This window comes from Uranotaenia lowii, chromosome 2, assembly GCF_029784155.1.
Source record: "Uranotaenia lowii strain MFRU-FL chromosome 2, ASM2978415v1, whole genome shotgun sequence".
NCBI lineage: Eukaryota > Metazoa > Arthropoda > Insecta > Diptera > Culicidae > Uranotaenia > Uranotaenia lowii.
Window position 1 is genome coordinate 79,565,859 of NC_073692.1, and position 72,089 is coordinate 79,637,947.

At 38.6% G+C, this 72,089-nt stretch overlaps 1 protein-coding gene across 1 annotated transcript; it reads left to right on the forward strand.

Moving 5' to 3' along the window:
- The first annotated feature begins 31,689 nt into the window (after nt 1-31,689).
- On the forward strand, nt 31,690-37,056 carry LOC129741591 (uncharacterized). The gene has a single exon (XM_055733329.1). It carries the CDS (start codon nt 31,690-31,692, stop codon nt 37,054-37,056), a length of 5,367 nt encoding a protein of 1,788 aa, XP_055589304.1.
- Nucleotides 37,057-72,089: the final 35,033 nt, after the last annotated feature.

Sequence of the window (72,089 nt, forward strand, 5' to 3'; positions counted from 1 at the left end):
CCTCACCTCGGAAATACCGGTGACGACAAAGACGAATTTTACGCGCAGCGTTGCCCAAAACATGATATCGAGATCGTCATCGGGGATTTCAACGCTCAGGTCGGCCAGGAGGAGGAATTTAAACCGATAATTGGAAGGTTCAGTGCGCACCAGCTGACCAACGAAAACGGCCTCAGACTAATAGATTTCGCCGCCTCCAAACGAATGGCCGTACGTAGTACCTTTTTCCAGCACCGCCTCCCACACAAGTACACCTGGAGATCACCGCACTAAACGCAATCACAGATCGACCACGTTTTGATTGACAGCCGGCACTTCTCGGACATCATCGACGTCAGATCCTGTCGAGGCGCCAACATCGAGTCAGACCACTATCTGGTGATGGTGAAGATGCGCCCAAAACTCTCCGTAGTGAACAACACACGCAACCGGCGCCCGCCTCGGTTAAATATCGCGCGACTGAAGCAACCTGAGGTCGCGGCAGACTACGCGCAATCGGTCGAAGCAGCGCTGCCGGCAGAGGGCGAGCTTGATGAAGCCCCTCTCGAGGACTGTTGGGATACCATCAAGCAGGGCCGTAGGAAGAACCGACTCATGGGGGGGGTTTTGGTGACTTATTTTTACCTATGATTTTTTGGCCAACAACACACAAATAAAAAAATAAAACAAATTATGTTTGTAACTAGATGATTATTCATTTTTAAGTGCTCATTAATAGTTTTGTATAAAATCGTAACTTTAGAGAAGGCACGAATGCCACAAGGATGGTAAAGTGTCATTTAATAAAACCTTAAAAAAGTAACTTTAAAACAGTGGTTCTAAGCCTAAAGGGTGAGCTAAATTTTTATAATGAAGCCAATTATGAAATTTGCCTTCATCGATGGTTAAAATTTTTGAATTTGTTTTCTTAAACAAGATTTTTGTCTGGTAGATCAAAGTTATTTGATTTGAGCATAACATAAGTTCTTTTTAGGGTAACCTTTAATTGATTAAAAAAAAAAGTTCTTTTTAGAGTAACCTTCAATTTATTAAAAAAAAATTATTATATACTCAAATTAAACAAGCCCAATCTTCTAAACTCTTTTGCAAATTCTTGATGAAAATAAATAAAATTTTACAAAATAAAAACAGTAAGAGATAAAAAAAATTGCGGATCAAATATGTTTGATGCAAACTTGAACTAAATTTATGATTTTAGTTGGAAATTAGGCTTTAAAAACTGCAATATTAATAATGTTTAACAATACACTGGAAAAATAAAGTATTTTATGCAAATTTTTTAAGTGAAGATCAGGTACATGTTTCTTTAACTAGAAATATTTTTCATGAAGAATCCATTCCATGATAAAAATCTTGTGGATGATTTTTTTAAATATAATTTGGGATATTTTGCTGGAATCATAACTTTGAAAATTTACTCAAATTCTACTTTAAATTTGTGATTTTCAGTTGAATTGTATGTACAAACTAATTCTGATTAAAAATATGATATTTTGAAATTGAATTGAAAAGCAAATTTTTAAGTTCATGTTCTCTTGAATTTCTCAACTATTTTATGTTGATTGAAAAATTCATTCAAATGAACTTTGAATCTGTTTCCAAATTTCTATTCGATTTTTGAATACACAAAAAAAAATGAATTAGGAATCTTAGAACTTTATTATCCATGCCTTTGAGCCCTCATTCATGAATCTATTATTTAAATTCTGTAGAGCTAGTTTGATCTTCATTCATCATTTCAATTATTGATTTTTTATCTGTTATGTGAATCTGAAATGTGAATTTCAAATGATGAAACTGAATCTGAGTTTTCAATTTTGGATCGCAACCTAGAAGCTTTATATGTTTAAATTTTGTGCTAAAATAAAGTTTAAGAACTTCGAATATGAATATAAAACAAAATTCTTCTTTTTTTTATATTTTGAAATTTACTGAAGGTGCATGTGATTTTCGAGAAACATGATTCAAATTTTATATAGAATGCAAACTGAATTTGAGCCAGGATTTCAAAGCAGCGCGATCCGCCAACTGTAACGTTGATAAAGTCGCGAATGCCATAAAGATAGTTATACGACTATAATCGAATCAAAAAGAAATCCTAATTTCTTATGATTACTCGAACTGAAAATCAAAAATCCTAAACTTGATACAGAATCAGAAATACGAAAATATGTCGAAATATAATTTTTGGTATGGGAATATGGAACCAGAACCTTCAAAATGGGATTGATTTAATATTTAATATTCAGAACGGATTTTCTATAATTAGATTGCCAGATTGCATGGTTTTAACCGGATTGGCCTGGATATTCAATATAAAATTTGGAAAAAGTCCAGTCCGCCCCGTTTCCCGGATTTCATTGGAAAAGCCCGGATTTTGCCCGGGTTTGATTTCATTCTCATTCTTAAATCAAACTAAAAAAAAACAAACTGTGTAGTAATTTTTTTCAATTATGCGTCCAAAATTTTTGCAGCAAGTTTCAAAAAAATAATCATGAATGGTTTTTTATAGATTTTGATGAGCAATTCCTAGGTTTTGACAAAAATTGCCCGGTATTGCCTGGATTTTGGTCGACAATTTTGAAATCAAATACCCGGCTTTTACCTGGTTTTGATATAAAACAGCATGGATTTGGCCGGCCCGGATACGTGCTAAAACAAATCTGACAACCTTATTCTATGAAGCAGTGGGAAAATTTTGAAAACTGTAGCAGAATTTTAAGCTTGGGATGGATTTTTGAGGTTTTCATTAGTTTTTAGTCCAGATAGTTACTCTTGAAAATCTTTGCTCTATTATCATAATTTGATTATGAATTTCAAATTTTGAGTCTAGAGTAGAATACCTCGCTTGCTTTTTTGGACCCTCATGGGGGGGGGTTTAACCCCCAAAACCCCCCCCGTTCCTACGGCCATGCCATCAAGACAGCCATCAACAGTGCTGCGGAGAACGTCATCGGTTATGTGGAGCGATCTCGACGGAACGAGGGTGATGGACGAAGAGAATGCCGCGCGGGCGGCAGTAGTGCAAAAGGCACCCGTCGAAATGTGGAAAATCACCGACAGCGGAAGAGGCAGCGAGTCCGAATTTTCCAGGAGAAAAAGCGCCACCTGGAGGAGGAGGAGCAGCTGCATCGTTCCCTAGAAACACGAAAGTTCTACCAGAAACTCAACGCATCCCACAAATGCTTCGTGCCGCAAGCCGAAATGTGCCGGAATAAGGACGGAGGCATCCTGACGGACAATCCTGAGGTGATCAAAAGGTGGAAGCAGCACTTCGATGAACACCTGAACGGCGCACATGCAGGAGATCAAGACGGTGGGGGAAGGTACATCGCCGGCGTAGCCAACGACGTAGAGGAGCCAATCCCAACGATGAGTGAAGCTAAGGAAGCCATTCGCCAGCTGAATAGAAACAAGTCGGCTGGGAAGGATGGCATCGCAGTTGAACTCATCAAAATGGGCCCGGACAAGTTGGCCGATTGCCTACACCGGTTGATAGTCCGGATCTGGGACATAGAACAGCTACCGGAGGAGTGGAAGGAGGGGGTAATATGCCACATCTACAAGAAGGGCGACAAATTGGACTGTGAGAACTACCGAGCGATAACTGTCCTCAATGCCGCCTACAAAGTGCTGTCCCGAATCCTACTCCGCCGCCTAACGCCACAAGCAAACAGATTCGTGGGAAGTCATCAGGCCGGCTTCATGGAGGGACGGTCTACGACGGACCAGATATTCACATTACGGCAAATCCTCCAAAAATGCCGGGAACACCAAGTCCCTACGCACCATCTATTCATCGACTTCAAAGCCGCATACGACACGATCGACCGTAACGAGCTATGGAAAATCATGGACGAGAACGGCTTTTCCGGGAAGCTGATCAGACTGATCAAGGCGACGATGGATGGAACGCAGTGCTGTGAGCGGATCTCGGGTGAATTGTCGAGTTCATTCGAATCACGCAGGGGGTTCGACAAGGTGCTGGTCTATCCTGCATGTTGTTCAACGTGGTGCTAGAAGGTTTTATTCAACGAGCGGTGGGCGAAATGCGGGGCACGATTTTCAACAGATCGAGTCAACTTATCTGCTTTGCCGATGACATTGATATAGTCGGCAGATCATCTGCGGCGGTGGAAGAGATCTACCGCAAACTGAAACGCGAAGCAGGAAGGATTGGGTTGATGATTAATACGTCCAAGACGAAGAACATGCTGGCCTGCGGATCTGAGACCGACCGAACCCGCTTGTCCAGTAATAACAAGGTCACGATCGACGGCGACGAGCTGGAGATAGTCGAAGACTTTGTCTATCTCGGCTCACTGGTGACCGCAGACAGCCGTGAGATCCGGAGGCGAATTATCAGCGGAAGTCGTGCCTACTATGGACTCCACATGCAACTGCGGTCGAGAAGACTTAGCCCTCGCACGAAGTGTAAACTGTATATGACGCTCATCAGACCGGTTGTTCTCTACGGGCACGAGACATGGATATTGCTCGAGGAGGACCTGCGTACACTCGGAGTATTCGAGCGACGAGTGTTAAGAACCATCTTTGGCGGCGTACAGGAGAACGGAGGGTGGAGGCGAAGGATGAACCACGAGCTCGCGCGACTCTACGGCGAACCCAGAATCCAGAAGGTGGTGAAAACTGGCCGGATACGCTGGGCGGGACATGTTGCGAGAATGCCGGACGACTGTCCTGCAAAACAGGTGTTCGCTACGAATCCGGTAGGAACAAGACGAGCGGGAGCGCAACGAGCGAGGTGGTTAGACCAAGTGGAGCGTGATCTGGCGAACGTGGGGTGCCCGAGAAATTGGAGAACGGTTGCTATGAACCGAGTGAATTTTAGGAATTATGTTCGTCAAGTTATGTCGTGAGACGGAATACTATGTAAATAAATAATAATTGTTTTATTATCCTACAAGAAGTGCATGTCAACAAGTAACAACATGTGGACGACCATGCCATCGACTGTAAATTTGTAATCAAGTAGGTCGTTGGATGTAATTTTTGACACTGAGTTTAGTGCTGAAAAGAAGCACTTTTTGATACTGTGTTCAGTGTCGATTTGTTCATTTTTTAGCAGTGAATTTAATAAAATGTCTATTTTTCTGAAATTCTGTTCACATGTTTTATTTATTTTTTCCACATTCTCATAATTGTTTTAAACGGGAAGAAATAAATGAAAAAACTTCTGTATCTAACTATTTTCTCAAAATTCAACACTATCAGTACTCTTGAAGAAAGTTTATCATTTGTTTTGAACCTTAAATTTTAAAATCTCAGTAGTATTAACTATTTTTGTCACATAAGAGCACAAATTTTTTGAATCATCAAGCGATAACAAAAATTTTAGAACAAAAAACTTTCATAATCTTCAAATTTCGAAAGTAAAATCGGACCAAGAATTCAAATTGCATAGCTATTTCAATTCTTAGTCCGTCACAAATTGGTTATATTTGTAGACCTTTTCCATCGATGTAGATATTATTCCCGTAAAAAACCAAACGTAGCCATACTGAGTAAAACTATTAGAAAAATGGTTTTCTCTCAGTGAACATCGATTTTTTTTTCGAATTGTGGGCATGTGAGTTTTGTGCGTACTTTTTACGAAAAAAAAAACCGAGGAGAGTATTTCTGTTTAAACACGTCCCTGCATTAGAGTGGCGGGCAAATGCGTCATATCGTATTTCGAAAACCGACCATATACATTTTGAAGATTGGCCCAAAAAACTGACGTGTGCAAAACTCCAGCTCAATTTAAAAAAAATCATAATTTGGATGATGATGCCAAATGACGCATGGTGCAGGAAACGTCGAATTTGATGTTTTCGTGACAGAAATTTTTTGACAAAAATCGACTTTCTGGACTTTGTCGGTTTTCCGAGAAACGGCCGGTTTGCACAGGTCAGCTTTTTGGACTAATCTACAAAATTTATATGGTTGGTTTTTCAAATTCGATCATGAAATTTTTCTCATTATCAAATTATGATAATATGGCAAATATATTCAAGAAAAACAATCTAGACTAAAAATTAATGCCAAAACCTCAAAAACCCATCCCAAGTTCGAAATTTTGCTACAGTTTTTCAAAATTTTAAAGTTGTCAGAATTTTTTCAGCACGTATCCGGGCCGAACAAATCCGGGCTACTTTATGTAAAAACCAGGCGAAATCCGGGTATTTGATTTCAAAATTTTCTACCAAAATCCAGGCAATATCGAGCAACTTTTATAAAAACTTAGGAATTGCTCATCAAAAATCTTGAATTAAATACTTGAAAAACCTTTCCTGATTATTTTTTTAACTTGTTTGAAACTTGCTACAAAAATTTTGGACGCATGAATGAAAAATATTTTACAACTCAATTTGATTTTAAAAGTTTGATTTAAAATGAGAATGAGAACAAACCCGGCTTTTCCAATGAAATCCGGGCAACCGAGTTAGACCGGATTTTCCCAAATTTTATATTAAATATCCGGGCATTTTTATATTATTTGTCGGACAACCTGGCAACCTTATCATAGAAATTCAGGTCTGAATATTAAATTTTAAATTAAACCCATTTTGAAGGTTCTGATTCTATAATCCCATAACCAAAATTGAATTTCTACATATTTTCGTATTTCTGATTCTGTATCAAGTTTAGGATTCTTGATTTTCAGTTCAAATAATCATAAGAAATTAGGAATGAAAAGCTGCTTTGAAATCCTGATTCGGTTTTGCATTTCATATCAAATTTGAATCATGTTTTTCGAAAATCATTTGCATTTTCAATATTTTGATAATAATTTTCCGAATATGAAAAAAAAAGAATTTCGTTTTACATTTTAAATCGAAGTTCTCAAACTTTATTCTAAAACAAAATTTAAACAACAGCTCCAAAGTGGCGGTCCGAAATTGGAAACTCAAATTCAGATTCATCACTTGAAATTCACATTTGAATTCTGATTCACAATACAAATTAAAAATAAATAATTGAAAAAATGAATAAAGATTGAACCAGCGATGCAGAATTTAAATAAAAGATTCATGAATGATGGCTCTAAAACTTGGCTCATAAAATTCAGATCTGGAATTAAGATCCGGAAATCGTATTTTTTGTACATTTCAGAAATGGTATAGAAATTCGGAAACAGTTCGATTCTTGAATTCAGGTTCAGTATTCAGATTTAAATTCAGGAATGAGTGAACGAGTTTTTCAATCAACATAAAATTGTTAAGGAATTCAAGAGAACATGAACATAAAAATTTGCTTGTTAATTTCCAGATTAAATTTTTTTTAATCGGAAAAAGTTTGTACACACAATTCAGCTGAAAATCACAGATATAAAGTAGAATTTGCGTTAATTTTCTATGTTTTTTTTTTTCATACAAAATATTGATATTGATGTTTTTTAAAACTGAATTTCAAATTGAAATCATAAATATAGTTCAAGTTTGCATCGAATAAATTTGATCCGAAAATTTGTTATCGCTTACTGATTTTTTTTAAATTTTTATTTATTTTCTTCAAAGGTTTAATTCTTGGAATTTGCAAAAGAGTATGGAAGATTGGGCTTATATGATTTGAGCATAGAATACGAATTTTTAATAAATTGAAGGCTAGCTTAAAAAGAACTTATTTTATGCTACTATCTACCAGACTCTTAAACAAATTCTTGAATTTTAACTTTCGATGAAAGCAAACTCCATATTTTTTTTCTAACGGTTTCATTAAAAAAAATTAGCGTTGCGTTTTAATACAAAAACTCTTAATGAAAACTTAAAAATGAATAATGATTTAAAAAGTAACAAATATAATTTGTTTTTTTTTTCGTACGTTGTTGAGCAAAATATCATAGGTAAAAATCAGTCACCAATACCCCCCCCTCCCCCCATGAGTCGCTTCTTCCTACGGCCTTGTTTGGGACTAATATTCTAAACCAAAAAAATATCTCAAATGACCACCAGGGAGAATTTACTGGTTACAAACTTTTTAACGTTTAGCTTGATACTAATTGATGTTGATCAGCTTGTACATTAGACTGCCCCAAATTTGTATGGGAGAATTCCAGCTTGTGAAATGTTATGCGCTGTAGGCTCAAATTGATCCTAGGCCTAGTACAAGGTCTCATGCCAAATTTGGGCCAGATCGGATCACGGAAGGGGTCGCTCAACGAGCCTAAAGTTTATATGGGATTTTGGGACATTTTATTCGAGAGGAACATGATAATTCAGTTTTTCATGAATAACTTGGGTCCCCTTAGACGACTTCTTTTGAAAACGGGTTTTCTCAAAACCTAGATTATGACAAATATTTCATCCGATGACTTCATTTCGATTCGACTTAAGATTAAAAAAGTTATTAAACTTTTAAAATGGAAATACTTTTTTCAGGGTGATATTCAATGTTACGTTAATGCTGCGTCAAAATGTTCGAAGCAGTCTATCTCATTAATAGTGATGAATATCACCCTTAAAAAAGATAACTATTTTTTGAAGTTTACTGACTTTTTTATCTTAACTTGAATCGAAATGCAGGCTTCGGATGAAATGTTTGTCATAATCCAGGCTTTAAGAAAACCCGTTTTCAAAAGAAATCGTCTAAAGGGACCAAAGTTATTCATGAAATACTTCATTTTCATGTTCCTCCCGAACAAATTGTCCCAAAATCCCATACAAACTTTAGGTTCGTTGAGCGACCCCTTCCGTGATCCGATCTGGCCTAAATTTTGCATGAGGCTTTGTACTAGGCCTTGGATCAATTCGAGCCTGCAGCGCATAACTTTTTCAAATGTCGGGTCACTTGGGGCACTCTTTTGTACATATACAAAAATGATGATCAATTTTTGTTCACCATTTCATAGTTGCTTTATATAAATTAAATGTATGTAATATGCAATCTTTGTTTTAAATTATATTTTTTTAATCTAATGTTTTTTCATTAGTCCAGTTTTATTTAGTATGCAAACCACCAGAAAAAGAATTTAAGCTTTTCCATGTACTTGAAGAGTTTTGCTCAATCATTGATGAATTTTTACAAATGGTTTATGCAAGAAAAAAAATGAAAGTTTTATAATTTAGATGTGTTAACTGAAAACTTATAAAATGAATTGATTAAACTAGTTTTAAAATATCATGTTATGAGCCAGGGCCGTAGGAAGAACGGCATCATTGGGGGGGTGGGGCTTGGGAGGGGGGGTTACTGATATATTTTTTCTATGATGTATTTGCTCAAACAATGCAATAAAAAATATCCAAGAAATACATATTTTTCATTAATTTTTTTGACCATTTTAAAATTCTTTTACATAAAAAGTTTTATGAATTAAGGCCCATTTACACTTCACGGGAAAATTAAAGTCAAAATTCTTATCTCGTCAATCACAAAACGAAGCTAGGTTTTGTTACATAGTGAAATCGATGGGAAATGGTTGAAAGATGAAATTCCAGCCGGACTCATTCCTCGAAACCTGACAGAACAGTTTTTTTCCGACTCCCCTGCCATGATAAAATTTCCGGTGGAATCAAAATAAAAACAGTTTTTGAAGGTTTAAAGGAAAAAAATCCGGCTAGATTTTCATCTTTCAACCATTCCTCATCGATTCCACCATGTTACACAAGCTAATTGTGTCACGTTTTTAAGTTATTGATAACATAAGATTTCTTCACATTCATTTTAACTTTAACTGTAACCGGGCTTCATACAGAAAATTTTGAAAATACTTCCGAAAATCTGAAAAATGATAAACTTGATTGGTATAAGGAATCCTTCAGTAACAAATCAGAGAACTAAATTTAATTGATGGTTAAAATCTTTGAATTTACTTTAAAATCTGGCCAATTCAGTTCATTTGATTTGCACAAATAATTAGTTTTTTTAGAAAGCCATCGATATGTTAAAAACTTTTTTTTAAGGGATATTACATGTTTCTCAATCCGCAAATACTTTTCGTAAAATAAAAACTAACTGTCTTTGGTTGAAATTTTTGAAATTGAAATAACAATCAAAATTATAAGTCTGCAACCTCTTACAATTTGCAATCATAATTTTGAATATTAACTATGTATCTGAATTCTGTACTTGGAAATGAATTCAGGTTCAGAATTCAAATACAGCATTAATATTCAACATTCAAATTAAGCTTATATAAAGCATGGATCATCCAAAATCTGGACGCACTGTTTATTATACCATAGCGCTCCTAATTGTCGGATCTGGAATGTTTTGACAGTACTTTGTTCGGAAATATTTCCTCTATCAGTGCTGAAAATTTCATTACGAGTCGTTTTGTTCCAATAAAGTTACACGTTATGGAAGCCGCGAAGCGAAAATTAATTTTGGACACCCATGTCAAAAACCCGACGCGGTCTGGTTCAAAAATCGTGAAATCTGATTTTGAAATTTGATGAAATTCGATCATCCTGGCCAAAAATTTTACAAAGCCACTGGTCGCGGTGATGTCCCCGCCAAGTTCAAATTCGTTTTTGCCGATAAGTTGGCAAGAAAGTGTTTGATCTGGCAAGGCATTTGCAGCTGCGGACGAAAAACCCCGGTTTTTGTGAAAAACAAGACCATGGAAGACCATGGAGACCATGGACCATGTGGAACAAAATGGCCGCTGAGGGCAGTGAATAGGGTGTCCAAACTATGATGAGTGGTTCTAGACGAAAAGTTCGAAATTTCATCAAAACACCATCGAAAAAGTTTTTTTAAGTGGAATAAAAACCCTACATTTTGATTACAAAACATTTTTATTTCGTTTACATAGCTCCGAGATAGACCCTTTTTAATACGTCCAGACTTTGCGTGATCCATGCTTTATGAGTTGAAGTTATCTAGATCACTAATTATTAAATTTGGATTTTGGATGTTTTTGCGAGTTTCAATTCGATTTTTTAAATAAAAAAAACGATTTCTTAATTTAGATACCAAATCAATATCTGATATGAGCCTAGAATTGAAATTTGTTTCAGAACCCTCAATCATCAATCTAGTAATTCATATTGTACGTCTTGGGTTTCAATCTGAACTCATATTTTCATAATTTTATATTTAACGTAAATTTAAATTTCAATTTTGAATGATGAATCTTATTTTGAGTATTCAATTCTGGATCGCCAGTTTTAATTTCTGCAAAAAAAAACTAAGTTTTAGAACTTCGGATCTGGAAATGGAGCTATGATCATTTAAGGCACTTCATTCTGGTAATTCATTCCTTGAGTTCAGATATGCAAAATTTTAGCAGCGTTGCGTTGGTAATGAAAAGGACTACCTTGCTTTTTTAGATGTCTAAGTTTACGCGGTTTTAAGAAATTTACGGTGAAAAAGAACATGGTAAAAATATTTTTGCACAATCATCTCAAAAATCTTTCATTGTCGATTTGAAAACTGTTGAACTGTTGATTTTTTTTTCTGAAATTGGTTTGGCCCAAAAAAATGAGAAGTATAAGGAAAATCACTAGAATGCTCACTTATTTCGGTCAAACGAATATTTTTTAAAATACATGCGTTTGTAACTGCCCGGATCCTAATTGATCATAGCCTTAATAATTTTTCATTTTTCATATCAATTATAATTTTAATGCATATGAATTTCACAAATTATGGATAAAAATTTGAATGAAACTCAACACCAAATTTAAATAACAATTTCAAAAAGGGGGGAATCATCGGCGAGAATTAAAAATCCCGGTAAAAAACAAAAAAAAAATATCAAAATACGTTTTCGATTCTATTTTAAAACTGAAAATTAAGAATCCTAAACTAGATATATAGTGCGAAATACCTAAACAGAAATACAATTAAGACACAATTTTGATAATAGAGAACCGTGAAATGAGTTTGATCTATTAAAATTTAGTATCCAGAAATGAATTATTTTATTATCAAGTGAGAAAATTGAGGAAATCTGTAGCAGAATTTTGAACCTGGGGTTAGTTTTCGAGGTTAAAGTTGATTTGTTTAAGGAATTTGATAAATTTTCAAAAATAGCTTTAATCAAGGCCGTGCGAACGGGGGGGGGTTTTAGGGGTTTAACCCCCCCCCCCCATGGAGATTTTTTCAAGTAAAATTTTCAGATAAATAAATGAGATAACTTAAGTATCCAAAAATTGTTTTAACCCAAAAGGTGTTCAAGAATAAGTTTAAACAAACATATCAGAAGATTGGCTCGCCTCCGGCGGAAGTTTTTCTAAAATCACTCTAGGCCAAAGACGTTTAATTTCACGACATTATATGACTTTCACGAATCGAAACTTATTTTTCTATTGTAAGTTTAGACTTGCAATTTAATAAACCTTTTGTATTGAAACTCAAATCTTGATACATAAAAATCCTACCTTAAGAATAGGTTTATTTCACGAAGTGTAAAAAATAAGTTCAGAATTTGCAACCAATCATTTTAACTTCAAAATTCATGTATCGAATAATTACCTATTATTATTTGACTCATCAAAAATTTAAAGCTATGTGACAGGTGTTAAATTCTCATAATGATCAATAGAATAAACAAAAATAAAATCTAAAACCTAGCATCCATTACTTTATTATCAATATCGTTGATTATTAAAAAATTGTTTATGTCGTTACAAATTTTATGATTAAATTAAATATTTACATTGAAAAGGGTTTTGACAAATTACACAAGGCCACAAAATTCACATATTTTCAAGGTGCAAAGAATTCAAGATCTTATTATGATTAATTTGGGAGCCCTTGATTCAAACATTCAATAAGTTTTTTTTCTGTCAGTGTTTAGTTTCAAAATAACTTTTGAAAATAGGTTAAAATCATTAAGAAAATTTCTGAATTTTTTGGCAAAACCTTTAAAATCTAAAATAAAGTTTTTAAACTAATAATCAACTTTCCTACTCTGTGAAAAAAAGTTAAAGATAATTTCTATTTCTTTACTTCACTCTAATTTGTAAAACTCGGGAGTTTTTCCGATTTTTTTTTAGAAGTTTGACCAAATTGAATTTGAGATATCTTTTAAAGCAAACATCAACGCGTTTTGCAGGATTTAAAAAAATTGATGAATGCAATAAAATCTGTTTTTCAAATCTTCTTCACTATCAGTAATGCGAGCCATGATAGTTTTAATTTTTTTATACTGTTGAATTTTAAAGATCAGTTATTTTTTTTATTCATCAGAATATTATTCCCTAATAAAATAAGTATAATAAATAAAATCAGGATTAGTTTGAAGATCTGAAGAATAGAAGTTCATCAATTATCAATAATTGATCTCACTCAAAATTCAACCTAACTTCATATTAAAACTCATAAACATCATTTTTCCAAAACTAGAAAAACAGACAAAATCTGACAAAAGATTAGAGTTCGGGACGCTAAAATCTACCTGCCATTTTTTTCAAATAGTAGGCTCCAAAATGCTGTTTTCTTGAGTAATCAATGGAATGCTATAAATAAATTTTAAAAATGTCAAAATATATTTATTGAAAAATTTCCTTCTGAATTGTTCAAAAACTTATCTGTTCCATTTTAATATTTAGATTTATTTCCTTTTTGAACTTTCAAAGAATCACCTCTTATCAAACTTCTACATTGTGAGTTTAAACTTTCAATGAAAATTTTTTTTCAATTGGGTTCTGATTTCCTTTAAATTCTGGTTTTATTCGAAATTTAATGCACAATTTATTTCTGCTGTTTCTGAAAAATTGATTTCAAATTTGTAAACTAGACTGCAAAAATTTTTTTTCTAGCAAAATTCTAGTTTAGAATAAGGATCATCACTAAATAATTTAATTATTCAATAATTTATCGGAAGTCGCAATAATTTAAAACGTTGATTAGCCAGCGGCTTCGGCGTAGTGGTTAGAGTTCAAGTCATCTACGCCAAAGTTCATGAGATCGAATCCCGGTCATGGCATACATAGTTCAATTTCTGTGGTCTGGTGGTTTTAGCATTTGTGAGATGCTAGCCATCATTACTTCGAAAGATGTGCGCTTAGAAAGAGACGAACCAGCCCAAGGCTGAAAGTCTCTATAATAAGAAAAAAAAAAAAATAAAACGTTGATTCTGATTTATTTTGAATCGTATCAGCTAAACTATCATTTTTTCTAGCATTTGGGATGATCATACATGAGTAAGAAAATGGTTTTATTGATAAATGGAGCGACTGTTTAGGTTGATTCTTGGTGACGACTTTTTTTACTACAGTCGATTTCACTTAAAAAATCTAAAATGATAGTCGTTGAAAATCCTTTAAAAAATGATGTTAGAAATCAATTTGCTTTTTTGTTGTGCATTTTTGGTATTGTTATTATTCCTAGCTGACTTTAAATTTCGAAACCACCACCCACCCCCACCCCCCCATGAACGGGTCCTTCGCACGGGCCTGGCTTTGATTTAGAAAAAGGGTGGCGCTCAAAAATGGAAGTCGATGAACATCTTCGTTGAACGCTTTTTAAAAAATCACTTAGGGCCGTTCAGATACCACGTGGACAGAAAAATTAGATTTTTGACCCCCTCCTCCTCCTCCGTGGACAAGCGTGGACATTTGGCAAACCCCTACCCCCTCCCTGGATGTCCACTAGACCGCTGCAAAAACTGACTTTTTACTCCCATGTGTTTTTTCGATTCCATTTTGCTCTCCAATCATCTCTGTTAAATATAAAATGATTTGGTTCATCCCTGAATTAGCGCAACGGGTTTTAAATTTGTATGGAAATTAGTATGGGGAAAGTTTTTTTTTTCAGATTAAAATCGCTAGGGAAGCGATTTTGGGTTTTATGCAAAAAATAACTTCTTCAATGGGTTACTGTATTCTTAAACTTCAATTTTTACTAAGGTTACTTTCAGCTAGATGCTACCAGAAAAAAGTTAAAGCAATCTGTAAAAAAAATCATTCATAGTAGATCAACAGTCAAAACTGTCAGCAGCACTGGAAACCTGAACTTGCATGCAATATTTCTAGATGAATTCTTGAATACAAGCTAATGCGTGGCATACACAAAGGCGTTTTTAATCGGGTAACGCAGATAGAAAAAAACTGCAGCACTATGTAGAAAGTAAGATACAAACTTTTTGAGATTATTGGAGATACACGGTGATAGATGTGGTGAAACGATCCCGAAATTCACAACCAAGTTGAAAAATAAGATTAAGTTACGCAAGTGGTATACCTTTGCATACCGCGAGCGGTCAAATGACGGCAAACACTTTCCCCTAAAACTCTCTTGTTTCTCGACCGATTTCTACAAAGTTTATAGTTTTGGAAAACTCGTAATGTGACTCAAATAAGATTTTCAAACAAAATTTAGCTACAATTATTTTTCTCAAAGTTATTCAAAATCAAAGAAAAAAAATTCGAAAAACAGGCTTCGGCAAAAGGCTATAAATCAGTTATTAAGTACTCGGAAAGAATTTCACTTAGTGCCTGAGAACGCTGCGCTCCAGTGCAAAGCCAAATCTAGGTGCTAGAGTAGTTTCAGAAAAGGCAGATTGATAAAAAGCAAAAAAAGAAACAGCTACCTTTGAAAAGTCGTCAAAAATTCTGTGTTTAAGAAATCTAAAGATGCCAAAATGTCAATAACGTCAAATTTCCAGTTCACTTTACAAGAATTTTCTACTGTAACGAGAACAGCTTTGGTGGTTGATTTAATAAAAATTACGATTTTTACATCACTTTTTTACATTTTTAGTGGCCATGATCTTAAGAAATTTTCAAAAAATATTTCCATTTGTGTAACATATAGCTTCTAACTTCAGCGTTCTCAGACACTAAGTGATTTTTTTTTCGAGTAGTTAGTAACTGATTTATAGCCTTTTTCCCGAAGGCTGTTTTTTCGATTTTTTTTTTTCTTCAACTTTGAATAACCGTATTTGAGTCACATTACGAGCTTTCCAAAACTATAAACTTTGTAGAAATCGGTAAAGAAACAAGAGAGTTTTAGCGGAAAAAATATGGCTGCTCGCGGTATGAATAGGTATATAAAAAATGTCGGTATGTTTAGTGTTAAATTTGCAATTGATCATCTGAACTTCATTTTTGGGTAAATTTAACACAATACACACAGTATTTGTGAATTAATGATAGAAAACACGATAAATAACACATTTTTTTTTAGAAAAAAACAACTTTAGTTATGGTTTTGGACCTGATTTTAACATTTGAAAAAAAAATCATTTCCTGTGGATTCTGTGAATCAGTGAAAACAAATGATTCAAGAGGTTTTTTACCGAAATCGATTGAAAATTATATAAGTTATGATTTTTTTCAGTGTAATAATGGTGCTTTTTCTCTAAATAATACCACCATAGTGTAAAGTAAAGTTACTAAACTAGTTTATGAAGAATTCAACATTATAAATCTTCACATGTTAAACGGACTGACTTTGGACTAATTTCTGACCGATTTCGGGCCGATTCGGGACCGTTTCTTCGATCTGGGAAGGAATAACTTGCATGCAAGTTTTCAGCCAGCGATGCCATGAGTGAAGTAAACTCGTCTGAGTTTTTAATAAATATTTTCTAAATTCCAAATATCTTTGTTGTGTTACAACTAAGCATCATAGTACCTTCACATCATTTGTAGAGATTAATTCGAGGAATAGTACTCAGCCTCTTCTTTATTTTTCCGAAGTTTCTGTAAATCTGTAGCGATTTTTGAATAAAAAAAATTGATTCCCCATGTAATTCTCCATACAAAATTAAAACTCGTTGCGCTAAATCAGGACTCAATGTACCGCTTCCAAACTTTACGGAGATTTTTGTGTGTGAAAATCCCGTCAAAAAATGGTATGGGAGTTGTGATAACTTATAAATTTCAGATTTCCTATACAAAGCCTGCAGCGGTCTAATGTCCACGTGAACAGATTTGAAATAGTTTTTTTTTTTAATACCTATAATTTGACAATTAGAAAACACCCCTTTTGCCTTTTTTTATGGAAATAACTGATTTTGAAAAAAAGCGAATAAGAACTTCCTGATATAAAAAAAATTAAAAAATTTAAATTTCTAAATTATCATATTTATCCCTTGCTTTCAAGTAGCTACTAATTGTGTAAACATAAACTGTAAAGCTTTGCCATTTTAGGATTTTGATTTAATCATTTTAATATTTATTCACCTTTAGAAAATATTTTGAAAGTATGTCCACGTGGACATGACCCAAACCCCTACCCTCCTCTCCGTGGACAAGCGTGGACATTTCCATACCACCCTCCCCTCCCTAAGTTGTCCACGTGGTATGTGAACGGCCCCTTAACAGAACGTCACAAAAATTTGCAAATGCAAATATTACATAGTTAGGCAGTTTTACTGAGAATTTTATCAATTTCAATCCATGCATGAAAAAGTTATTTACAAAACAAAGTGTAATTTTTTTTCCAATTTACTCTTAAGGTTAAATATGGTTTAAGTTTTTTTTTAACGAAAAAAAAATCCAAACGTTCAAATATATCTATACTCTTAGAAACGAAATATTTTAAAATTTATCAATAAATTCAAACAATGCTCTAGTTTTTTAAATTAACAATAGTGAAAACATTCCTTCCCCACTGTGCTAAATTGAACAGTTGAACACTTACCATCCACATTTTATTACTACCGACGTAAAACCTCAAAACACTTCCGAGCTACTGCAGCTCATTGCCAGCCAGCGAATTTTGCGTGCAATTTTCCTGCTGTATATCCGAGACTGGAAGTGCGTGGGAGACAGGTTACAAATAAGTGCCCGAAGGAACTTTCGAGCCGTGTTGAATGGTCGGTGTGTATCGTTCTCATCACTTCCCGATGATTTTGATGATGCAGATTCGTCCGTGAATGGGGTCGTTCCGTCTGAGACTGAGGCAGATCCTATGATGTTCGGTTCGGAATTTGCGAGTGAGGTCTTTGCAGGGCTCATAAGCACGTCCGGATTCATAGCTGTGGGAGAAAAGTATTTTATGTTTGCTGATATCAAGTGGATAATATTCCGGCCAATTCCAGTCAATGGAGGGAGGTGTTTTGCGTATGCAGAGGCAACTTTCAGAACGGTCTTCGTACCAATTGGTTAACCGGGGGACAACTGCATGCGTGTGTGATGTGATGGGACCAAAAGAACCGATCCGTATAAAGGACCGTATGGTCGTCACTGTGATGGTGGATTTTAGAAATCCTTCTGCATTAATAGTGACTGACTACGGATGCGTCTCAGCCCTCAGATTTTGTTATATTTTTCTTCAGGGAACAGTTGTTCTAATCGTTTGCTGATTGGTTTGGCCAATCAGAGACATTTCCAGAGAACTCTGCCAGAGAGCTCACTGCAACTCGTATATGCATACCCAAATTCATGGGGATGCAATTGCATGTAATTAATTTTATTTTATTGAAATTACAGCTTCAACGTACTCATCCAATTGCAGAATAGTCGGTGCACAAGGATTCATCCTCGTGACACTCCAGTTTAGACGCATTCCTCGAAGGCATCCGGGAGCAATCGAGTCTTTTCGTCCGAGGGGTTCCGAAAACTGGCGGCGAAGAAAAAGTCTAACATAGTCGGGGTCATACTCTGCGGAGAGCTCATTCTCATCTATCAAATTTTATATCGATTTAAATATCTCCACTCTAGAGTGCCGCAGCGCCATCAAGTGCAATTGGAGCTGACGTGGCCATGCTATCAAAGTCCGTCGTCCGCTCCGGTTCCGATAGGATGCTCGCTTTGGCCCAGAGATCTTGCGGATGTGGGCGCACGACGACTCCAGTAGGGAAGTGCTTTCCAAAACCGGAATGGCCCCCCTTTATAAATTTACTTCGCTTCTTAATTAGCGTCGTATATCAATTTAATTATCGAAATATCGGTAAAATATAGTCATGGTTCTGTCATAAGTTTGAAGGAGTGCCTAAATAATTGCCCGGTTTCGGTCGTTTACATTCACGCTTCTGTAACAGATTGATGGTTAAAGAATAAGGTCCTAGAAATTTGAGCAGGAAATGTTGAGTGGAGAATTTACATTCAACTATGACTTGAAAACCAATTACCTTAACTAGGAGAAGAAATTTCGGAATACGAATTATTTTTCATTTTCACTTTTAATATAAATTACCGAACAAGTTTTGATTTCATCCACTGATTTTCGAAAAAATATAATTTGAAATATTGGATTCGTTTTTAAACTAACATTATTAACAATTTTCGACATTTGCGGAAGCAAATTGTAGTTTCATAAAACAAAAAGCTTTTATGTGTGCCAAAAGTTTTCTTTAATAAGGACAATAGATTGGTTCATAACAAAAAAAAACAACGCGGCACCCCCCCACTTGGTGCCTTAAAGTGAAAAAATATCTTTCTGAAAGTTTCTGCTCTTTTGGCTGAAGCACGAGCTGGTGCAATCGACTTCAGATTTTCGGTAAAATGTATGTAATATCAACATACTCTTTATGTTCTGAAATATGCTTGTGTACTACATAGCTCAGAATGAGATATTTGCTAATGAATTTAAGATGCTTTTGCATTTCATTGATATTTAGTGTACGGTGTAAGAGTGCATTACACTTGTTTACAAAATTAAAAACTAAATCGTGAACTTTATTGACTGCCCTTGTTGACCCTTGTTTCCAATGAAAAATAATCGCAGAATAAAAAATTGAAATTTAAAAAAAATAAAGTAGAGCATTTTTTTTAAGTTATCCTCAAAACATTACATTAGCATGAAAAAAAAACCAATTGAAGTTAAAGCCCAAGTTCTTTGACGAACAAAATTAAACACTTTTGATATAATTCATAATTTCAATCCTGTGAATATTTTTTTTTATTAAAATGTATATTTTTCTTAAACCGGAATCTTTAAAATGAATCCCAATATTTTTTTTTATACATATTTGTGATTTCTTCTGATTTGTGTTTCCAAATTGACGATGATTAAAAATTAAATTTTAATTTTGAATATCGAATCATAATTTTGAAATTCCCATCACCTGCAATTTGTAGTTCCTTTATGAAGTTCTCTCATTGATATTTTAATCTTGATTAAAAAAAACTTAACTTCGAGCTGAACCTGTATCAAAACCTGTATCTAAATGTTTTAATCTGGATCCTGTCTTTGAGCCTGTGTTAAAAATTTGAATTCGGAATTTGAAAACGATTTTTGAATCTAAGTTGAAGACAGGAATTCCTATTGATACGAACCAAAAAGCGAAATTCACATGAGAACCCTCAACCAGAAATATCTTTTTTGAATTCTGTATTTTTGGCTTTCAATGTAAATTCGTTTTTCTGTTTCGACTTGTGGATCAAAATGAAAATTGCGAGCTATGACACTTTTTTAAGTTCCGATTCTGATTCCGATTCAAAATCTTGAAAATGGTTTGTACTTTTAAAATATTTATTATTTATATTCCGGAGTTATGAGTTTCGAGTGCAATAAGTTTAAGTATATATAAGAATCAGGATTTTGTGCGAATGATGATCCAAACTGAAATTCAAAAGCAATAAATTTGATACAGAATCCGAAATCTTATTGCAGACATTGAATTTTATTGTCTTAATAAAATTTGAAACCACAAAATCCTGAATGATTCTGACCTAAGCTTTCAAGATTTTTCCCGCAAGTATCTGAGCCGTGCGAATCCGGGATATTTTCCTCAATATTCGCCAGTATCCAATTTTTTTTTATTTATTTATTCTACAAGACTTTCAGCCTTTGGCTGGTTCGTCTCTGGGGTGTCCAAATTATTCGATCGAAATTTTCAAGGAATATTTTTTTATATCGAAACACATCAGTCAATTGTATTTTAAAATCCAAAAAAACGTTCATTTTAATTTTTTTTAAATTTTCACAACAAATTTGGGCGCAAAATACACGATTCTAAAAGCTATTTTTTTTTAATTTTTTTCGCATTTGAGTCAAAAGAAATCAAAAACAAAATTTAGAATTTAACCGATTTTTCGGCCTTTGTTCTTGGCCTTCCTCAAGGCATAACTAAGATATTTGATAATTTTCAAAATAAACTTGCAAATTATGCAAATTTTCGTTTGATTTTGCAAAAAAAGTGGGCTACAAAATTGGGCAAAATCTGGCCAATCTGAATAGCAAATTCTAATGTTACTGAAATTCGATATTAAAGACAAAATTTCAACAAGGGGGAAAACAAAAAAAAAACTATACTAGAATTATGGACCTGGGATAAGATTTTCTAGGTTTTGGCTTTAGTTCTGAGCCGAGATTGTTACTCTAGAATCATTAAGGCCGTTCATCAAAATTTTAAAATGTATTTGATATTTTGAGTTTAGAGAAGAACATTGCTCTTGACATTTTCTGACCCTTAAGGGGGAGGGGGGGGGAATGGTTTGAAAACCAAACCCCCACCTCCCTCGTTCCTACGGCCATGTCTTTTAAATATCATGATTGTGAAATCTGTTTTCCTCATATCAAAGGTGAATAAACTTACTCTCGAGCATTTGAGTCACTCTAATATGTGTTTGCCTACTTGGTTGAATAATTATACTGAATCAAAGTAATCGAAAGATTCCCTTTAGTTTAACCACGGTATAAGAAAAGTTCAGATACTGGCATTTCGCTAGAAATTTACTATCTTCAGTGAACGTTTCGTTGTGGTTTCAAAATTCTAATTGAGCTAGAAATATTTTCAATACTAAAAATGCACAATACACAAGGAAATTGATTTCTGAAAGCATTGTTTTTTCTTATGACCTTCATATAAATTCGATAAATAATAAGTTTTACTGATACAATTCAAAATAAATTATAATCAAGTATCGATTCTTTGCTATTATTTAAAAAATGTTCCTGATTCTGAACTAGACATTCGCTTGAAAATAAATTTTTAAGCAGTCAGTATAACAAATTTATTTTCAATTCTTCCGAAACCGAGGAAATTAAATGCGGATCAAAGTTTCAAATAAAACTGGAATTTAAAGCTTCGGACATAAAAATCATAGAAATGAAAAACATGAATTATAACGCAGATTTAAAAATAAATCAACTAAATCGGAAATTTAAAATAAATTTCAGATCAAGTAATAAATTAATCATGAATTAAAAATAGCTCAGCAAAATGACCATAACTGTTGTTTTTTAAACGTCCTAATCAACATTCCTTTTCTTCATTTTCAATTAAAGGTTCGGTTGAGAAATTCCGATTTAATATTTTAAATTTTAAGAAATATTTAATCAAGACATGGATTATGAATTCTTGATTAGGAAAAAAATCCATTTTGAACTTGAGAGAATGGATTCAAAACACGTACTCACTTGATGATTAAATATAATTCTATACAAAATAGAAAATCAACTTTACCTGAATTATGCAAGTATTAAAAAATCAGAGAAAAAATCATTTATATATTCAGATTCTTACAGTTATCAAAATAAAAGGATGATAAAATAATTTAACGCTTCTAGTTTTGATTATATGGAGTTAATAAGTTTACAAATGAATCAGTTTTGAACGAAATCAATCATTGATAAGTGATGCTTCATCATATCTACATGAAAGTAAAAAAACAATATTTATGAATATTGATTATGATGATGAAAATAGTAAAACATTTATTCAAGCATTAAAAAAAGATTTTATTTCATTAAACAAACTTGTTGAAACTTGCCTTTGTTTTTTTTTCTATTTAAAAATATTTGAAATTCAATTTTATTTTAATGGAGTAAAGTGAACAAGAAGACTTATTTTACTTTTTTGGCCGAAATCAAAACTACTTGCGATCTTGGAGAATGTTGCTGATTGATTTAAAATCTTCAGTTAGTATTTTTTAATGTTTTGTCAAAAAAGTTATAAAAGAAATTTCTGAAATCGTTTTTACCTATCTTCAAAAAAGATTTAAAAAAAGCTGTAAGACGGCAAACTAATTTATTAAAATGTGAATTTTGAAGTCTTAAGTAATTTATCAAAACTTTTTGGAATATGGAGTTTTTTTTAATCGAACACAAACACATACAGGACATGGCCGTAGGAACAGGGGGGGAGGGAGATTAAACCCCCCCCCCCCCTCTCCCATGAGGATCCAAAATAGCAAGCGAGATATTCTACTCTACACTCAAAATTTTAAATTCAGAACCAAATAATGATAATGGTTTAGGGTCAGACTAAAAACTAATGCCAAAAAAATAATGAATATTAAATTTCGAATTAGATTAAACCCATTTCTTTTTTTTTTTTTAATTTACAAAAGGTTTTATTAGGCATTTTACTTATGAAGTTTTTATGTGCCGGGAGTATTTTTCCTAACTTTGGGTTAGTAAGAGGGGGGCCGTAATCGTCGCGGCTACTCAACTGTTAATTCAACTATGTATAGGAAAGGAAAGGGGATTAACTGGGGTCACTTCCAAGAACAGTTTCCGTTAGGGTCCGGTGGTGGCTTCCTGTAGCTGTGGTTTCGATAGCTACCTCAGGGTTTTCGACTTCCTGGCCAGCCTTCTTTGTGGTGTTGTAGGACCCGTCGGATGAAAGTTTGTTCTAATAAATAGACGAAAAGAGCATTAGATAGAGTACAGACAGAGGGGAAGAGGACTAAACGACCAGTTCAGACATTTTAAGATATTTGTATATAGGGTACAAATATTCAAGATCTAAGTTTGCCAAGATGTCTCGAATTGGAACACCAGGTAGTTTACTTCGGGCCCTAAGGGTATCCAGTAGCCAAGCCCTCGATCGATCAAACCATTCACACGTCCACACAACATGATCAATGTCGTGGTAGCCATCCCCACAAACACAAACATTGCTTGTAACTAGTTGTATACGAAACAAATGCGCGTCAAGCCGGCAGTGATTTGACATGAGCCGAGAAACCACGCGAATGAAATCGCGACTCATGTTAAAATGCTTAAACCATGCCTTCGTCGGAACCTTAGGGATAATCGTATGGAGCCAACGTCCCTTTGTGCCATTATCCCAGCTAGACTGCCAAGCGTTAATCGCTAAAGTGCGAGGTATTGAAAAATATTCATTGTAAGTTATTATCCTCTCAAAGATTTCACCTTGAAACGCGCCCACCTTAGCCAATGAGTCCGCATTCTCATTGCCTTGAATAAGACAATGAGACGGGATCCAAGCTAAGGTAATCCTGTACGAATTTTCGATCAAAGCGCCCAATATCCCAGAAATTTCCAGCAAAAAATGGGAAGAGCGCTTCATCAGTTTCATCGATCGAATCGCCTCAACGGAGCTGAGACTATCCGAATAGATGAAATAGTGGTCTACGGGCAGTGTGCGAATGTGTTCCAAGGTACAATAAATTGCGGCTAGTTCGGCAACGTAAACGGAGCATGGCTCTTGAAGCTTGAAAGAAGCTTCAAAGCGCTCATTATACACTGCGAAACCAGTCGCGCCGTCGATTCTAGAACCATCAGTAAAGAACATTTTTGTAGGGTCAATTTCACGTACTTTTGATGCAAAGATTGAAGGAATGACGTTGGGTCGGGCGTGATCTGGAATTCCACGGATGTCAACGGTCATGGACAGATCGAATTTTATTAAGGAACTACTGATCGGGTAAAAGTGACTCGTGTCCGAATTTAACAAAGAAGGGTTTATTTCTAACTGACTAAAAGTTTTATAATTGTTTACATATTTTACTTGCGAACTAATATTCATAAGCCTTTCCAAATTTTCTATCACCAAAGGATTCATAGTAACACTTCGAATTAGGAAACGTAGCGATAAATCGAAGAACCGATTTTTCAACGGCATTACTCCCGCCAGTACTTCGAGACACATCGTATGTGTCGACTGCATACAACCCATGGCAATACGCAAACAACGATACTGTATTCGTTCTAGTTTAATCAAGTGGATTTGCGCGGCGGACCCAAAGCAAAAGCTTCCGTATTCTATGACCGACAGTATCGTTGTTTGGTATAACCTGATGAGGTCCTGTGGATGAGCACCCCACCAGGTTCCAGTAATCGTTCGAAGAAAATTGATTCTCTTTTGGCATTTTTGTGTCAAGTACCTAATATGATTTCCCCAGAGGCATTTAGAGTCGAACCAGACACCCAAATATTTCAAACTAAGAGATTGAGTTAGAGTTCTACCCATCATAAGGAGCTCTATTTGAGGAGGGGAATGCTTCCTTGAAAAAACTACTAACTCGGTTTTACTAGGCGAAAACTCGATGCCTAGATTCCTGGCCCAATGTGATAAATTATTTAGAGTTTCTTGTAACGGAGGTTTAATTTGAGTGCCTTTTTTACCTGTGATAAAGTCTGCTTCTTTTAATATTGGAACAAATTCTTTTGCTCATTGTGGCGCTCCTAGTTGACGGATTTGGAAACTTTTTTCACCCACGTGTCGGGAAATTCATTACCTTTCACCATGTATTTATGTCATAACACCAAACGATAGCATTTTGTAAACAACCGCCATGGAAGCCGAACGGAGAGATCAAATTGTGCACAGTTTTCTTGAGAATTCATTGTTGTCGGCATCGAAGCTAGCTAAACAGCTTAAAATGCCCAGAAATACCGTATGGCGTGTTATCAAGCAGTACAAGGAAACATTGACGACGGCTCGGAAGTCGCATTCGAAGCGTCGGAGTGGAACTGTCGACCGGAAACTGCGTGGGAAAGTCATCAAGGCCGTCAAGAGGAATCCCAATCTTTCAGAGCGCGATTTGGCCAATAAGTTCCAGGCCGCTCACAGTACGGTGCGACGAATTCGTCTCCGGGAAGGAATAAGGTCATTCCGAGCCAGCAAACAGCCAAATCGGACGCTGAAGCAGAACAATGTGGCCAGAATCCGTGCTCGAAAGCTGTACGACCAAGTGCTGACCAAGTTCGACGGATGTAAAGTCTGCTTCATTTAATATTGGAACACAAACAATTGCGTGTAGTTCAGTCATTTATTAACGAATTCATAATTTGTTTTTCGTACAAATGTAGCATTTTCTTTACTCTTTCATAAAAAAAAAATAAAAAAAATTATTCATTGCTGTTTCGAAGAAATTCTCGTACTCGTACTCGTAAGAAAACTGTGCACAATTTGATCTCTCCGTTCGGCTTCCATGGCGGTTGTTTACAAAATGCTATCGTTTGGTGTTATGACATAAATAGGGGAACATGCCCTATTATGCGCCACCTAAGCGAATCGCTGATTTTCTATGTATTCCACGAACAAATTGTGTTAAAAATGGGTGTAATCGTTGAAGAAAAGTGTTTTCTACAAATGCCTATGATTTTTTATTAATCAAATTGCTATAGTTGCTTCAAAAACTTGATTTTTAAAAACCATATTCAAAGCCACAGATCAAAACTGTGTTGCAAATACGCGCCGCTGTGTATTCAATACGCGCCTAGCAGCCGAACACACCCGAAAGCAGCCGAAGACCGAAAACACACCAATACTTACAGACACTTTGACAGAAATGAAAACCAAAATGGACTAATCAAAATTTAAAAAAATCGAAAAGTAAATTTTTTGGGCTAAATTAACGCTCAAAATATGGTTTTAGACTTTTTGTTCATTTTCAATAAAAATGGGCCTTTTTGAAAAAATTTATGCTTTTTTCTGCCTACTACGATTGGCGCGTTATAACGAGCGCATGGGCCGTGATAGAACATACCCATAAAAAGCATACTTTTGCGAGTTCAGTATGATTTTTTAGCATAAAATCATAGTTTAGATTCTTCTCTATCGATGTGTCAGAAAATATTGTCTTATTCGTTTTTCTCTGCTTGGTGACACCTTATTGAAAGTGTTTTAGAATTTAGATCGAAATGAAGAAAAACCTAAATTGTGAAATTATCACGACACAGGGCCATTTTAAGGAAAAGTTCATATTTGCCATGGCGTATCACAGCATTTGAAACAAATTGGTAATATTTTGCAGGCTTAAAATGTTTCAGAATCTTCAAAACAAGGGTGGCGCGTATTAGCCACATGGGGCGTTATATGAACTTTTCCCCTACATGGTGAAAGGTAATGAATTTCCCGACACGTGGGTGAAAAAAGTTTCCAAATCCGTCCACTAGGAGCGCCACAATGAGCAAAAGAATTTGTTCCAATATTAAATGAAGCAGACTTTATGAACAACACAGTCATCCGCAAGCTGTCTTAGCGTGCAATTTTGTGCCATACAAGCATCGATCTCTCGGACATAAAAGTTGTATAGCAGGGGGCTTAAACATGAGCCTTGGGGTAGACCCATGTGACTAATTCGTTCAACTTTGGTTTCTCCATGACTAAAATGCATGATTTTTTCAGACAACAGGTTATAAAGAAAATTATTCAAAATTGGTGAAAGTCCGCAAGAGTTAAGTTGGCTAGATAGCACTTCTATGGACACCGAATCGAATGCCCCTTTGATGTCCAGAAATACTGCCCCCATCTGCTCTTTTTGGGCAAACGCCAATTGAATGTCTGATGAAAGTAATGCTAGACAGTCGTTCGTACCCTTGCCTCTACGAAATCCATATTGTGTACTTGACAAGAGATTGTTTGATTCAATCCATTTATCCAGCCGAAAGAGAATCATTTTTTCGAGCAGTTTCCGGAGACACGAGAGCATTGCGATCGGCCTATACGAATTGTAATCAGAAACTGGTTTTCCCGGTTTTTGGATGGCGATAACTTTCACCTGTCTCCATTCATGCGGCACAATGTTCATCTCTAAACACTTATTGAATAAATTCAACAAGCGTTTTTTAGCGGTATCTGGCAGATTCTTCAACAAGTTGAATTTGATTCTGTCCAGTCCGGGAGCTGAATTGTTACATGACCAGAGCGCAAGTGAAAATTCGACCATCGAGAATTGATCCTCCGTTTCGGAACTATTCTCTGAATCCCGATAGTTTTTCTGAGCTGGTACTGCGTCCGGACAGACCTTTTTCGCGAACTGTGTCAGCCAACGACTCGAGCTTTCTTCACTTTCGTTCGAAGGTGTGTAATTTCGCATGTTTCGAGCTGTTTTCCAAAGCGTGTGCAGAGACGTTTCTCGAGGTAACCCATCTACGAATCGCCTCCAGTACCCACGTTTCTTGCCCCTGATCAAGTTCTTAAACTTGCGTTCCAAGGACAAGTAACGTTGGAACTTCTCTGGCAATCCAGTTCTGCGAAACTCAACAAACGCCTTGCACTTTTCTCCTCGCGCACGTGAGCAGTCTCCATCCCACCATGGAGTGGGAGGTCGTTTTTGTATCGTCGAATTGTCATTCCGTCTGACCTGTGCCCCGATTGCACAGTCCACAATTGTTCCGGACATAAAGCTGACTCTGCCTCCGGAGGCAGTTCTTCCGTTGAGTCGATGGCTTCAATGACACCTGATGCATACTTTTTCCAATCTATATTCTTTGTGAGGTCATAAGGAATATTGATCTCTTCAGGTGGACTACGACCACTGGTGATAGAAATATTGATAGGCAGATGATCGCTTCCCTGAGGGTCTTGGATTACCTTCCACGTACAATCCAAGCTCAGAGAGGAAGAAGCTAAAGAGAGGTCTAAAATACTATGCTGTGATTGGGATCCATTAATTCGAGTCACTTCCCCATTGTTTAAGACAGTCATGTTGAAGTCGTCGCACAGCTCATAAATAATGTTAGCACGATCATCATCACGTGAGCTACCCCAGCCAACGCCATGTGAGTTGAAGTCCCCAGAACTAACCGGGGTTCTGGGAGAAGTGAAACAATATTCGCCAATTGGTTCCGGCTCACGCTTGAATTTGGCGGAATATATACCGAGGCTAGGCAAAGGTCTTGGCCTTTAATTCTAGCTTGGCAACTGACGACTTCAATACCTGGAGATGGTTGTAGTGGAATACGATAGAAAGAGTAGCATTTCTTGATCCCCAAAAGAACGCCACCCCCTCTTTGCCCATCTCGATCCAGGCGAATAATATTGTGGCTATGGAAGTTGAAATCAGTGTTTGGAGAGAGCCAAGTTTCGCATAAGGCGAACACATCACAATTCAAATTGTGTACCAATACTTTAAAGGAGTCTAATTTTGGTAAAATACTTCTGCAGTTCCATTGCAATACAGAAACAATTTCTCTTACCTCAGTGGACGAGTTAATCATCAAAAGAAATTGCTTCTGCGATGAGGGTCATAGTACAAGCTTTCTTTTTTAAGACTTCTCTCAAAAGAGATACAAACATATTAATCATAGTCCTCCAACCTGCTGGTACACTGAAAAAGTCCAAGATGAACGCAACAATTTCTGAAAATTTCATCTTACCATCAGATGAAAAGCTGGGCAAACTGTTCGACGATGGATCAGATGCAGTTTCTCTGGGAATTGTTGCATTCCTGTTTGCTACTGATGGTCCTGAATTCTGAAGGAAAGTCTGGGGTTTTGACTTACCAGGGAAGTCCTTCGGGGACGGATTAAAACCCGGAGGTCTCTGAATAGGAGGGGTAGAATAACTATTTCCACTTTGAGGATTTTTTGTTTTATGAACTTTGCTGGCAGCTGATCGGGGTTGTGTGTTAGTTGTGCGTTTCCTTTTTGGAGCCTGTGAAACATTATTTTTAACAAATGGCCCAGCTGATGTTCCTTCACATGGATCCTCCCTTCGGATTCATACTCACTTAGAAGGCCAAACTGGTTCTCTGAGACGATTGGCAAAGACTTCATCAGCATGTCTCTATATGATTTCTTAGAGCGGGTTTTTAAAGAAGTCTTGATTTTTTCCCGGCGCGATATGTACTTCGGACACGCCGAGAGAGCATGAGATTCCTCGCCTGTGCAATACAAACACTTGCTTACTGCTTGTACTTCACACGAAGCTTCCGCATGCTTCTCCCCGCACTTAGAGCAGCGTGCCTGATTGCAACAGTAGGCGGCCGTATGATCCAACTGCTTGCAATTCTGGCAGTACATGACCGAAGGTACATAAAGTCTCACAGGTAGACGAACCTTCCCGATCGCAACGAAATCAGGAAGTGCAGTGCCGGAAAAGGTAACACGATAAGAGTTCGACAGGGAAAATGTTCGTTCTTCCCCCTTGCCTGATGCTGATTTCAACTGACGTGCGTCCAGCACCTTGACCGTGGGAAGACCAGGGTCTTTGAATCGGCCAACCCCGGAATTCACAAGATCTTCGGCGGTCAAACCCTCTTCGGTTACCACTCCGTCGATTTCCACGTCGCGAGCGGGAACGTATACGCGATATTCGATCGTAAACTTCGGGTCACAAGCAATGGCATTCGCTTCCTTCAGGCTACCAACAACAATGCGCATCTTGTGCGGTCTCATCGGCTGGTAGCTGATTACGGAAGGGTAAGATCTGTCGAGGTCTCGGGCGATGGAAATCACATTAGGTGATTTCCCGTTCATTTTGGACCGGATGTAAACTACCCAAGGTCCCGTCGATTCAGGTTGGTAAACCCGACGACGAGGGGGAGGTTTGGGCAGCTCGTTAGCTATGTATATATATATATATATATATATATATATATATATATATATATATATATATATATATATATATATATATATATATATATATATATATATATATATATACATATATATATATATATATATGTATATATATATATATATATATATATATATATATATATATATATATATATATATATATATATATATATATATATATATATATATATATATATATATATATATATATATATATATGTTGCGCCCACTGCTAAAAAACTGCTCCTGCGGTGTAATTCCATGGTAGAACTAGGTAGCCGAACCCCATCAACTGACAGTTGCGAATATCACTTGCACTAACACAAGCGCGCACTGTCTGTCAATGAGGATCGGCGGGTAGGAACGAGCTCATCTAGCAGTTTCCGTTTTGTCAGTCTGTTCTAGAGAGTCTTTGGAAATATATCGAGTCCGATCATGTAGAACATAATTTGTTGTTCGCGTTTGAATAAAGCTTAGAATCCGTTGCGCAAGTCGTGTGTCGAAAATTTTAATATACCGGAAGAAAAAGTTATCACAACGTAGGGTCCGGTTTATCGCTCGACGGTACATATGGTGCCGTGACCAGGATCGTTCTGGAAGTCGCCATTACGATCCATAGAATACGCGACCACGTTTTGCGCCAGCCATCTTTGAGGACAGATGAATATTTTATTATACAATGCCTAAATCCTTGTGGCCGACGGTTAGTAGCTGTCCAAGATGTCCTGCTAACCCCACGGGTACGCTTTAGATTTTTTTCTATTTTTTTGCTCGAGAACATTTGCCGCAATCCAGACATTGCAACCACGTCACTGAGTCACGTGTCTAGTTCCGGCTTACCGTTACGCCCGTTGGACGAACGATTCCAAAGTAGTGTCCCGGATCATCCAATTCCATTTGTGAACAACCATCGTCGAGCCGCGATGCTCATGCCGAAACCTACTGGGCCACCGAATCACATTGCAACTACCTCGCTACGTGAGGTTAACGGTTGCTTACTAATATAATAGTACAAGGCACGAATTGCCTTGGACCAGGTGAGTACCTGTCCAAGAAGTTTATTTTTTCTTCCCCGGAGCTACTTTGGTCCCCTTTTGCAGAGCCATCGATCCATTCATCCGTTCCGTCGACCGTTGGTGAAACGACTACTCCAAACCCGGCTTGCAACTACCTCGTTACTTGAGGTTAATGGTTGCTGACTATATTATTAAATAGTACAAGGCACTGATTGCCTTGGACCAGGTGAGTACCTGTCCAAGAGGTTTATTTCTTCCTCCTCGGAGCTACTTTGGTCCCCATTTTGCAGAATCTCTTCGACCATCTTCGCCGACCGTTGGTGACACGATGGCCCACGAGCTTCAGAAAGCCCAGTTGCTTTCCCGGAGGGACACACTGATCGCATCCCTGGGTCGGGCAGAGGCATTCATCGATGGATACGACGAGCAACGAGACCAGCCACAAGTGAGAATACGTTTGGAGTACTTCGATTCCATGTGGACGGCACTAGAGCAGGTGCAGGGTGAACTGGAGGACACCGAAGCGACTGAAGAAGGTAGGACACAAAATGCAGAATTGCGAGCCAATTTCGAGCCAAGATTATTTAAAGTCAAAGGAGACTTGATGTCTAAATTGCCCGCCACTACTTCCTTTGAAATGCCAAATCCTCAACCCTCTCTCTCAACCACACATCTTTCTGGAATCAAGCTACCCACGATATCCCTTCCCGAATTCGATGGTGACTACGAGCAATGGTTACCATTTCACGACACATACATCGCTCTTATACACAATAATCCCGACCTACCACCCATACAAAAATTCCATTATTTGAGGGCAGCTTTGAAGGGGGAAGCTGCTCAGTTAGTTGAATCGATCTCCATTTCTTCGGCTAACTACAATCTAGCATGGAACATGCTTACTGGTCGGTATGCTAACGAGTACCTACTAAAGAAGAGGCACCTACAGGCATTGTTCGACATACCACGCGTGAGAAAGGAAACAGCAGCTACGCTTCACAGCTTGGTCGACGATTTCGAGCGCCATACGAAAATCCTGCATCAACTGGGGGAGCCAACCGATAGCTGGAGTGCGATTCTGGAGCATCTACTGTGTACGCGACTGCATGATGACTCTCTTAGGGCATGGGAGGATCATGCGTCGACCATCGAGAACCCGAACTACGCCTGTATCATCGAATTTCTGCAGCGGCGAATCCGTGTGCTGGAATCAATATCGGTCAACCACCACCCGTCAAGCTCAAACATCGTTGCGCCACCGCAGCACGCAAAACGCTTCACCAGCCACCAGCGCCTTTCATCTTTTTCATCAACCGCTGCCACGAATTGGAACTGTCCGGCGTGTCATCAGCAACACACTTTGCTAAAGTGCTCGAAATTCCATCGTATGCCTGTCAACGAGCGCCTAAAGATAGTCACCACCAAAGGTTTCTGCATCAACTGCCTGCTCCCAAACCAGGTAGGACACAACTGCTCTACCCACAATTGCCGACACTGTGGTCGTAGGCATCATTCGCTTTTGCACATTAACCGCTCAGATGAAGGAAGGAGAAACAACAGTGAACACCAGCCGAACAGCTCGACACCTGTGGTAGTCCAAACAAATTCATCCTCCCCACGAGTTGGTCCGGCTCAGCAAACATCCGCAGCAACCGCAGCAACTGCTGCAATCGTTCCACACATCGAAAGCAGCACACCCATAAGCCAGCCGAACGAGACCGTTTTCCTTATGACTGCTATCGTTAATGTCGTCGACGCCTTCGGAAAACCTCACCCAGCCCGTGCGCTTCTGGACAGCGCGTCGCAGCCTAACTTAATCACCGAACGCATGGCACAGCTGCTACGCGTAAAACGACATAGGGTAAACGTGACGATTATGGGCGCAGGTCAACTTTCGAAACCAGTTCGCGAATCAATTTTTACCCAAGTTAAATCTCGCTCTAGCAACTTCTGCTGTGATGCCAACTTTCTTGTGATGCACAAAGTAACCGCTAATCTCCCTGCACAGGACGTGTCCCAATTAGGCTGGAAACTTCCGAAGGAAATCTCACTTGCTGACCCCTCTTTTCATCGAAGTCAACCGATCGATCTTGTCTTAGGTGCTAGGCATTTTCACGATTTCTTCCCCACTGCAGCTCGTCTACAGATCGACAATCGACTTCCTCTCCTTGTCGATAGCGTTTTTGGGTGGATAGTATCAGGCTCCGGTACGCATGTTGGTCCCGATGGTGAGGAGGAGGTTGACAAAAGGCTACAAACAACCGTCGTGTCCATGGTTTCCCTTGAGCAGATCATCGAAAGGTTCTGGACAACCGAAAGCCTGTGCATCAATGACACATATTCAGCGGAGGAGAAATTTTGTGAAACCCTGTACGATTCTACCACCACACGCAACGAAGAAGGACGATATTTGGTACGCTTACCCCGAAAAGCTGATTTCAACGTCATGATTGGCGACTCGAAAGCGAGCGCGCTTCGCCGATACCAATTACTGGAACGCCGACTGGATAGGAACCCGGAACTCAAGGAGGAATACGACAGATTCATGCGGGAATATCTCTCCCTTGGCCACATGAAACTGGTCAACGCGGACGACGATCGCTCTCCCGTATCCTATTACCTGCCACACCATCCCGTAATTAAGGATTCAAGCACGACCACGAAGGTCAGAGTCGTTTTCGACGGCTCATCAAAAGCTTCATCCGGCTTCTCACTCAATGAAGCCCTTTGCGTGGGTCCTGTAGTGCAGGACGACTTGCTTACGCTCATTCTCCGTTTCCGTACACTGCCAATTGCTCTCGTAGGCGACATAGCAAAAATGTACCGACAGGTTCTAGTACATCCAGAAGACACACCCCTGCAGAGGATCCTCTGGCGTTTCACCAACCACACTCCAATCCAGACCTACGAGTTGCTCACCGTTACCTACGGTCTGGCCCCGTCATCATTTCTCGCGACCCGTACCCTCAAGCAGCTAGCGAAAGAAGAAGGTTCATCGTACCCTCTGGGCCAGGCGGCCCTCGAAAAATGTTTCTATGTGGACGATTTCATCGGAGGAGCCCAATCGATCGAAGAAGCCGTACGTCTGAGGAACGAGCTATCTGAGCTGCTGTCGAAAGGAGGATTCGAGCTGCGTAAATGGACTTCGAACCGTCTCGAGGTACTTCACGGTTTGAACGACGACCAAATAGGCACACAATCTTCTCTGCAGTTTGGCCCTAACGAGACGGTGAAAACGCTGGGAATTAGCTGGGAACCCGAGGCCGACTTTCTTCGATTCGATTCACAGGTCGAACCAAACGAAAAACCGTGGACCAAGCGAGCAATCTTGTCCACTATCGCCAAACTCTTCGATCCGATGGGCCTGATCTCTCCGGTGGTGGTGACAGCAAAGATGGTCATGCAGCAGCTCTGGCTATTACCATGTGGATGGGACGATCCAGTGCCAGAAAGCCTGCAAGAGAAGTGGAGAAATTATTGCCAAGATTTGCCTAAAATATCCGCATTCCGTGTTCAACGATACGCCTTTCTGCCAAACTCCAAGGTACAACTGCACACATTCACCGATGCTTCTGAAGCCGCATACGGGGCATGCGTTTACGCACGATGTGCAGATTCCAAAGGCAACGTCAGAGTTCAGCTACTCGTCTCGAAGTCCAGAGTAGCTCCACTGAAGAAATCGAACATTGCTCGTCTCGAATTATGTGCTGCAGCGCTCGGCGCTCACCTTTACGACCATGTCAAACAAGCCCTCGATCTAGAAATTGAGGCTTCCCACTTTTGGACGGATTCCACAGTCACGCTGCATTGGCTGAAAGCTCCCCCACACAACTGGAAGACATACGTGGCAAACAGAGTAGCTGAGGTACATCATCACACCCAAGGTTCGCAGTGGCGACATGTTCCGGGAACCGACAATCCAGCTGATTTCGTTTCGCGCGGCATGACAGTTGACGAATTACTCCGCTCCGAATGCTGGAACAACGGACCTAACTGGTTAGCTCTCCCTCCGTCAAACTGGCCTGTGTTCGATTTGCCAGGAGCACCTGAAGCTGCACTAGAAGCGCGCCAAGTCGTAGCCACTATTCAAATCAAGAACGATATCAACCCGCTGTTCCTACGCTACGATTCCTACACCCGTCTGCAGTGCGTTACCGGTTATTGTTTACGTTATCTCTCCAACATCCGAGCCGCGATTAAAGCCAGAAAGAATTCACCTTCACCACCCAGTCCTCCCCTCAGCCGATCCATAACAATCGACGAACTGCGAATTGCAAAAATACGCCTCACTCGTTTAGCACAGGAAGATGCCTTCAGCGATGAGATTCGGGAACTTGAAAAGGGAAAAAATGTGTCAAGAAAGTCCTCCATCCGGCTGCTGAATCCTATCCTAGACTCCGAGAGAATATTGAGGGTTGGAGGTAGACTAAACTTGTCCCAGTTGCCCTATCACACCAAACACCCTGCCCTGCTCCCTATGAATCATCCCTTCACTCGCATAGTTGCTCAATATTACCACCTTAAGCTCCTTCACGGCGGCGGGCGCCACTTGCTCGCTACGATTCGCCAAGAATTCTGGCCACTGAATGGCCGCCGATTGGTGCGAAGCATTGTACGCAATTGCTTTCGCTGCACCCGTTTGAATCCAGAACCAGTACAACAACAAATAGGCCAACTACCGGCACAGCGAGTAGTTCCAGGAAGACCGTTCGAAGTCACAGGCGTTGACTATGCGGGCCCGCTCTATCTCAAGCCAGCACACTTCCGAGCACCAGCGCTGAAAGCGTACATCTGCCTTTTTGTATGCTTCACAACGAAGGGCGTCCACATAGAGCTTGCTAGCGATTTGTCCACCCACACATTCCTGAATGCTCTTCGCCGTTTCATCGCCCGACGCGGCAGGCCTGCCCACCTACACTCCGACAATGGGAAAAACTTCGAAGGTGCAAAAAATGAGCTCATCGAACTGTACCGGATGCTGAACAACACCAAGAACCGGGACCAAATTGAGAACGTCTGCGCCTCCGAAGGAATTCAGTGGCACCTTACTCCCCCAAAGGCCCCACACTTCGGCGGATTGTGGGAGGCAGCAGTGAAGGTCGCCAAGAAGCATTTATTTCGCCAGCTCGGGCCCACCAAACTATCGTTCGAAGACATGGCCACCGTACTGGCAGAAATCGAATCCATAATGAACTCACGCCCACTGCTCCCGATTACTGACGATCCAGAAGACCTCGACATCCTTACGCCCTCGCACTTCCTCATCGGCACCACTGCAACAGCCTTGCCCGACCCAGACGTCTCCACTGTTCCTGTTAACCGACTGACCCACTATCAGCAGCTCCAGCAGCATGTCCAGCAATTTTGGGTCCGTTGGCGAGACGAATATTTGGCCGAGCTTCAGCGAGATTCCAGGCACCGTAGCAGCAACAACGAAATCACCCCGGGACGAATGGTCATCGTAGTAGACGAGCTGCAGGCTCCCCTCAGGTGGCCACTTGCGAGAATCACAGCAGTTCGACCAGGAAAAGACAACATCGTCCGTGTTGTCTCGCTCCGAACAGCGAAAGGAATAATCACACGACCAGTCACCAAAATCTGCTTGTTGCCGTTCTCCGATGCCACCACCGACGCAGAAGGATGTCCAGCGACCAGCAACCAACCAGCAGAGGAAATAGCAGCGAATTTAGTGTAGTTTTATCCTAGGAAATAATCAAATTCTCACTGCATGTTTAGGAGATAGTTTAGAATTTTCAGTATGATGTTTTCGTTTAGATGAGCAGATGTAAACAATTCATATTAGTATTTGTGTGTTGAATCGTATTCAAGGCGGCGGGTATGTTGCGCCCCATGTGGTTTATCTATAGGTGCGGACAACCAAAAACTTTAGTGTTAGTTCGTTGTATCCATACAGTTGTTTATGAACGATTGTGACGTAACACGACGCCGTCGCGGTGGCGAACGATCAACGCACCAATGAAACCGTAGCAACGTCCCAGAATGTTGTTATTGACGTTACTATGAAAGCTTGTTACTAAGTTTTCAAGATGCCGTCTTGTTGTGAATGCAAAATTATTCACGATGCGGTTAAGATTCCAGTTGTTAAATTAATTTTTCAAGTTCTCGAAGTTGTTTGACGGATTCAGCTGCAAAGGAATTCGTTTGGTTCCAAAGTTTTGTCCAAAAAAAACCTTTCCTGAAATCGATGAGTAAAAAGTCCCTATAAAATAAGCTGGCAGGTGAGAATATGTTGAGGAATTTGAGGAATACCTTTCGTAATAAATGGTATTTTTTCAGTTACTGAAAACAAAAACTTTTTTATCATTTTTATGAATAGCTTCTGTTTAAAAAATTCAGTTTTTGATAATAATTCAGAATTTATAAAAAAAAGTTGATTTTTAAAAAGTCAGATGCCAATATAGAATGCAAAAATTATGATCACATTTCGATTCAGAGCTCAGGTTTAAAATTGTACATTTCAGGTTTTCCATATAAGATTTGAAACTCAAATCAAGATTTCAAATACTGTGTTCTGGTTCAGTGTGAGGATCTTGTTGTCTGATTTACAGTTTAGTGTCAGTATCTCGGAATTTCGTAATTGAACGACTCAAAATGTTCAAACAGTACAAGATGTGTTAGATTTTTTTTAAATCATTTGGAAATTATCTAATCTTTATTGCAAGGAAGGATACCGAACAAGTGATTCGACTTTGAACACATTCTGTTTATAACTTCCAATCGATGCTCGAGCTCCATGTACGATGTTGTACGTATAAAAACTGTCGTCGCAAGGCGACTCCAACGTCGAGACGCACTTGAACGTTTGTGACGTAGCAATCAAAACATTGAAAAAACTGATTCTCACACTCGTGCAACGGTAGTCTTGTCCGCACCTATAGATAAACCACATAGTGTTGCGCCCACTGCTAAAAAACTGCTCCTGCGGTGTAATTCCATGGTAGAACTAGGTAGCCGAACCCCATCAACTGACAGTTGCGAATATCACTTGCACTAACACAAGCGCGCACTGTCTGTCAATGAGGATCGGCGGGTAGGAACGAGCTCATCTAGCAGTTTCCGTTTTGTCAGTCTGTTCTAGAGAGTCTTTGGAAATATATCGAGTCCGATCATGTAGAACATAATTTGTTGTTCGCGTTTGAATAAAGCTTAGAATCCGTTGCGCAAGTCGTGTGTCGAAAATTTTAATATACCGGAAGAAAAAGTTATCACAACGTAGGGTCCGGTTTATCGCTCGACGGTACATATATATATATATATATATATATATATGTATATATATATATATTAAAAAAAAATTAATAAATAAATAATTTATTAAAAAAAAAAATAGCAAAGAATAACTTAGGTTAATAAGTAGAAAATAATAATAAGAGAGAAAAAAAACCAAAAAGAAAACTTTTTGGAAAAAAAAAATTTTTTTTTGGGCCACCCTAGGTGTTCGAACCACCCTACGCCAAACTGTTGACGAACCAAAAACGTGGTCCTTTGTTGTGACCTAGCTGGCTGACGGCTATTTTCACTATAGCAGCAGAGTATTGTCTGCTGGAAGATACGAATGTCCAATACCAAATGATTTACCACGGCACTGGTAAGGAAACAAAACTATTTTTTTTTCGGGAATCCAACTGCCCAAACGGTGTCCACACCCGGATTTTTGGGTAGCAGGAAAAAAAAACTTCTCACACAATTCACTGATCACTGGCTTAGAGAAAAAATACACGTCCGCTTGTGGCGAGTGATGAGAGACGAATGATTAAACCCATTTCGAAGGTTCGTATTTTCGTATTTCGGATTCTGTATCGTTCAGGATTCTTCATTTTCAGTTCAAATATCAAATTAGAAATGAAAAGTTGCTTTGAAATCCTGGTTCAAATTTGGTTTTGTGTTTCTTATCAAATTTGAATGATGTTTCGTGATCAAATGATTTTTAATATTTGGATGAATGTTTTCCGAAAAAAAAGGGAAATGATGTTTTATACTCAAAAGTTCTAGAACTTAATTCTTACACAAAATTCAAAAATTGAAAGCATCGAAATGGCAATCCAAAATTGAAAAGTAAGATTCAGATCTTTGAAAGTTTATATTTTAATCTGATTCACAACACAGATCAAAAATAAGTAATTTAAATAGTAAATTTAGATTAAACCTGAACTACTGAATTTAAATAATAAATTCATGAATGAGGGCACATAAAATTCTGATCTGGAATAAGATTCGAAAACCGTATTTTTTGTACATTTCAGAAATCGTATGGAATCTCGGCCCATATTGTGTTAAGATTGCTTGTCAATTCAATTTCCAGATTTCTATTTTTTAAACAAAATAAGTTTGTAAGCACAATTTAGCTTGAAATTCCAAAAAAAAAGGTTGAATTTGAGTTTTTTATTTTATCCGCAAAAAAACATATTTTATTTTTAAAAAAATATCCACAGGATTTTCATTATGGAATTGATCTTAATAAAAAAAAAATTTACTGGTAAAGGAAAATCTTCACCTTAAAATCCAGCAAAAATATCCATATTTTCCCGTGTATAGTTTGACATTTTTCACACATTAAGATCACCAAAATTTGGCATTTTATGTTTCAATAGACAAAATTCTGCTAAATTAATATAGATATTTGAGTAACGGGAAGTGTTGTGTTCCGTTTTGTAGAATGAGGTTTCATTATTAGATTTATCTCATTTGAATTATGCTTTTTAATCGAACATACAATCGGCTAGCGAATATACGAGATATCTCGTATTTGGTCTGCAATGTTTTATTATGGCTGTTTTTTCAAAGCCAAAGGTAAAAACAGTCACCCACCCCCCTCCCCCCCTGAGTTGGTTCTTCCTTCTGCCCTGATACAGGATCTCAATGAAAATTGATGTTTTCTCGAAGAGATTTCTTATTCTTAACTCTAAGCGTACATCTTTTGAAGATATAATGGCTTGCATCTTAAAGTGTACTATGTATGCCGTGACTGGGATTCGATCTCATGCCCGCTGGCTTAGAAGACTTGAACGCTATCCTCAACACCACGGGCTGCGGCTAAATTAGGATTCAGGATGAAGAAAGTTTGCGCAAACATACCCCACACATTTACACGTAACAATAAATACAAAATAATCGAAATAGTTCTAGTTTTTCTTTATTTTCAATATATTGACTGCATTTTTCTGCAACATAGTTATTTCCATTCAAGTCTCGAGGGGTTTCTTGTTCCTGATCAATCATAGTATTCCCATCATATTTCAAAAATAATTCACACAATCGATTTGATATAGATGTTAAAATTTCTTTAAAAAAAATTCTTGGCTATACAAACTTAACAATAAAGTATCCTCCTTGCCGTCTTGAGTCCCGTTTGTAGTTTTTAAATTAACAAGGCATTGGATAAAAAAGGGAAGCTCACATTTTCAAATTCCAATATACAAAGCTCGAGTAGGTACAGCATTAAAACCAAATCACACGAATCTGGTACGTGAAATATGCTTCACTTGCGACCGCCAACAATTTATGGATTCATTTTTCACCTCCACGCATTCCGCCATGCCACTCGGCGATGCACTTTCGAGGGAAACAACAGCAACAGCAGCCTGCCCTCACACATGTTAGTTAGCTCTTTCTCTCAGGGCACAGTCGAGCATCGCCAAGTGCAACGTATTGCCAGAAAGATAAAGTGCAACATAAATTCACATTTAATTAGAAAATTAGCCAAAAATATGCGACTCACGGTAATCGTATGAATGCCGGAGTGAGTGCTGCACACCGCTAATGTAATTCTCAAGATTTGAGAGCAGCACCGTCTCCGGCAGTTTGTTGGAATCTCCGTTTGCCCCCTCGAATGCAGAAGACCAACGAACAGACCAGTGAATGCAGTTGCAGCCCGTTGCTATTAGCGGAAGTCGAGAGGGCGCGTTCCATTTCACCGGAGCAACGCTGCCGCATCAAGGTAATTTCCGAATGAACAACAACAGCTCCGGATAATGCGCGGAATGTGTCCCACCCACCGAACCTCGGGGATGTTGGTATCTACTGTGCGCCGCACTTTTCCCAGAACCCAGAACAGCCACATACCCACATTCCAACTTCCGGTGGGGCAGAATCTAGAGTTGTTCGATGCACAATGAACACCCGGCTCTGCAAACACAGTCTCCTGCTTGCTACTCGTATGTATGTAAGAGTGTTGTAGCTCTTATTTGCCAGGCACAATACATCGTGGGATGATCTCACGGCAAGACAAATAGAAGGATTGAGAATCCTGAATGCAAACTAATGAAGCTAATGTAAATGCTGCAAAGCAGGGAGAAAAAAATGTAATTGAATTTAATTTTAGTGTTGTCGCTTTTCACCTTCCTGTGGCCGGGCGAAAGTGCAATATCTACTTAGATAGTTTCCTTCTCAAGAACGACCAAATGAAATGAGCGAGCCGCTCCATCCAGCAGCAGTCAGCGATAGCCAATCTTTGGCGAATGTTGATCTCTTTGTTACACAAAATCAGCAAAGGGTCATCCATAGAAAGACAACTTCACAGAAAAAAATGACAAATAGTTGTGTCAACTAGTTATAATAATCATTGAAATTTAGTGGATTTTTTTATTGCAGTCAGCTGTTCATTCAGCTATAGATTCATCTGCAAACTCCAATTAAAATAAAAATAAATTGAACGATTCAATAACATAAAATTATTTAAGGAGGTGTTGTTCAAAACTAACTTAGGATGTCTTAAGAGTCGCAAAGATTATATAAATATTTGTATTAAAATAGAGAAAAAAATTGTTTCATTGAAAGAAAAGGTGAGAAAAATAGCAGGGAAATTTCAGAATCATCAATATTCCGGCCCGCGCACCTTAGTTCAACTCCCCACAATTATAAAAAAAAAAAGGATTTTATTGAACTCCAAACAGTTAAAAAAGGTATCAATATCTTTTTAAAGAAAATTAATATCTATAACGGAGTGATACATTAAAACCTATTTTACAGTTTAGGGATGAAAAATTTCTTAAATATCATGAGCTAACTCAGCTAAAACCCTAAAATTTGATGATAAAAATATTATATTTACTCTGTTTATTTTTCGGGAGTTGCTGATCGCCGTGGTTAAATATATACCGTTGGATAGGTGAACGGTTAATATTGATTGAAAATGAATATTCTTTATGAAGTCTGTAAATATTGTTTTGGAAGGATTTCTGAAATGAGAGGGCTAATCATTGGCGATGGGCGCGCTCGCAATCCCGGTATACGATTTCTCATGTGTTAAACAGAGAAAATAATAGCCTTTACTCCAATTTCACAGCTGTGGAAATCTGTGTAAGAGTAAAGAGCAAGCTTTATTCTTTTTAGCAGGCGCAACCCCAATAGAAACGAAAAGTTTGTCAACTGTCAATCTAAATATTGGACTTGAGCCTGCTGAAAAGAATTAAGCTTGCTCTTTACTCTTACGTAGTTTTCCATAAGAATGATAGTTAATCGGAGTTGAACACATGCGAGCGCGCCCATAACCCATTAGCGAATTTTGAAGGCAACGGACGCGACTGTTTCAATCCAAATGGAAGCTGTCCGAAAGTTTCCCGAGAAGAATCCAACAACGGATATTTTGTAGTGTATTTATAATTATCGGAACAGTCAATATTCAGATGGTTGACTTTTTCAAGCGTTTCAAGAAGTATTTTTAAAGAAAAAGTGAAATATTTTTATTTCGCAAAACATAATTGTAGGGAATAACTTGATGCAATAGAATTCAAACTTATCTGTTTGAAGCATTGAACAGACTTGTTTTGAGTCACGATAAATAAAACAATTTTATAATTGAACGAAAGAGAAAAACAAATCTCTCTCTGCTCGTAATCCCGAGAAAGAAAAATCATTGACTGATAACAAAAGCAATAACTGTGGTTTGACTGAACAAGTCTGGGACGACTATGTTCATATATTTCCTAGAGAAAAATTACAGTCAATTTACTTGAAAACACATTAACTAAATTAGATCAGCTTTAGAGATCCTATCCTATGGAGTGGTATCTAAATGAAATCCTTAAAATCCATGAAATCCTGAATCAAGAACGTTAACTGTAATTTTTGAATATTTTTTTTAAATCTGAGATTTCCACAACCTTGCTCAACATCTCAATGCACCTTGTACGGACTTACTTACTTACTTAATGATCCCACGCCGATTCTCCGGTGCATAGGGCCGTGGTAAAAGACCTCCACTGTTGACAATCCGGGGCCAGCGTCTTCATCTGGTCCCAGTCAAGATTCTCGTCGACAGTTCGGATTTCAGCGGCTAGGCTTCGCCGCCACGAGTTTCTGGGTCTGCCTCTTCTTCGATGACCTTCTGGATTCCAATCTAGAGCCTCTCTGCAAATCTCGTTTTCATCTTTTCGCAGCGTGTGCCCAATCCATCTCCACTTACGTTCCCGAATCTCGATTTCTAGCGGCCGAGATCCAGTTGCCAGGCCACCAAGCGCGCATGATATTCCGCAGGCAGCGGTTTACAAATACTTGCAGTTTTTGCGTCATTACCGCATATGTGCACCAAGTTTCGCACCCGTACAGCAATACGGATTTGACGTTTGAGTTGAAGATTCGGATTTTCGTTCGTAGAGAAATCTGGCGTATTCGCCAGATGTTTCGGAGACTCGCAAATGCGAAACGGGCCTTTCTGATCCGGGTTTCGATGTCTTTCCTGGTACCACCATCAGGCGTTATCTGGCTGCCAAGATACTGGAAGCACTCCACTTTCTCAACTTGTTGTCCAGCTACCATGAAACTGGAGGGATTTCCTGTGTTGATCTCCATCGACTTGGTCTTTCCGACATTAACTTTGAGACCTGCTGCCTTGGAACTTTCGGTGAGGTCGTCGAGTTTGCTTTGCATGTCCGGTTGTGTTTGGGCGAGCAAAACAATATTGTCAGCCAGGTCAAGGTCGTTCAGTTGCTCCGTTGTTAAAGGATTTCACGGCAATCCTCGGTTCGGTGCACAGTCAATCGATCCAGTCATAATCTCGTCCATTGCGATTATAAAAAGTAGCGGTGATAAGATACATCCTTGTCTCACTCCAGCAGTTACCGGGATTGGATCGGACAAGACACCGTCGTGCATGACCTTGCACAAAAATGCCTCGTATTGTGCTTCGATGAGATGGACTAGTTTCTCTGGTACTCCTCTTCGCCTTAGAGCCGCCCAGATGTTTTCATGAATAAGTCGGTCAAATGCTTTTTCGAAATCAACGAACACTAGCAGAAGAGAGTCCTGGAATTCGTTGATTTGTTCCAGTATGATTCGTAGCGTTGTGATGTGGTCCACACATGATCGTCCGGATCGGAATCCAGCTTGTTGCCGTCGGAGTGTAGCGTCGATTTTCTGCTGGATCCTGTTCAGGATCACTTTGCAGAGTACTTTGAGGGTTGTACAGATCAACGTTATGCCTCGCCAGTTACCGCACTCTGTCAGATCTCCTTTCTTTGGGACTTTTACGAGGATACCCTGCATCTAGTCGGCCGGGAATGTTGCAGTATCTCATATGTCAGCGAATAGACGGTGCAACATTTGTGCTGACAGGGCAGGGTCGGCTTACAGCATTTCAGCAGGGATGCAATCGATCCCAGGTGCTTTGTTGGATTTCATGTTTTTGATGGCCGCTTCTATTTCAGCCAGCGAGGGCGCTTCCGAGTTGACGCCATTTATGCGGCTTACTGTTGGCGCTTCGAGCTGCGGGTTCTGTTGGCCATCGCTATTCGTGACTCGGAAGAGTTGTTCGAAGTGCTCAGTCCATCGTTTGAGCTGATCTGTTCGATCGGTCAATAACTGACCTGCTCGGTGTTTTAGCGGCATTCTTGCATTAGTCCTTGCACCACTGAGGCGGCGAGAGATGTCATAAAGTAATCGGATATCTCCATTGGCGGCGGCTCTTTCTCCCTCTTTGGCTAGGGAGTTTGTCCAGGCTCTCTTGTCTCGTCTACAAGCTCGTTTAACTGCCTTTTCCAGCTCCGCATATCGTAAGCGGGCGGCTGCTTTGGCTGACCCGGTACATGCCTGCTCAATTCCGACTTTCGCTTTTTTTTCTGTCGGCAATTCCGAGGCTCGGGATTCTAGCTGTTCAACGTATGCCCTTTTCACCTCTAGACTCTCCAACCGGCGGCGGACGTCGTATCGACACCCGACTTGCTCCTCGCGCCGTTGGACACGCGCAACTCTCAGTCTTATTTCACCAAGGACGAGGTGATGGTCAGATGCAATGTCTGCGCTTCGTTTGTTGCGGACATCAAGAAGGCTCCTTCTCCATTTTCGGCTGATGCAGATGTGGTCAATTTGATTTTCTGTTCGGCCATCTCGGGATACCCAAGTGACCTTATGTGCTGGTCGATGTGGGAAGAGCGATCCACCGATCACCATGTTGTTGTTGCCACAAAATTCTACAAACAGCTCTCCGTTCAGTTCAAATAAGCTCCTCGCCGTTGGTGCAACGTAGGGGAGGAGCGGGCTATATGGGCCTATTAAGCAGAATACTGATTTAATTAAATATTTCATCGAATATGTTTACAAAAATTATATACACACGAGCAGACATCTGTTTTCTATACATTGGAGTAATTTTTATGTTGAAATCTCTTTCAGTTTTTGAGAAATCGATTTTATTTTAACTGTCAAAATTGCCGAACCTCAAACCGTGCGGGCTAAATGCGCCTATTTATGTTTTAGGCAAAGCTATTTAGCTATTTTTTGGCGATATTTCCGTATAATCTCATTGGATATGCTAGAAACTGATAACTTTCATATGACAAAGCTGAAGATTTATAAAAATCTATTTCTTTTATATTTTTATAGAATAAAACAAAAGTTTGGGTTGCCATATTATGGAGGCAATTCATCCATAAGAGAAACTTTATCAAATATGTTTTGAGATCTTCAATTCTCTCTAAAGGTGTTAGTTAGAGCTTAAATTCGAAGTTTTAATGATAAAAACCATATATTTATTCTATTCAACCTGTTATTTTAGGATAGCGGCATTTTACAAACAGTTTATGTTGGTTTATTCATGGCCTTATGTTCAAAGCGTTTTACCCTCAAAATGCATTGATTAGATATGATGTTTTGTCAGCCATTTCGTCAAACGGCCGTAGGGTCATTTAACCCGATAGATCCATTTAGAAAACCTTTCCCCTAGTTGCAAAAAAAAACAAAACGTAATATGGAAAAAGCGGATCTTTCTAGTGTTAAGCTTAACATAAACATGTTGGCTTCGGGCAGCAAAATTGCCGAAATTAAAATTTTCCATCAAATTCTACCTTCATTGAAATATTCTCCAAATAATTTCTATAGTGCCTAGCACTAAGTATGGCCGAGCTTCTCGAATAACCTTTGATCCCGCGCTCTTTTTCCTCTGAATTAAACTTAGTTATGACTGCAGATTTCGCATTATTTCCATTTCCGCCACCCAGGCCAATTGCAGCCCAAACACATCTAGCTGATGCGGCTCAACGTTTTATTTCATGTCGTTTTTTCTTCATTTGCCTCCTCTTCCGGGAAGCAAAACGGAAAATTTGCAAACTCAAAACAGCATCCGAATGCCATAGCTGGGAGGACAACGCCGGTTTCCGATAGCCACGTGCGACCGGTGAGAATGAGCGAGGGAAACTTAAATATAATTTCAAATTATAATAATTATACTTTATAGAGTTTATCTTTTTAATAAACAAAACAATCTTGCTGCTAGCCCGGGCAGCTGGCGAGCAATGGTGAAAGGTCAGTGAGAGAGAAATAGATAGAGCCGGCGACAGAGACAGAACATGGAAAAACCAGAATGGGATGACTTTTAACGGAAGGAATAAATGAGATTGGGTGGGCATGAGTAGCTGCAGACTGCATTACATACAACTTTAGTAAATGACGATGGTGCAAAACTAGTAATTTCGCAGAAATTGTTATTTATAGGCCAAATATGAGCTTGCCGGCGAAGAATCCCTGCTGAAAGTTGAGTAATATTAATTTGGATAGTGGTGATGAAACCGCTGCAAGATAACGTGGTTTCTTGCAGTTTTGGTTTAAGTAAGGCTAATATACTATGCCAAACAGTGTTGAATTGACTTTACGTGAAAGTTTATCTTTTAACCCCTATACCCTCTACCGTAAAATAAGCATTACAAAGGTTTTTCACGCATTTTTTGGCTGACCTAGCTTTTAAATAACTGGCATTATCTGGGCATTTGATTTCAAAATTTTCAACATTAATTCCGGACAAATCTTTGCAGAATTTGATGATAATTCGAAAAAAAACTTTTGAGTGACCAAAACCCCCAAAATTTATATTTTTTAATTGATAAACGTCAGCAGCGTTAAAATCACTTTTGGAACTAAAAATATCAATTCGGATAAAAAAAAGCACAGATGGGGTTGTATCACATAAAACAAGCACAGAAAATTTGGGCTTAATTTACACCTTAATTTGTTTTATTTGTCCACTTTACTTTGAAATCCTGGCTTGACTGAATAAATCCGGAGTATCTTGAATGCATACCCGTCAATAAGTAAATCATTTTCTCTTATTTATTGAATGAAGGAAATATTTCAGGTCTTTGCAGCGAATGAAGCTGTTTTTTATGATAAGGAAGTCCACACGTCCTTATCAAATAGTCATGGTGGTTCGGCCGGCTCGGAGGCTAAAGATCTTTCGGCGAAAGCAATTTACAGAAGTTTACCCGCGTCCACTGAAGCACCTGATTTTCCAAAATGTCCATGTAGACTGCAGATTTAACTTTTACTTTTTAGGAAATGTCAGAAACAACTCTACAGAGTTATTTTTGACATTTCGTACGTACACTTGCTAAGAGTGTACAGTTTATTTATTTATATTTTAATTTTGATAGTATTCCGTCCTATAACATAACTTGTCGAACATAATTCCTAACTTTCACTCGGTCCATGGCAACCGTTCTCCAATTTCTCGGACATCCCACATTCGCCAGATCACGCTCCACTTGGTCTAACCACTTTGCTCGTTGCGCCTCTGATCGTCTTGTTCCTACCGGATTCGTAGCAAACAGCTGCTTTGCAAGACAGTCGTCCGGCATTCTCGCAACATGTCCTGCCCAGCGTATCCGTCCAGAATTCGCCACCTTCTGGATACTGGGTTCACCGTAGAGTCGCGCGAGCTCGTGATTCATTCTTCGCGTCCACACTCCGTTCTCCTGCTCGCCACCAAAGATTGTTCTTCACACTCGTCACTCGTTTCAGTTTGCGACAGATCCCCTCCACCGCCGCATATAAGTTGACTGGATTTGTTGAAAATCGTGCCCCGCATTTCGCTCACCGCTCGTCGAATAACCCTTTCTAGCGCCACGTTGAACATCATGCAGGATAGGTCATCGCCTTGTCGAAGCTCCCCTGCGCGATTCGAATGGACTCGACAATTCTCCCGAAATCCGCACACAGCACTACGTTCCTTCAATCGTCGCCTTGATCAGTCTGGTCTGCTTCCCGGAAAAGTCGTTCTCGTGTTCTCGTCCATGATTTCCCGTAGTTAATCACGGTCGATCGTGTCGTATGCGGCTTTGAAGTCGATGAATAGATGATTCGTAGGGACTTGGTGTTCATGGCATTTTTGGAGAATTTGCCGTAATGTTGGTCGTCCCTCCAGAAGGCCGGCCTGATGCATGAAGCCGGCCTGATGATGGCAGCGGAGTAGGATTCGGGACAGCACTTTTTGGCGACATTTAGCACAGTAATCGCTCGGTAGTTTTCTTAGTCCAATTTGTCACCCTTCTACCCAGGGCACCCCCTCCTTCGACTCCTCCGGTAGCTGTTCTGTGTCCCAGATCCGGACTATCAACCGGTGTAGCCATGAGTTCAGCTGCGATGTCATCCTTTCCAGCCGGCGAATGGCTTCCTTAACTTCACTCATCGTTGGGAGTGGCTCCTCTACGACGTTGGCTACGTCGGTGATATAACTTCCCCACCGTCGTTATCTCCTGCATGTGTACCTTTCAGGTGTTCATCGAAGTGCTACTTCCACCTTATGATCACCTCACGATTGTCCGTTAGGATGCCCCCGTTATTATAACGGCACATTTCGGATTGCGGCACGAAGTCTTTGCGGGATGCGTTAAGTTTCTAATAGAACTTTCGTGATTCTTAAGAACGATGCAGCTGCTCCAGCTGCTTGAGCTCCTCTTCATCCAGGCGGTGCTTTTTCTCCTGGAAAATTCGGACTCGCTGCCTCTTCCGCTGTTGGTGATTTTTCACATTTCGACTGGTGCCTACTACTGCCACCCGCGCGGCATTGTCTTCGTCCATCACCCTCATACACCGTCGAGCCAATCGTTCCATCGAGTTTGTTCCACATGACCGATGACGTTCTCCGCAGCACTGTTGATGGTTGTTTTAATGGTATTGCTACAGTCCTAGAGAGGGACTTCGTTAAGCTCGCCCTCTACCCACAGCGCTGCTTCGAGCGATTGCCCGTAGTCTGTCGCAACTTGCGCTTGTACAGATTACACTCAAATACTCTCGATACAAAAAAAAACGGTCGGCTTGTCGATACACATGGTCGTTTTTGAGGATGATTTTCCCAAAACTGAAAAACGATGGTGAAACAACCACGAACACCACCAACGGCAAATAAGACTATTGTTTACGTCAATTGACAGATGAAGGTTAGAACAAATACACTCACAAAAAATATCCTCAAAAATCGTCAAAAACAACCCAGAACCGACTCCTCAAAAATGTTGCTGTTTTGTATGGTTCATACTGTATATCCGTTGCAAAAGATACGAAAATCTAGTAAATACTGGAACAATCTATGACCCTCTTCCTTGTTTTTGTTCTGTTTGGAAGGTTATTCCAAACAGCTATTCCCCTGACAAGAATTGTTTTATTGTAGTTTTTGGAGTAATGACGGGGTCTAAATCTACCTGATTTACAATATTTAACCAGTTCCATGTTTTCTAAGACTGTTTATACGTCCTTTATTTTGAGCGAAAAAATTTTTTTTTAACAAACGTCGTCCATCACAGAATGTTTTATTTTTCCGGAACCGCTTTCATTGGCTTAACACCAACCGGGAAGCTTTTCTTCACTGCCATGCCAGCTGAACCCCTCTTGGTCTACTGGTTTCCATCTATGATGTATATTATTTTTAGTGTAACCACTTTCCGACATTTATCAGACGGAGGCAAAAGCGGTCATAAATTATCGGAGTCTTAGTGTGTCCTGCATTGGTCCTTGGCGCAAAAGGAAGTAGTTTTCCGATGAGGTGGAGAGGAAGAAAACTGCATCCCCATCACCATGCATGTACCAACTACCGAGGGTCCCGAGAAAGAGCTGGACCTGGCGATTCTGGAACCAACCAAACGGCAGAGTGTCGGCACGTTGAAAGATGGCGAACGAATCCAGAAAGCGTTCATACATCATAGGAATAATACAAAATGTATTTAAAAACTTTATCAGTAAATCTAGTCATTTTCGGTGTTGTGTGGAAACATGCCCGGATCCATGTTCTGGAGTCGTAAAGTTGTGCGGGAATTGCTCCGGTGGCTTTGCTGTCGGTCCGTATTGTTGTGAGTCTTCACACCGTACACACATGTGAATGCATAAACGTGTAAAATTTATGAAAAACACAAAAATATATAAATATAAATTTAAGTTTTCATTTCCATCATAGCTGTATAAATTTTAAAATATAAACATTTATTAATCCATTTAGCAGAATTTATTGTTATGATACGTAGACGTATACCGACTGAGCGGAAGCACACATTAAGTTTCGGAAGCCCCGGTGCCAGCATTGGCCTGGCAATATTTACCACTTTCATACACATATAGTTTCGAAATGCGCGACGGTTACGTGTCGGAATAAATATCCTGGCCCGGCACGACCCCCTATAGCCGGCATTTCGGGGCTAGGCTACGACATTGTAGTTTTTCCCTTCCGCCAGGTCAGGTTCCGGGCCACTCCAAGGTGTTTTGGAATTAGTTCGACTGGCGGCCGGCGCTTCGTTTGTCCTGGCGACAAATGCACATTATTCCCGACTCAACCCTTTTCCGAACATCCAAAGCATACACACAGAGCGGCAACGGCGAGAAATAAAGCACTCACTACACTTTCGCCAACACTCGGGAAGCATCATCGCAAGTGCTTTTCCAAAAGGATAAGATTTTTGAATAATATCCATAACTGGACAATAAATTTCGGCACACTCAGTAATAATAGCTCCCTCTTCGCTAGCTATTCAACTGGCAAAACCCACAACGCCACAACCACTTGTACCCCTCGAAAAAAGGGTGGTGAGGCGCCTGGCAGAACCATCATTTGGCACCCCACACACCCTCTACAAACACATTAAGCCGACCTTACACAAAAAGACAGAAACCGTTGGGTTCTCATAAATTTACCGATGCTAAAATATTTCTTCACGAGGTGTACATTCCGAAACTATTTAGACTCTCCGGTACCCTTTAGAGGGACCATTTCCCGATCCGATCCCCCTCTTCGGCCCTACGCCCATCACTTTTTACGCTAAGAGACGCTGCTTTTGCAAAGGAAATAGGGTGGATTTCGCACATCGTCGTCAACGAAAAATGGCAATACATATAAATTCATTAGGAACACAAACAAACTCGAACACCTCCACACACCCCACAAACCCCGATCCACGGAAATCGCAAAACCTCGTTCATTCGTAAATACAAATACCGCAAGTTTCCCACATATCGTTCTTACTTATGCAGAATCCAACAACGGCAGCAGCACCTTGCCCGAGAAAAGCTGGACCTTGGCCGGAGCAGGAATCCCCAATAGTTAATACCGGAAGAAGGGGGGTCAAACTATTTAGTAGGTACCCCTTTACATACACATCACGGAAAGCGCATTGCGAGCATATCGGGGGGAAGGCACTTGGTACGAAATGCCATCAGTTTAAGCAGTTTTAATATTATAAATATAAGCTCCAAAATGGCACATACTATTTGCTGGCCAGCCCGGGACAAAGTCACTAATGCGCCTGTGGTACAATTACACAAGGTTTAGTAATGAATTTATTACCCCATCGCTGCACACACCTTCTAAAAGTGTGCGATTCTATGTGTATTTTTCTAAGATAAATTTCACAATTCTTCAATATTTATTATCTGGCTTCAAAGTCAACAGTTTCAACAAACACTAGTTTTATAAAAACTTTATCAAACCTACAGATTAAAATGATAATGACTTTTTGGAAAGAAAATTCCAGCTGACACTTCGTGTCGTGATGATGATATTGTCCTTATCATTTGGACGAAAGGTCCGTTTTTTTTAATAAAGGGTGATACGGTCAGAATTTGGTCAAGGGAAAACGCGTGTAAAACGGTGAAATCGTTTATTTAAAAAATCAAATTAAATTTCTTTTTCAAGTTTAATTAGTATAAAATTCAGGAAAAATATTCCGTTTTTCCAAATCCGAATTGCAGGGCCTTACGCTTAACCCCTGCCATCAGATTTTGTACAGCCACCTTGTCCACCTTCTTCGCCGCAGAAAGCCAGTTTGCCTTGAACTGCTGCTCGCCTTTAGCAGTTTTTTGGTCTTCTTTAGGTTCCGCTTGACAATAGCCCAGTATTTCTCAATTGGGCGCAGCTCTGGCGTGTTGGGAGGGTTCTTGTCCTTGGGAACCACCTGTACGTTGTTTTCGGCGTTCCACTCCATGGCCTTTTTACCGTAATTGCAAGTTGCCAAATCCGGCCAAAACAGTACGGAACAACCACGTTTGATTTTTGAATAATATCGAATAAATTGAATAATAAGACGTTTATTCAAACATTCTTTCACGTAAATTTCTTGGTTGACAGTCCCGGAAGCTATGAAAATGCTGCTTTTCAAGCCACAGGTACAGATGGCTTGCCAAACCAGATATTTCTTAAGCGACAGTTTCATGTGCTTAAAAATATTTGCTACCTTTAACCTTCCTTTTGCCGTATAAAACTCCTGTCCCGGAAGCTGCTTGTAGTCGGCTTTGACGTAGGATTCCTCCTCCATTACCACGCAGTCAAACTTCGTCAGCATCGTCGTGTACAGCCTCCGGGATCGCGCTTTGGCCGTCGTATTTTGTTTATCATCGCGATTTGGAGTCACTACCTTCTTGTAAGTCGATAGTCCAGCTCGTTTTTTGGCTCGATGCACGGTTGTAGACGATACACCGAGCTTATTTGCGGCATCTCGGAGAGAGAGGTTAGGGTTTCGCTTGAAACTACCGGCAACTCTCTTTGTCGTCTCAGCGGCTTCCAGTTTTCGATTTCCCCCCGATCCAGACTTCCTGGCTGTCGACAAACGCTCCCCAAACACTTTAATTACATTTGTAACGGTTGATTTGGCAACTTTTAGCGATTTCGCCAGCTTTGCTTGCGAGTAGCTCGGATTTTCGCGATGCGCGAGCAAAATTTTGATACGCTGCTCTTCGGCATTTTGACAACTGAAGAGTGAATTCCAAAATCAAAGTAGGAGCAACATTCTACACACACACACCTTCAAAATGAGGGGTGTTCAGGTTTTTTAAATGCATAATTGATAGAAATAAGTCAAGTTGATATTGACCAAATTTTGACCGTATCATTCTTCAGGAAAAAAACGAATCCTGTGAATTTTATCAAAATTTCAAAAACTCTCTGTGTCTAAAATGAAAGAAACAGTTTATCATACTGTTGTTTGTTTAGATGTTGTTGGTTTATTGTTTAAAACATCAACGGATGACATATTGATCCTAATGACTACACTATAACTAACAAATTAAAATTAATATCAACATAAAACTACAAAATACTAGATACACTTAAAATTTTTCTTCGGAAAACGTTCCTTGAGACATCGAAATCGAAATGTTCGGAAAACCGATTAAAAGTTTTAAGAATGCCGATGAAAGCGCTGTTAGCCCCGTAATTGTTCAGGCGAATAGGTACGTAGAGCTGCAGGTTCTGGTTTCGTAATCCTCGTGGTCGTACGCTGAGAGGTAAGGCCTCCAACAGTTCGGGGCAGTCGATTCTAGATGTTAGAAGGTCCGCTACAACTAGAGCACGTGTAGCATTTCGGCGTACTTGAAGCGTATCTAAGCCTATGAGACGGCAGCGGTTTTCATAGCTTGGTAAACAAAACGGATCTTGCCAGTTTAGGTGTCGTAGAGCGTACCGCAAGAAACGCCGCTGAATAGCCTCGATTCTTTCAGCTGCATTCTGGTAGAAAAGGCACCAAACAGCTGAAGCGTACTCGAGAATAGAACGAACTAAGCAACAATAAAGACTTTTCCGGCAATATATGTACGTCTTTGAAATCTTTGGCCATACGAAACAAGAATCCAAGGCTTCGAGAAGCTTTGTCGACAACATAGTTCGTATGAGTCTTGAACTCCAGCCGTCGGTCGAGAATAACGCCCAGATCGTTGATATGGTCCACGCGGATGATGGTTTGGTCTCCGAGTATGTACTCTGCATGAAGAGGATGTCGCTTACGGGTAAACGATATTACCGAGCATTTACTGCGGTTCAAGGGCAAGCAATTGATATCGTGAGCAAAAGCGGTGAATTGCTGTTGCAGGAAGTTGATGTCGTCTTGGCCGTTTATGGTGTGAAAAAGTTTCAGGTCATCGGCATATGCGAGCTTTGTGCCACCGAGGAGCGATAGTACATCATTAAAATAGATCACGAAAATGATCGGTCCCAAATGACTTCCTTGAGGCACTCCTGAAGAGGCAACGAACTGCCTAGAAAAGAATTCACCAGTACGAACGGATAACTTTCTTCCCATTAAGTAACTCCGAAACCAATCCAATAGGGAACCACAAAAGCCTAAACGTTCGAGCTTTGCGATTGCAATATCGTGGTTCACCTTATCGAACGCTGCAGAGAGATCTGTGTAAATGGCGTCTGTTTGAGTTTTCTTGGCAAAGCTGTCCTGCACGAACGATGTAAAACTCAGTACGTTTGTAGTCGGGGATCGTTTAGGCATGAACCCGTGCTGATCGTTGGAGAAGTGATGCTTGCAAAATGAGAAAATTGGATCCAAAACAACCAGTTCAAAAAGTTTGGCGATCACGCATAAAGCGGAGATTGCGCGGTAGTTGCTCACATCTCTCTTATCTCCCTTTTTGTGGACAGGAAACATGTGAGCTTCTTTCCACAATGAGGGAAAGATTCCGCAGTCCAGCGATGATTGAAAGATGTGCCTTATAGGTGTCAGCAGAGATGGCATAAAACGCTTCAAAAAAGTAGCTGATATACCGTCCGGGCCCGTAGAAGATGAATTTTTTAGCTTAGCTGTCGCTTTTAGGATGGCTGCATCGTCGACCAGAATACCATTCAAAGATGACCCTAGGGGTGATATATTTCCGACAACCCTGGCCAGTTGCTCCAAGGAAATTTCCCCAGTGATGAAGATACTAGAAAATTTCTCGGCAAAAAGTTCACGAATTTCTGGATCAGAATTCGCTGTGTCGCTGTCAAGGAACATGTGAGACGGAAGTTCTGGTTCTTTCCGTTGATTTTAACGTGTTTCCAAAAAGATTTGGAACTGGTCTTAAAATTCCTTTGTAACCGGTTTAGATAATTTAAGTAGCTACGCTTACTGACTTTTTTATAAGCAGAGTTTAGTTTGCGGTATTCTCCCTTAGTATAAGGGGATTTGTGGTTGTTGTAGTTTCGGAGTGCACGCTTCTTGGCCGTCTTCAGTCGCCGCAGTTTTTAGTGGCCCAGGGAGCCCGTAGATTTGTAGCCACCCTACGTTTCGGACATGGCGATCAATGATGTAGTTGAGAATGTTCGAAAATGTCTCAGCAGCTGCGTTTGGATCAGAAGGATCGAGCTCAACTTCCCATTCGATGGACTCCAGAACTAGAGATATAGCTTCAAGATCCACGTTCTTGAAATCTTGTTTTTTTCACGGGAGCAAATATCCTTGCGGCTTCGAGAGAGACCACTAAGGCTGGGTGATGTGGAACAGCTTTGACAAGGGGAGCGGGTGCTAAGTCAATCGTCGGAATCCTGAAACCTTCGTTAACGAAACAGAGGTCGAGCATACGTCCGTTTTCATACTCGATATTATTTATCTGACGTAAAGTCGCTGTACTAAGGGGATCTAGGTATACGCAAGAAGATGCCGAGAACGAAGAACGCACAGGATCTGGAAACAGAAAGCCACTTCGAGAGGAGCACCATTTTAGGCCGGGCATGTTGAAGTCGCCAATGACGAGTATGTCATCCTCAGAAGAACAAAAAGAGCTGACTTTAGACAGGCAACGCGAAAAGGACTCTGCTAAAACCAGGTCGCCAGAACGATCAGGTGGCACGTACACTACGCATAGATAGAGTTTCCGATTACCGAGATCATTGCGGGTCCAAAGAAGCTCCAGATCGTCCCAGGAAACGTCTTCGATAAGCAAAGCCGGGAGTGTAGATCTAACGGCAAGTAACACTCCACCACCAGTAGATTTTTTGCTGTTGAGGGGGCACGATCGGAACGAGACACTGTATATTCTGGGCCAACAATCTGACTGGAGAGGGTACGGTCGTTAAGCCATGTTTCGGTAAAGGCAATGATATCGTAGCAGGAGCAGGAAGTAGCAAGCAGATAATCGATCACGCAGGAATTAACACCACCCGTATTCTGGTAGAAAATGCTGATAGAGTAGTTCGATTCAGATGCAGTACCGGAACGAAGATCGCTGGAAAGGCAGGTTTCATCACGCAGAGAAGAACTGTCTATGATATCATACTTGCATGATAAAACTGTCATCTTGTTGTTATAGTTCATGATTTAAAAACTATTTTTTTCACTGGATAGCTATTTTGATGTATCAATATTTTTACAACCAAAAAATCTCCTGAGGAAAGGTATCCTGATAATTAGTTTTAACCACAATCGAGAACGGACAAAAAGAGTTGAAGCGATTATTTTCAACTAACACATTAATTTAGATCAGAATTACTTTAAAAGGTTGAATGTTTCAAGAAACCAGGGATTGTGACTAATCATAGAAGGGAAAATAAACTAACACAAAGAATATTGTAACAATTTTCAATTCAATTATTCAGATTTACTTTTCAATTTTCATAATTCTGAGTTAATCTGTCTAAATTCACATTTCGACATCGAATCCCCGCCTGTTTCACATCGCCATTCGTTCTCGTCATTGCCAGAGCCGCATCCAGGGTGTCAGCGTCCCCCCTCTAGCAAACGCACCTGCTGCGGAAGTTTGCAACTTGTCCTAAAGCATCCAATTTTCCACATACGATTTCGAAAAGTTGATATGGAACTTTTTGACGACCGCACCCATTTCATACAGAATCAGCTCTTTTAAAAACTTATTTATTCTGCTCGAAGACCATCTTTCGTTCCGGGAAATTCTTGTTGTAGGTATTTATCTGCAACCCGTTCCAGAAAAACTATCACAAGTTTCCCTTTGGATGAAACGATCGTCATTCCGGATGAACGAAGTTGATTGAAGAAAGTGTGAAGGTGTATTACCTATATCGTCGTTAAAGTTGTCTGATCGAATCAAGAGTTCATGCAGATAAAACTTCTCACTAACTACCAATACTTCTGGAACAAAAACCGTTGCGCGAGATAATCTCCCGACTGCTGTCATGATACTGAAGGGGAGCACATTGAAGATGCAAATTATGCTGTCAAAAGGGCACCCAGTGTTCTTTCGATCCTATTTTTTTGATGGGGATTTGCCAGAATGAGCGAGTAATGTCAATTAGTGAATACACTCGCGAGCACTGAAGATTTCGGGGTACATTATGGATCTCAAGAGGATCATCTTTTGGGAACTCTGCTCTCTCAGATCGATGTAGTACCATTTTGCCTAGTAGTGGTGACACGCCATCAATTTCGACTTGGAAATCAGGCTGCAGGTCGTGATTAACACCATCTTCTGAGAAATCAGCTCTTATAGATACCGATTTTGAGTTTCATGATCCCAGATCTAACGATAATTTCACTTCTTCATCATTGATAGTCAAATCAGCTTCTCTGGTTCTAAAATTCAATCTTTCATTAAGGAAGTGTAAAGTGTCATACCGAGTATAATAAGATTCCACAGTTCGTCTACCACGATTAGGGGAACATTGAAAGTATGACCACGGATTTCTAACGGAATGAAGATTTGAGTCTACACTATTTTCTTTTTCTTGCCATGCTCCCCTTAAGTCGTAGTGTCTTTCACTGGCAAGACTCCAAATCGTTCTCCCTGCGCTTTCAATTCCTCGTATAGCTTTGCATCGATGCAACTCAACTCGCTACCACTATCAATCAATGACATTTTTTCATATGGTCAATGGTAACCTCCATGACGGGATATTTCTCGAATTTAACATTCGGGTTCTGATGATCGTCATCCTTTAAAAGTTCTCTGGGTCCCACGAATATATTGGCCACTGAGTCCTGATCATCATCTTCATCTGCGGATGTAGTAGTTACCCGGTTTGAGATCGTACACGGCGAACATGGAATCATTGCGTCAACGAAAATTTCATGCCAATTTTCATATAATGTTTAGAATGAAACATAAATTTTGAGGTTGTTTTATAGATACAGTTGCGTTCAAAAAAGAATGAAATCGCGTGAAGCTGCACACCCACTTCCAACTTTGACAAGTTGTAATTTCTCTCTCGGTTGATATTTTTTCATGAAAATTTCACAAAATCTAGTTCAACTATTCAATTAACACTCTACAAAATTTGAAGTCTTTACAATGACGGGAAACAAAGATAGAGCTATTTCCGTATAAAAGGGAAATTTGGAGCTGCTTCACTAAACTTGCAGTATCTTCGACAATTTTCATGAAAAATCTTGAAATTTGTTCCAAAGATGTAAAAATGTTTGATCTAATACCAGGCCAAGTTTCGTAAAAATCGATGAACGTGATCAAAAATGGTGGCAGGTAGAAAATCAGGTTCATTATCGCCCAGCAGACGATTTCATTCTTTTTTGGACGGATGTTTGTATGGAAAACATCGTAATCCATGTATTCTTAGTTTTTTCTTTCACAAAATCAAAATTTATTAAAAAAAAGGTTGTAAATTGATAGAAACTTCATTCCTGCTTTGTTTTGGAAGAGAAAATGTTTCAACAGAGTTCGAAATAAGAAGAACAGAGATTCATAAATTTCCTGCTAATTATTCGGATAAACAAATTTGATACACAATCACAGCGAGTATTCAATTCGCTCTTATGTTAAAATACCAGCTCTGTTGGAACAATTTCTATTTCCAAACAAATCAGGAATGAAGTTTCTATCAATTTACAACCTTCTTTGTAATAAATTTGATTTTGTGAAAAAAACACTAAGAATACATGGATTACGATGTTTTCCATGCAAACATCCGTCCAAAAAAGAATGAAATCGTTTGCTGAGCGATAATGAACCTGATTTTCTACCCGCCACCATTTTTGATCACGTTAATTGATTTTGACGAAACTTGGCCTGATATTAGATCAAACATTCTTACATCTTTGGACCAAATTTCAAGATTTTTCAATGAAAATTGTCGAAGATACAGCAAGTTTAGTGAAGCAACTAAAAATTTCCCTTTTTTACGGAAATAGCTCTATCTTTGTTTCCCGTCATTGTAAGACTTCAAATTTCGTAGAGTGTTAGTTGAATAGTTGAACTAAATTGTGTGAAATTTTCATGAAAAACTATCAACCGAGAGAGAAATGGCAGCTTGTCAAAGTTTGAAGTGGGTGCGCAGCTTCAGGCGATTTCATTCTTTTTTGAACGCAACTGTATATTTATTTCAAAAATCAAATAAATGTTAATCGATGGAGCCTTGAGTGTAAAATTGAACGCATTTCCGCTTGATGCCCTCCATCAAGGTCTTTACAGTGTCACCAGTTTATCAGTTTTTTTCCATTTTGTTAACAGTCGAGTCTTATTGTTGGTAACTTTAATATCCCCGTGAATTTAATTAATTTAAACACTGTGATGAAATATAAATCAATTTTAGAATCTTTCGGTCATGCTTGCTCTCTTGATGACTCCTCAGGATTTACGTAAGAAATGTTACATTTATTTTATTCGTCAAACAAATCATCACAGTCTTACGATTTAATATTACATTGGTTAGTTGGGTGGTTATTTTTTATGTTACTAATCATTCAATGTCTTGGAACCAATAAAAATATTTTTTTTATTTACTACTGGTTTTATTAATGCTTATGCTTATGCTTATGATACATACACAGCCAGATCTTGTCAGCATCCCGGTGAATAGTAAAAATACATTTACTATACATCTTTACAAGGCCGGGCCCACTGTGCAGCATTGGACGCAGAGACGACTGGAACCGACTGGAAGAAACGTGGACAACAGTACCATACGTTCCCATATTCATTTGATATTTATTCGTTGGGAGAATAGATGCTAAGATATTTCTATGCTCCTTGGTGTTGGGCCTTGCGATTCTTCCTTCAGGAGATGGAAATGAGGTTTTTCTACAGAGAGTCCCAAATTCAACAATACAATAATTAAAGAAATTTCTTTAACCATTATACACTGTTCAATTCTGGATCCTTGTACCTTCCTCTCAGGTCATCGATCATGGTTATAGCGCCATTGCTCGCTTTTGAAAAGATTTGAAAGAGCAGAGAAATTATTAATACAGCACCAAAATCCTTAGAATTTTTCCATTCCAAAAGATGTATGCACCAAAAGGAATACATACTAAAAACTATTATTTATGATTAGATTTAATAACAATGATTAAAACAACATGCGTTGCGTGCAATATATAATATCATTAGTTCTGCGTTATGTTTCCAGTATTGGTATTTATTTTTTTATTCGGTTGGCATCTACTAGAATAATCAGATCAATAAAAGGTAGCCAAATTCTGGAAAATCAAGTGTCACGTTGTTCGGCAGTATGATAAAAGTGGTGTTAAAAAAGAAAACCTGTGAAAATGTCAATAAAAAATTTATGTATACAGTCAAAATTAATTTTTTTCATCTACATTATGGATTACATTAAAATTGAGAATCGGAAGAAACCGCTCCCCTTAGGTATCTCATTCATCTTCACTCAAACACTTCCGCTTCTCAAATCATTCTAAACCAATCTAATGAAAATGGTTCTGTTTTCATTTGGTAGTATCAGCATAAATGTGAATATTCGTGTGCCGTCTATGTAGTTGTCCGATTGATGAAAGTTAACCATTCTATTAAAACGGAATCCAACCCGAAACACATCACAGCAACCATACTTTCTTCTCCGATTTCACAATTTCTCTTCTTGTTTCTAATTCATAACCCACACACGGCATCACAAAAGGATTCGGGAGGCAACTTCCGGCAATATTTCACAGTAAAAAACACTTAAAAGCGACACAGCTTGGTAGCCAAATCACTACTGCAACCAAAAACACCTGTTTTTTTCAACTATTCAAAACTCGTAAGAAAATATTTCGACTTCTCCAAATTGAGAATGCATAGAAACCATTTCGTCTTCATGCTACCGGAAAACAACATTTTAATCGAATTAAATGAAATCCTCTGATTCCACCTCAATTCACAAAAAACTCCTCAAAACGCCCTGTAAGTACTATTGGGATTCCACTTAGCTAACTCTCGGTAACTTTTTCCCTCAATTTCATTTGAAAATCACTTTTAAAATTTATTTTAAAGAAAGTTTTCACTGTCAGCGAAAAATAAAACCTTATTTACTACTGGTTTTATCAAGGCATTTTACTTATAAAGTTTTAATGTGCCGGGAGTATTTTTTCTAACTTGGGTTAGTAAGAGAGGGGCCGTAAAAACTTACAAAAAAAATTTGCGGGCCCTTTTAAGTTTCCAGAGAACACATTTTAAACCAATCTGCTCAAAACACTGAAGAAACAAGTTACACAGTTTTCGGGAATTAACATTGTTTTTTTCACGGATTTCGTGAATTAACACGGTTTTTGACAGAAAATCCTTTTGAACGGGAAACACTTAGAAATTTCTGAAGTTGGGAAAATCTTAGCTCTGAGACTAAGGACCTGATACCTGAGACCAGAGACCTGAGACATTAGACCTGAGACTTGAGACTTGAGGCCTGAGAAATAATACCTTTGACTTGAGACCTTAGACAAGATATATGAGACTTGAGACCTGAGACCTGAGACATGAGATATGTCACATAAGACATGAGACAAGAGCCATGGAACATGAGACCTGAGACATGAGACTTTATACATGAGACCTGAGACACGAGACTTGAGACCTGAGACCTGAGACCTGAGACCTGAGACATGGAACATAAGACATAAAACATGAGACATAAACAAGAGCCATGAAACATGAGGCCTGAGACCTGAGACATGAGGCTTTAGACCTGAAACCTGAGACAATCTACAAGTGTTAGTGACGCAAGAAATAAGTTAATCTACGATTTCAACTTGCAACCTCTCTAGTGAAAAAGTTTGACTTGAAGGTGACGAAAAATAGTGCCGCGAGTTCGCTAGTACAAGCTACTAGTGTAAGTATCGTTTTATGTCTCAGGTCTCTACTCTAAGGTTTTTTAAGCTCTAACGTATCATGTCTTAGGTCTCATGTCTCGGAACTCAGATCGTTGGTCTCAGGTCTCAGGTGTCATGTCGAAAGTCTCAGGTCTCAGTTCTTAAGACCCATTTCTCAGGTCTAGATACCAGTTGTCTCAATTGTCAGGTCTGAAGTCTCAGGTACCAGTTCCCAGTCTCAGATCTCATGTCTCTAGTCTCAAGTCTCAGGTCTCAAGTCTAAAGTAGGAAGTCTAAAATCGCCGATCTCAGGTATCGGGTCTCAGGTTTCAGGTCTTAAGTGTCAAGTTACATATCTTATTGTTTCTAGTTTCAGAGCTGCAGAATTTCAATGGTCTTTTTTTACAAGGTTTTCCGCAATTAGCACGGTTTTTTTACACGGTTATCTGGCATTAACACTGTTTTTTACGCGGTACGTATATCAGTGTAAAAAAACCTTACTGTAATTGCATTTCGCTTTTCATCTTACCGAAAATTGAGAAATTAGGAGAAAAAATCAAAATTGCGGGTTGTGACACCACGATTTCGATCCATCACATTAACGAAAGATCATATTATTAATATCATAAACGAGTTTTAATTCTTTAATATTCAATATGAGGCCTTTGATAACGAGTTTCTGGACATTTTTTCAGCATGGCAGCTTTAAATTATATTAACGATTTACCAAAAAAAATGGTGACAATTACTTGCATTAAATTTAATAGGATAGAATGGATTTTTTTATAGAATTGACCATTCTTTATGGTACCTTGTGCTAAACCTGATCACAATTTGTTTTTATCTAAATTTTGATTTTATATTGTTCATTCCATTGTGGAAAAACTTTGATAATTGTTTTTACCCCCAACAGTGTTCAAAAAATGTTTTCTCTATACGTTTATGATATTTCATTATTTGTTTCGTAAAAATTGTGCTTTTGAAATGCTAACTGCAAATTCTACTAATAAACTTAATTAACATAGTTTTCCGTCTCACAACATAACATAAAAATTAAGTTTTACTTAAAATCAGCTTCTTAATATCAATTTCAATTTCTCAAAGAATAAAAACTACAATCTTATCAGGGAGAAGGCGGGTTTTGAAAAATCTTACTTAGATGGTTAGAGAAATAAAAATTGCTTCTGTAATTAGTGAACAATCCTTTAGTGCGGGTGCGATAAATTAAAAACTAAAAGAGCTCAAAACTCTTTTTAAAATCATCGTAAGTCAGTTTAAAGATTCAAAGGTAGCGCAAATCCACCTCATAAAAACACACGCCATAAAGTCTGTCTCCTTTCTCAATGCTTTTTTAAGTAGCCTTTTATACTTAATCTCAATTTCCTTTAGTTGGTGAATCTCTTGAACTTATTCATTAGGTCTTTTGATCCTTTTTCACAACAATGTGTCAAGATTCTACCTTAACAAGTGATTTAACCCCAAACACTATACGAAAGAAATTTTTTGAAAAATGGTCCTAAATTTGAATAACATTATAGTAAATAATGAAAAAAAAGATTTTTTTTCGAACTTTGAAGGTAATTTAAAAAGGTAACAATCAAAATAATTATCGTTAATCTTCCAATCAATTACAATTTATTTACCCCCTGGAAGTGTGCGCAGGAAGCAGAACTAATCAATGTCGGTCCTCAACCCTCGTCTCTTTTTTATTTTTGGTTTTGGTTTTGTGTTCCATCGATACATCCCCTCCACCAGGTTCATTGTTCCACCATAAACTTTATCCGGCTTCACTCAACCTCTTTAATGATGCCCGTCCACTAACTATTAGCTCGGGCAGTGAAAAACGATCAACGCACCCGCGAAAAGGCACCAATAAGCCAACATCCGGCCGCCCTTCCACCCACCCACAACAACAACAGCAACAACAAGAGAAACGATCACGAACGTAAAAATAAATATGAAAATCATACCAAGCCGAAATTAGCTTTGCGTTTGAAATTTACGATCAAACCAATAAGAACAAAAGGAGAGAAAAGACCCTGCAGGGCCGTAAGAATTTATGCTTCACCGAGCCGGTGTTCAATTTCCTCCAGGCGGCTAACTCCAATTCAAGCATCATCATCATTAACAGGGTCGGGTCCACGAGACGAAACCGAAAGCAGCCGGCAAACAACAGCAGAACACACCAAAAAAAAACACCCACTCACACCCACTCAGCCGCAGCATCCCTGAAAAGTCCCAAAAACTCAGCCACACTTTTCTTCCAGTCAGTCAGTGGGGCGAGAAAACACGAAAAATATCCATTCCCCTTGGTTTTTCCTAGCCATTTGCTCTTTTCTCTTGAACAAATACATTCACGCAGAAAAACGCTCCAAGCCATTTTTGACGTGAAATATATTTTTTGAAGCCTTATTGTCGAATTCAAATCAAATCAAAATGAAGGAAAGGAAACTTTGGTTATAATCGTAAATCGCCCCCGTCCCAAGAAACCGACCTCTGCCTCGGATCCGGACGCAACGAAACGAATACGGTCTTGGATGGATTCAACCCTCGTTCGTTCGTTTGTTGCTATCGCCCCTCGAAAAAACCGCTCGAAATGGAGAAAACAGAAGCGCGACTTAGCCACCCTTGCTCGCCCTTGCTTGCCCTTTTCCTCCCTTGGTCCCTACCGGCTGCGATCTTCATCACATCGGGTGAGCTCTGTTTTCAGACGTGTCAGGATCTCTTCCAATAACTTTTCATCTCCCACTCCTCCCCTAAGCGCCCTTATCGAAGCCAACCTGGCAAGGATCCTACATCAACCGGAAGGGAAAACGGAGCAGGCAGTTTTTCCACGCAGCATCCAACGAACGACGACCATGTCCTCGTCAGCAGCCAGTCGATTTCGTCATCTTCATTCGCCTTACGCGCGTACACACACAAACACACACACATTTCCTCCGAACGGAAATCCCTGAGCCCAAGCAATTTTCCTTTCCATCAGCCAGCCGGCAACATTGCGGGGGAAAAAAGGGCAGACTTTTCCTGCCTGGCTCTGTGTGTTTATGTTTGAAGGTAGGTACGTATGTATAAATTCCGTTCATATCCTACGCCAATCCCGCGTGCTATCGCTATTTCCCAGTCCAGCATTCAAACTGACTGATGAAAGGCTCTTCTGCGGCACTGCGCTATAATTTTCGGGCCCTCTCCTTCCTCCATAACCTTCCGCAGACTTCCTCCAATTTTCCTTGATGTGTAGCGAATAATAACAACATCAACCAACAACCGAAACCGAAGAGGCAGGTTTTGGGTTCGGTTTCGAGAAAATTCCTGTTCCCATGCCGTCCTTTTCTGGGGAGGGAAGGGAATGGCTCATCGAGGAAAGTTACGACAATTGAAATAGTATACCATTGTGAAGACCGGATGATTGATACAATTTTTTTTTTGGGCGGGGGTATACACTTTGCAACTTAGACGAACTAGATTTTGTTTTCTTCGGTTTATATGCACAGCAAAAATTAATTGCTGTAAAATTACGGCAAATATCCTGTAACAAAAAGGAGCAGGACATTTACCGTAATTTTACAGGTCGAAAAAAAAATCGCATGACACTTATTTTTACGTGAGCTGATTTTTTACAGGCTGCTTTGAAATTACAGGCCTGTAAAATGTAATGCCATTTTGATGCCTAGGTTCGATTGTTGTTGGAAAATGATTCAAATTTCGAATACAATTATTTTGCAAAAGTAAAAGAAAATAATGAGATCTAATAATTTTATTCAACGTAATGATTAACACAGCCATAACATACACTTTTCCTAACTTTTTCACAGTTATAAAGTTTACAGTTTCATGTTATAATTTGGCTTATTTCATGTAAATCTCAGATTTTTGCAATATAACGGCTCGACAAGAATCGTGTTTCTACAAGTAATTATACAATATTAATCATGTAAATATCCGTATGCATCATTTACAGTAGAATTTCATTAAAAACCAATAATATCTACAATATGAATAACAATAATGAGCATTTTATCTTAACTTTAACTTATAAATTTGTTAACTATTTTCTCTATAAATTCTCTTTAAATTTTACAACAAAAAATTAAACTTAGTCACAAATCAGTCGTGTAGTGTTTTCTCTCGTATTCAACACTATTTATCCATCAGCCAACGTTTTAAACTCAACCGCTCAGCCCGGGACTGCTTGCTTGAATGTTGCTTTTTGGGAGGCTCCTCGACCGAAACCTGTCAATAATGTAATTGTTTATAAAATTTAGGAGAAAAAGTATAAAATTTATCGCTGTCTTACCAACTTTCATCCGGGTCTCGATTTCAGTGCAATCCATCTCATCTCCAACCCGTTAATGTCGGCATCCTAAACCGGGTCTACTTTGGCCTTGAACGCAGAGACGATGAATTATAGCGTAGAAGAAACTCCCAGAGAAAATGTTGTCCTGTAACATTCGTCCACGTCAACAGATAGGAAGTATTCCGCAACGGAAACTGTGTTTGCAAGAAAATTTAAAGAAGTACGTTTTAGATGAAAGGTTGATGAGATAAATGTCAATCTCCAATTAATTACAAACTAAATTAAATTTAAACGATTCAAACGGAGCTTACCAGACAGAGAATTCGATGACTTCGGATTGTACACCAGCAGCCGGAAGTCATGCCTAAGGACCTCATTCTTGTTTTCTTTAACTGCTTATTTCGTGTTGGCTTGAAGTAAAAAAATAAAATTATTAGTGCAAATCTGGCAAATTTTTGATTGGATTAGATACCGAATGGAGCGAATTCCTTGAAATTCCATCGAAAACAATTTCAAAATAATGACATACACGCTAGTTTTCGTATACTACTAAACGTCTAAATTGTAACAGAGGATGGTTCGGTGACTGCGACCATTTACCCTTAGGATTTCTTGCATTGATACAATAAATAGAGTTATACAAAACAAATTTCTTATGATTTAAAGTAAAGATTCCAATGGTTAACACTTTAGCTATGCAAATCATTAAACTGAAGCCAATAATCAAAAAGTTAAAAAAGTTAATAACATTCTTCGATGGTACTTTTAAATGTTGCAAAAATGCTATATTATGAATAAATATATATAAGAATATTATTTGATAGACCATATGAACTAAAAATTTAACTCGTTTTGTTGGACTGAAAACACTTGGCGAGTTCATTTCGAACTGGAACAGCAACCAACGAACACGACGCATAATTTTGTCTTTCCGGAACAATTACCGGAAGACATGAAGGAACGTCAGAATGGAATGTCCTTCATTGTCATCATATGGAGAGCGGTTTGGAATGTCCGGGAACTTCCGGATGTTATTCACTTCCCGTGGGAAGTAACATCCGGAAGTTTTCTTTGACCGGGATTATCAAACTTTCCGACGCTCTGTAGTTGCAATGCAATGTACCGGAACAGCGACATCCGGGTACAAAAATTTTTAACCATCTTTAAATTTCTTCAAAATAAACAACCCTCAAATAAAAAGGTAAATTTTAGTTTGGCTGCCGAACTTAGTATTGAGTATGCCTATCAGAACTTAGTTTTGCGATTGCCCAGTCAAACTCAAAGTTGAGGAGTGCCACTGAAGTGCTGTTTGAACCAAAACTACTTAATTTTGAGTTTTAAAAAAGGAGTGTGCAATTATATCGATATATCGATTTAAAAAAATTGAATCCTTTTAAAATGTTATGCTAGATATTTTGATCGATGATTCAAACGAATTTGATTTTGAACTTGAACTTTTTCTCCTTTTGAGGTGAACTTGTGGATTATCTTTTTTGTTCTTGAAAATTTAACATTTTCAGTATCAGTGTTTCGACCAGTTACGGATATTCTCCTACGATTCATTGAAGAAAAAAATCATCAAGGATGGAGGTAATTATGCAAACAATTCTTTGGAAATGAAAACTTCTAAGAAATCCTTGTGCATTGTTTTCAGCATAACTTTAATAAAATAAGAACAAACCTTGGAGAACAATCTTCTGGATTGTCAAAATATGTTCCGAGGATTTGTGCATGGCATTGTGAAGCCTTTTTTACAAGTAAAGTTGCCGGTTATCATTTGGCCTAAGCCTGAAAAAATGCCGTAGATACCCTTCATTCGGCTCACTTGGCTTTTATTTTTCGCGAAGCATTTATCACAGGGAGTAAGGCGATCAAATTACCTGGAAAAATGTTCGTAAGTACTGAGGAATATGAGCTTTAATGCTTGCCAAAACAGAGTTATAATGTCACTGAACTTCAGTGCCCCTTTATCGTAGTCATAAATGTCACACTAGTTGCACTTAACCATGGTACTTTCATATTAGAAGTACTCGAGCGATGGTTGGCATTGCACGAATTGGTTTGAAGCTAAAATAAAAATTTAGTTGAATGTTGAACAAATAGAATTCTAAATTTGTATTCAAACAACCTTCTCAGAAATTGGTATATGTATTAGGTATATCAAATTTTTAAAAGCACTACTGTGACTGTATTGTTACCTGAATTTCAGCAAAAGAAAGTTTCTTTTACTTTCAAAACATGAATTTTAAACAAATGGTACCTGCAAAACATTTTCCTTCAAAGCAAATGCCCACTGCAAGGGTCACATCGAAAGTCATGTTCTTGGAGGCTGATTAAAGCTACTGAAAATTAAATTTCATTGGTCATTTTAAAAACTTTTAAAAATATATTTTTCCTTCAAAACACTTACATTTCCGTTTTATACCCGTATTGCTGCAAACAAAACAACTAATGAATGAAGTGCATATGCTATACTGAATGAAGTGCATATGCATATGCATAATGAGGTTATATAAAAGCTAATTGGAGTAAACAACTAACTGCTGCGACAAACAAGTCCTCGCTTGCTGATTTTGACTGTTTAGCTAACTGAGATGCCAAATACACTTGAATTTTCTAATGTGCAATTGAAAATTATTGATCACCGTATTATTTTATGACACGTAATTTGGTTTGAACCTGTAAAATCACTGTCAATGTCATGCTCCTTTTTGTTACAGGACATTTACTGTAATTTTAAATGTCTGTTTATTTATTTTTAGATGAATTCATTGAAAATTACGTTAATTAGGAATTACAGGTTGTATTTTTTTACAGGCAATCATTTTCCATGACACGTAATAGTCATAATTTTTTTCTGTGTGCTTGTAAGTCGAATGATATGATATGATCTGCACAAATTTTTTCAGGATCAATTCCGGTTCATATTTCAAATCTCTATCATCGAAAAACTAATCACTCTTATTGAGGGCTGCTTCAAACACATGAGCTCTTTATCATTTTTTTAAACAGTGAAAAGTTGAAAAATGGCACAAAATATAATCGTTCGAACTTCTTTGATTCCTTTACTAATCTGAATTTTTGTCTGTCTGTCCGACTTAAAGGAATAGGGGCTCCCATACAAAATAAATAAAAATAGGACATTATTCGAACAATTTCCAGAAACAACTGAACCGATCAACGTGAAACTTGGAGTGTAGCCGTTTTCAAGATTAGGAGTGGTTTTCAAAATACTTTCAAACCCCTCCGGATCCATAAAAGGGAGGGGGGTCTCCTATACAAAATTTGGCAACTTCCACTACAGCTCAGAGGTATGTACAGTGGTATTGGGCCAACGGGTGGATTTTGTCGAAAACGACATCAACCCACTCAACTGCCCTCAATTCCGCCCTATCGAAAAATTTTCTGCAATTGTCAAGCAGAAGATGAAGAAGAATGGTAAGACGACTTGGGATGCAACAGAGATGAAGAGATTGTGGAACAAAATGGCCGCTGAGGTCAGTGAATAGGGTGTCCAAACTATGATGAGTGGTTCTCGTCGAAAAGTTCGAAATTTCATCAAAACAACATCGAAATATTTTTTTTTCCTTTGAAGTGCAATAAAAACCCTAGATTTTGATAACAAAACATATTTATTTCGTTTACAAAGCTTCGAGATATTTAGACCCTTTTTAATGCGTCCAGATTTTGTGTGATCCATGGTTTATATTTGGGTACGATAAACATTTTCATGATTATGTGGAACCCCTCCCTCCTTCCAATTAGAAAAATGGAAACGGGGAGGGGGGCTCCCATGCAACTTTTTGTATAACTGAAGAACAAATAGAGCAAACGAAACCATATTTTGCATGGGATGGTATTGGGAGGCTCCTGATTTTTTACATAACTGGAAAACTTTTCAAGTAAATGGAATACGAGGAATATTTCTATGATTATTTGAGAACCCTCACTTCTACCTTGGGAAGATAGGATTGATTTCAAGAAAATTCATGAGCCCTTCTTACTTAGGAAGAGGGAGAAGGTGGAGAATCCATTCCAACAAAACATACATTTTGGCATAATAAAAGAACTAATGAAACTTTCAAAAACACAATAAAAGATTCAGATCTTGAATAACAAATTTAAAGATCAAGTTTCACAAAATAAGATAAAATCATCTATAGCTGCATTAATAAAATTGAATAATTTCTACAAATTTAATTTTATACATGGTGTAGCAAAGCACACCGGATCAGTATAGTGATCTACCCGGGATTGAGGTCGAGAAATCTCGGAAATAAAAAAAATCGAGAATTCTTGAATCCTGGGAAATGCTAAAAAATCCCAGGAATTCCCGGAGCCAATAAAAAAATGTTAAATAAATAAATGAAATTCTCGATGATTGAGCAAGAATTCCAATAAAGAAACACTACGAAAAGAATCATCATCATTTTAAACTTTCATTTCGCAAACTCTTGACATTAGCAAAATCATCGGCAAAAAATGACATATTTAAAAAAAAAAAAAGGAATATTTTATGACACTTGATGAGTATCCTGATGTCTAGCTTATCAACTTCTATCGAGAGTGAAATTCTTTCTCAATTATTTCAAATTTTTGCAGCTTTAATCAGTCGAATTGGTCTTTTTAAGTAATAAGTTTTTGGGTCATAAGTTGTATTATTGCTAAAAATCATTCATTTGACCTCTGAATAAAATTGATGGCCTCGGTCAATCACGGAGTAGCAACCATTGGCGATGTAGAACTTGTTCTACTTAGCCACGCCGGAGATCGTGGAACTCGAAGTGATAGTTATCATAATTTGAGTTTTGAACAAGTCATGCATATATTTTCTTTAACCATGCATTTCGGGTTTTACGTTTCAAGGTGGATGTGAGTAGTTCATCAAGCTAAGCTAAGCTAAGCTTAAGTTGTATTTTTGCTAAAAATTTGAAATATTTTGCAATACTACCTTCTACTTAAAAATTT

Bases quoted from the DNA above. Each gene is read 5' to 3' on its own strand.
- LOC129741591 (XM_055733329.1), top strand. From the start codon at position 31,690: ATGGCCCACGAGCTTCAGAAAGCCCAGTTGCTTTCCCGGAGGGACACA.